Below are 67123 nucleotides of genomic sequence, written 5' to 3' on the forward strand. Positions count from 1 at the left end.
AAGCCCGATTACGACACAGCTTAGTGGACCATGGGAGCCCCTGAGTGACCAAAGCATATTTTGACCGAGTCCGAAACTCGACAAAGGGAAGGCCAAGAGGTCCGTATACGAAGATCCAATCGACAACGCGTCGAATCACTCCCTCGACAGTGAGTTCGAAGGCCTAGACATCCCAATCATCTCAACAAATCGAGCGAAGAAAGCCTTAGGATCCGCAAACGAGAAACTCTGTCGATCGACCCGTGAAAAGAACCTCGTAAGCCGTTTTGGCTACAATGATTATATGGCGTCCCATTACGCCTTCATGATGAAGGTGGCTTCAGTGCGGGACCTAGCGACACTTTCCGAAGCTGTAAGGATCCACGATGGGTCGATGCGATGAATGAGGAAATGGAAGCGTTATGCAAAAACAAGACATGGGATCTTGTCCCTCACACACTACACAAGAAAGAGATTGGTTGTCAATGGATTTACAAAGTGAAACACAATGTCGACAGCTCCGTAAATCGCTTCAAAGCACGGCTCGTTGGGAAAGGATACGCTCAAACGCACGGCATAAACTACGAAGAGAGCTTTGCCCCGGTGGCAAAGATGACCACCGTGTAGACCGTAATTGCTCTTGCAACAGCAAAAGGGTGGCACCTCAACCAGATGGACGTCAAGAACGCCTTTCTTCAAGGTGAATTAGAAGAGGACGTGTACATGATCCAACCACCCGGTTTTGAATTGCGCAATCACCGAACACCGTGTGCCGACTCAAGAAGCCACTTTACGGCCTCAAACAAGCACCATGTGCGTGACACTCGAAGATCACGCAATATCTTCATCAGATCCGATTTCGAATGTCAAAATCTGATAGTTCCCTGTACATCAAAAATGACTCGGATAACCCGATTGTCATCATCCTTTACGTGGATGATTTGGTCATCGGAGAAAGGATCTCGCCGAGATTAACAAAGTCAAATCACTTCTCTCCGGCAGATTCGAAATGAAAGACTTGCACGAGCTCCATTACTTTCTAGGCATTGAAGTAATTCTGACACCAGTCGGAATAATGATCTCTCAACGACACTACATTCTCAACTTGCTCTAAAAGTTCGGAATGACCAAATGCAAACCTGTGTCCACTCCTCTCGATCGTAATCTCAAGATGGATGCCAATTCCGGCACAGTCGTGTGCGAGTTAACTCAGTATCGTCAACTGATCGGCAGCTTAATCAATCTCACCATTACGTGACCTGATCTTAGTTATTCGGTTGGCCTACTTAGCCAATTCATGCAGAATCAGCGAAACCTTCATCTCGATTGCGCTAAGAGGATACTCTGGTATGTCAGTACTATGGTGGATTACGACATTATGTATAAGTCAAATACGACCATTCGACTTGAAGGATACACAGACGTGGATTGGGCAGGATACAAAGCGGATAGACGATCTACATCCGGATTCGTCTTCTCCCTCGGCAGCGGAGTGATCTCCTAGAGCAGCAAGAAGCAACCGATAGTCACACTATTGAGCACGGAAGTCGAATACAGAGCCGCATGTGAAGCCGTATGGCTCAAGCGCATACTGAAGGATCTGGCCGTTCCCCTTATGGATCCCATTCGTCTCTTCTACGATAATATGAGCAGCTAGACCTCGCTCAGAACCCCATTTTCCATGCCTGGACTAAACATATCGAAGTGCACTACCGCTTTATCTGCGAGCGCGTACATGCCAGAGAAATCGATCTACAACATATTTATACGAACCTCCAGGTTGTTGATATTTTTACGAAGGCCTTAGGAGTCGACAAGCTCGGGTAATTTGCATTGGATCTTGGCCTCATGACATCCACATTGCCGAGCTTGAGGGGGAGTACTGCGAGCGACATGCGCACTATACGCAATTTTTTGAGTACGCAACATGCAACGATACGTGAGTACGCAACACGTAGTTAATGGAACCGAGCACGAATCCGAAAAGCTGAACAATCCAGTTCGAGGATTACGAACGCCGGAACCTGGATTCCGAAGACCGAACTGAAACAACTTTTCGACAGATGGAAGTTGTGTTCGAAGGGGCGTGTTGAGAGTCGAACTCAACTTCCCATAGTAATAGGTTTTACACTAGCTCATGGTCATACCAGGCTAGTTTTGTAAATAGTAGAAAGGGCACTTGCCCTAGTTTAGTTGGTATTTAAACCAACCCCTTGTAACTTAGTTGCTGTTGAAAGTATTTATGTTAATGTAATATATAGTCTTTTATCTCTGCCTCTGTCTCTCTCTCTCTCTGTTTTGTCTTGCATACACACACACACACACACACACACAATCCTGTCGCTGCATCTTAGCCACTCTTGCTCCTCATTTCTTTACAAAGTCGTTATTTTGTAACCCTCATTGATGACTACACTTGGCACACTTGGGCGTGCTTGATTGAGAAGAAAAGCGAAGTATTCTCCTACTTCTTGAAGGTGAAAAGCCTTGCTGAACGAGAGACATGCCAAAAGATCAAGTGCCTAAGGTTTGATGGGGGGAAAGAGTACCTTTCCAACCAATTTTCTAGCTATTTGCAAAAGGAAGGAATTCGACACGAATTCTCCTGCAGATACACTCCACAGTGGAACGGCGTGGCCGAGAGGAAGAATTGGATGATCGAAGAAGTGGTCAAGGCAATGCTTGAGGAGAAGCATATGCCGAAATTCTACTAGGCCGGAGTCGTCAAGACAACGGTATACCTACAGAATTGGACTTCTGCAAATGGAGGAGTGTCGCCACATGAGCTGTAGTTCGAGAAGAAGCCGAATTTGGCATGCTTGAGGGTATTTGGTAGCATTGCATATGTGCATGTGCCAAAGGAAAAATGGAGGAAGTTAGACGCAAAAGCCGAAAAATGTATCTTGATCGGCTACTCGAATGAGTAGAAGGGTTATAAGTGTTATAAACTTCGAACGAAAGAGGTTCCAGTAAGCCAATATGACATTTTCAAGGAGCCGGCTTTGTGGTATTTGCCTTTCCCTCCCACTCCCAAATCCTCCATTCTGAATTTTGAGGATGAGGCTAGTGAGGCCAAGATTCCCCTTGAGGAAGAGGAATCCGGAACTCTAGAAGAGAGTCCGATCTCATTTTGGCTAAGTGGGCTGAATGAGTGACGGAGTCGAACGGACCAGTCGGAGGAAGAGCAGGCGAGTAGTGGAAACTCGATAGTGCAGTCCTCGTGCCAGAAATTGAGGAGACGGTTTACGCACAAGGAGAAGGGGAAGATGAATATGCCGGAATATGGCACTGAGGCCGAACCATCGGATTGAAGTGAATCCAACATGGTCAAAAACAATGAAGAACCTCTGAAAACGGGGTCAAAGTCGACTGAAAGGGCCACGAAATCGGCGAACCAAAAGTTACGCCGATCCACCTGCTAGAAGAATCCTGTAATTCGGCACGGGTATAATGAGTATATGGCACATCATTATGCATATATGGCAAAGATGGTAAATGTGCGTGAGCCGGAGAGCTACGCAGAAGCAGCGAAGCACGCGGATTGGTGTGCCGCTATGGAGGAAGAGATGCACGCGCTAACGGAGAACGAGACTTGGGACCTGGTTGGCGCCCCCAAGGGTGTGAAGCCCATCAGATGCAGGTGGGTGTACAAGGTCAAGTACAACGACGAAGGCTTGGTTAACCAATATAAGGCCTGATTAGTGGAAGGAGTACGCATAGAAACACGACATCGATTACGATGAGAAGTTCGCGCCGGTCGTGAAGATGACTACTGTCATGGGTTCAACCCTTACATTCCATAGTGGCATCTAGTGAAATAAGAGATATATATGGTAAGAGAGGTGAGAAAAAGTTTCCTAGTAAACGACTTACTACTAGGGCTAATTATGAGAGAGAGAGAGAGAGAGAGAGAGAGACGTCCCTCTCCCTACATAGGCATATGATAGGTAGAGGAGACTACGAAGTGTTGTAACTAAGTGGATTTTACATACAATTAATATAATTGTGTGATTTTACCAACAACAAAAAAAAGCAAAGAGAGAGAGAGAGAGAGAGAGCCTAGATGGATGTAACTTAATTGGTAAGGTTACCCAATGTAGACAAGGAGGTCATGGGTTTAAGCGTTACATTGCACAATGGCATCTAGTGAATTAAAAGATATGTATCAAGTAATAGAGGGGTGAGAAAATTGGGCGTAGTACTACTTGTAGGGTAAAAAGAAAGAGATGATAATGAATGATATTGGTCTAGTTATTATGGGAAGAAACGAGCATGGCATGTTTACCCGACGAAGTCTGGATTGAAGCTCTTCGTGCTGGGGTACACAGAGGAGTTTTAGATCACAGAGATCTCTGTTCCCTCTCCATTACAAGCCATGCCTTGAACAAACTCTGTGTGCTCCCCTCTCTCTGGAAGCCTTTATTTCAACGAGATTTCCCCCAAGAATATAACTCCGCATCCTCATCAGATTTCAAATCCAGATATCGATCAAGGTGAAGTATCTTCTTCGTTTATTTTCCTCTTTGAATGTCTTTCTTTGTCTTTTCAAATTACTTTGATTCTTTTTGGGCATAGCTTAAGCTTTAATCGTTCCCAAAAAATGGTGTCATGATTCATTAAGCCTAAATCCTTACAGAAAAGAATGGACTTATTTCTCAAGAAGCTTAAATCCTTACTACAAGGAGTTATGTTATGGCCTACTTAGCCGAAATACTTCCAAACAGAATGATGTGTGATTCACTAAGCATAACTGTATAAAAAGGATGTCGTTTTGGTCCATTAAGATTAAATATTGATAACTATAACTGATGTTATGGTACATAACCAGCTTTGAGAAGATCAAGGCATCGAAAGTTGCCGCACACAGAAGGCATCTTCTTAGGATTCAGAGTGAAAGAGATGCTCACGAGAATGAATGCAAGGAGCTCGAAAGAGAGATTCAAGGGGAGAAGTTGAAGCTCTCAAACATTTTGCAGGATCTGAAAAATATCGAGCAAGCTCGGTAAGTACTTCTACTACTGTTTAAACAAGAAATAAGAGAGGGATCTAGATGCGTCACTACCAAAAGTTCAAATTCACATCTAAAATACAACTTCAAGAAAGGATATCTTACTTCAAACAATGTTGAGACTCAAGAGGGATAAAAATGTTATACATTTACAAAATTTGCACCCATTCCAATGCAACCAAAGAAGCAACATCAATGTGCGTGTGTGTGTGAGAGAGAGATTTTATTATCGTCTTCTGAGGTCAAATATTGCCAATGAGACCAAAAAGATAACATTTTCATGTAATTCGTGTGAAAACGAGTAGTGATTCTTGATGTTCAAGAATTTCACTAATGAATGTCACAATTGAGAATGCACATATTTGAGGTTGGTTGGTGTGGTGGAACAAGGCCATGTCAAAGTTTAACAAGGAATAGAGAGAGAAAGAAAGATATACTAATGTCTAGTATGGAAAAAAACTGGACTATGACACAAATCATGGTTTTATAAATGGGTGAATCCATGTCATCCATACTGAAACAGAAAGAAAAGATTTAGGTTTCCTAAAGCTCCACGATCTTGATTTTAATGCATTGGTGGAATGATTTTGGAGATTTTTTACAAGCATTAAGTGCATAACTAATATGTACGGAGGCAATGATCCCCATGCGCCTTATATCCTAGGAGTCTCAGTCTCTGGGGTCGTCAACAATCCGCTGCTTGCTCTATAGTGACTCCTTTGTATGTTGTCAAAGAAGGTCTGGCGCTATGGAAGAAATTAGTGATGGGTGATTACTGTTGCATACCGTGTGCTAGTATAGTGCTGATTCTCTATGGTTTTAAAGCTTGAGCAAGATTTTCTCTATGTGTCATGTCAGCCTTCTCCATAATTTGTCAAGTGGTGGTGGAGTTCATGTAGAGGATGGCATGCATCTTTCTGATCTGCTTGTACGTTGGGCATGTACACAACATGCTCCTTGCAATCAATCTCTCCTTCACGTAATTTGCAAAAGGCTTCAGCTCTAGTTTTGCGAAGTGCTCATCTTACTATGATCTCTAGTCGATGGGAGGAAACTCTTTGTTGGCATGTTGATTTGGGAGCATTATAGGCCACGTGGATGGTCAAGCACCAAGGTGTCTATGAATCCATCTTTTGAGAAATTTATGAAATGATTTTTGTAGTAGGCCATCTTTGGAGGAAGAGGCTCTCTTGGTGTAATGCAAGTCTTTTGGAGAGGCAGGATACCCTTTTTCTATAAAAATGAGTTGACAGCTGAGTGGGCTCCCTCCCTTATTAGACAATAGGTTGGCAGTAGGCTGTCACCATTATTACAGAATAGGTGGGACAGAATAAGGGACACATTTATGACAGAATAGGTGGCACAAAATAAGAGGCAACTCGGGCTTTTATCCCAAGGTTGACTTTCCTGGAAAATATTGACACCGAACGTACAGGATAACTGATGTTTACTGGTCTTCCACTCGTTTTATATTCCCCCAAGCATTCATACCTCTGCCTCACTATACTGATTGTCATCTCATTCAAACAATAAGAAAAACTCCTTAAACACCCCAAGATTTTAAATATTTTCCAATAAACCCCTTTGTAATAGTGAAATCTGTACTGTAGATTTTGTAAATTCAGGGTTATTTTGATAAAAAAAACCATCAAGTTAAGCGTAGTTAAGTGATTCCCCCTTCCTTTTATGCTATGTTAATGTTTCTAGCTAAAAATGATAAAGAGAATGTAGCAGGTGCCATAACTTGTATTCGTTCAAACCTTTGACAATTCATTGGAAATGATAAGATGGAATGAAGGTATAAGTTCTTTCCAATTAATGCAGTTTTTGGTGTGTTTTTATTCAGGATGTCTTCTGTAGCTTTAAGGATGTGGCAACCTCAAATGGTGTGCACAATGCAGCAACAACTAGTTGAGCAGCATCCAATAGATTCACAGTTCCGGAAAAACTCTCTTGAAATGGAAGCCAAAATCTGCAAAGAAGAAATACGAAGATGTTGCAGAAAGATCGTAAGTTTTCTCATGCTTGTGTTTCAATTCTGCCTTTAGTTTTTAAAAAAAATAAAATATAGAATCATAGATTAATACATTATGTTGTTTGAGAGTCAAAACACCAAAACAGCTCTTAACATGTTGGATATTTACCAAAGAATACCTTTTTAGTTTCAAAAACAGACAAGAATAATGTTTCGTATACTGATAAGTATGGAGCTGGGATATTAGGTTAAATATTGAAAACTTTTGAGTATTCTGTTAACCAAAATATATACCTCATTGGATTTATTGGAGTGTCAAAGATTTAAAAAGCCTTAGTTAACTGTTGAAACTCTTATTTTAACCTAATTTTTTTTTCAATATCCTGTATTTATGGTAGGAGAGACTAAAATTACACCATTTAATAATTTACTTGAATGATTCTGAGTGTGATGTGGTGCTTAGTGTTTCTGCATCATCCTTGACACTCTTTTGGATGCATTAATAATTGTTGTAGTTATTGCTATATGAAATATGAGGCAAGGATGCAATATGTATTCTCTATCTTGCTTTGTTTTGAATAGTATTTAGATTTCATTTCTTCTAGTCTTATGAACATTTATAGCATTTTCATGTATTGATGAAGTTTGTATAACGTTTGTTATATTGAAGGACCGAAAGAAGCAAATCATTGAAAAGATAGAGAAAGATTTGGAGTACTTGATGTATAATCCTCTACAAGATTCTCATGAAAGCTTACCAAGAAATAGGCTAAAGAGGTCAAAGGCACATAATACTAAATGTTAAAACAGTTAGTATGTTCTTACTTTGTACAAAGTTGTTAATTCGAATGTTTCACATAATTGTATCTCTAGATATTGTTTTTCTCTTAATGAAAATGCATTTTCTACTGGTATTATATGTCAAGTTCCATTGCCTGTAGTCTCTATATATTATGTGATAATTGGTTTACGTCTCAAGCAGCTAAAAGTAGAATCTATGAGCATGTATATACCATGTTTTCCACTAATTTGATAGGGATGTTTCGTATGGAGTAGATAAAACTAGAACCCTAACAACATTTAAGTTAGGGGAATGGTAATTAATTAGTATAGTGTGAAAGACAAATGTGCAATATTGTTATTGAAACTTAATTGATTACCTTGAAATGAAACTTAATTGATTGCCTTGAAATGAAACATAATTGATTACCTTGAAATGAAACATTATGTTATGAGGGTAGAGAATTGTGTACAATCCAATGTTTTGTTTCTGTCAGTATTTTGAAACTTATTCGTTGTATTTCAATTTCTACTCTTTCACTAATTAAGTAGTAGGCGTAATTTGTTAAGAGTAAAAGAAAAATGTTTGAACCCAAGATGAAAACATGTTGGGTTCATTACACTTTGATTTTACATTTACTTGTTTACATAGAGCTATTCTTATTGCGGATGTGTAACGTTGGCAATTAAAATATGCCAAATTTAACTTGTGCTTTGGATCTTGTCCATAGTAAGAAACAAGAAAATAAAACCAGTTTAAAATTCCCATATGAGAATTAATTAAACTTACCTTTGTTACTAATTACCATAGAAAAACCAAGAAAATAAAATATTTCTTATTTTTTATCTCTTCATAATATTATCTATACAACAAGAAATTGATGTCATTTAACCATGGTTGACCCTCAAGGAGCCACCATGAGTAGTTGAAGCCTCACCTTCCGGTCCACAGTCTTATACTTTGTGTCGACATGGGCGGTCCGACTTGCCTTGACCATTTGGAAAGATGTTAAGTGCTATGTCACCTTCGTGATTTTCAAATTTTTCATGTGTCCACAATTACCTATTCTTGAGAGTACAAGATGCACCAGTACCTAGTCAGGTAGGTTATTAGAGTTATATCAAGGGAGCTCAAGAAATAACTCTAGTAACACATGAGCCTTACTTTCTTCATTGAAGTTGTTGTATAGGCTCATGTCGATGAAGCATCGCATGTATGCAGTCTTCTTCATATGCATTACTTCCCAGGTCATGGCATCAATTTTGTCTGGTTTCTTGTCCCCGAATTGTACCGACAACTAGAGATCTTTAGCCACGAGCATGTCCCTCATCTTCGACTTCCACATTGGGTAGTTGGAGTCGGTGGGCTTGAACATGCTTACAAATGACTCTTCCATTTGTTGTTCGATCTGATACCAGATTGTACGGAAATAGTGCTCGGCCACAACCGAGTCTCAATGACACAATGGAAGATACAGAAAACAAAAATGAGACAACACAGTATGTTAACGTGGAAAACCCTAAGAGGGAAAAACCACGGGAGCCCACAAACTCCAACTATCACTATGAGAAGAAAAATACAATGGGAGACTTGGAGGCAACGACCTCGAGCTATGTCTTCGCCAACCGGCGGTTACAACAGAAAAACTTTTTGTGTCTCACACACTATATCTCTCTCTCTATGTCTGTACAACAATAAGAATAACAACCTCTATGTAAAACACTATTTGCCCTAGTTATATTTATACTCATATAACTTATGGACTATTTACAAATATGACCTCAATGGTCACGTCTAAAAATATTTACAAAATGTTCCTACTTCCTGGTTCATACCGGATCTGGCTAGACTCCTTCGGGATCCATCTTATCCGATTTCCGGGCACCCTCCGGTTCCATCTGGTCTAATTCCTTTGGCTCCTTCGGCTCTCATCCGGAGGGACTTATTTCCTAACAAACATATGATGATGAATCATTTAGGTTCAAACAACTTGAGAAGATGGTGAAAGATTTTGCACAGTTGACGACTGTATCCTTATGGAGAATTATCGTATTCCATAGGATGGACCAAGGATACCCTGTAGCACACTCCTTGAGATCTTGTTGCCATGGGATACAAAACCTTGTTTGGTAAGGAATATTTATCTTACATAGAGAATTTTGATTTACCCATCAATGAATTCTAGCTAATATTGATATTTGTCATTTGAAATGTTCTCCAATGAAAGAGATTGGATATTGTATTTGTTCTCTGGCTCAGGTAGATTATTATAGCTTTGTTTGCTATGCCTTTAGAAATCAATATAGTTTATATTTAGCTAAAGCAATCTTCATTTTAAATTGTTAATAGGTACTACATCTACATCTACATTGAAGCTATATAGGAATATTATTGAATGAGAAAAGAATGACGAGCAACTGAGTTTCATTAACATGAGGATTAGAGCCTTAACATTTTCAACCTATTCCTCCATTAACTGGGGAATACACACACATCTCCCAAATACATGTATATATTAAAACAAACAAATAATAAATAAGGGGCAGTGGCCTAGTGGTTAGGGCCATTAAGTGTAGACTGAGGGGTGCAGAGTAACCAAGGGTGATTCAAGGAGCATTTTATTCCCTTGGCACAAAAGAATAGGTGCCTCATTTCATCTAGATAAAAATGGGAGAAGATGGCTTATTTTAGGTCGACCATTTTATTCACTTTGCTTTTGGGCCAAGGAAATATTAAATTCATTAAATGTCAAATATAAACGCCTTATTTCCTCTATAAAAAGGGGAGAAGAGAGCTTATTTCGGGTTGGCCATTTTGGTGTTTGGGGGTTGACAGTTAGGGTTTTTGGGTTTCTTCTTCTTCTTCTTCTTCTTTTCTATGGTTTGTGGTCCCTCATCTTTGTTTGGAGGTGCACTATTAGGGTTTCCTTACTTATCTTTTCTTCTACTTCCTCTAGGGTTTAGGGTTAAGGAGTTCTTTCCCATTTTCTTCTTCTTCGTTTTAGGGCTTTGTGTTTTCCTACGAGAGGACTTAGGGTTGAGTTTGCCTACATCTTCTCTCTTAGTTGGGAAGTATAAAAGAATACGATTGCGGAAGCTAAGACAAAACCGGCTCGTCTAGATAACAAAAGAATACAGACACAGGTTTAATGGAAACCTTACACGGGAGAGACAAAGAAATCGTGTATATTCCAAACTACTAAAAACTCTCTGTACATACAATGTGCTCTATGAGCACTTCTGTACAAGTCCTTAAAAGGACTGACAGAAGTACTGACAAGTACTTCAACGCTCATACGAGCAACTGACACCAACTCCTAAAAACATGCCTACGTACTAGGCTAGATTCGTAGGTCTCTAACGGCCTACAGGTTACAATCTGATCCGGTTCTAGGTTTCGGATAACATCCAGATACCGATCCGGTTCTTCGTTCTAGACTCTGATCCGGCTCTGACTTGTTCAGCCAATCCAGATCCGGTTGAGGTCAACTTGAGGTAAGATCCGTTCAAGACTCCCCCTCAAGCTCAACTTGACGTTAGATTGTAGTGTTAGTGTTTGTGGTAGTTGGTCCTCTCCTCCGACTCCCTCTGGCGTTCTCCCACCTGGCTCGCGCTCCTTGTCCGGTCCGGTTCTGCTTACCACGACAAGTTTGGTTCCGCGCATCTTGGCTTTCTCAGTCGGCTTGTTTGTTCCCTTGGCCCTTATCAGCTCCCTTGCTGGCATCCCTTGACCCATTGGTTCCTCCGTCTCGGCGTCGGCTTAGGTTGCCCTTTTGTCTGCTTGGCCCATCGTAGATTCGGCTCAACTAAATCGATCATTTCAATTGAATCGGGTACATCAGATTCATTTTTGCTCTCGTCTGAATCGGTCGTCTCCGATTCGTCTTCAACTCCCAGAACTTTCACGACATCGGCCCACATCTATATCTCAGTCTTTCCAGCTCTGCCTCCCCCATTTTTGGTTGGTTCCGGTTTGGATTTTCCGTTCCAGTGGCTCCCCATGCATCTAGTCTTAGCTTTCTCGGCCGACCCGTGCACTCCGGCTTCTTTAGTTGGCCCGAAGTCGAAATCAATATTCGACTCGGTCATCTTCCTCATTCCTCCCCCTCAAGTTCGACATATCGAGGTATTGCACACCTAGTACACCGGAAAATTGTTGCAACTTGTCTAAGCCAAATGGTTTGGTGAAGATATTGACTACCTACCGATCCGTCAAAACATGCGGCAGTTCCACTTCACCAGAGAGAACACCATCTCGAACAAAATGGTAGTGCACCTCAATGTGCTTTGTTTGGGCGTGAAAGACGAGGTTCTTCGCCAACTGGATGTTGTTGAGGTTGTCTCAGTAGATCACAACGGGATTGGACACCTCGACACGTAGATCCTTGATTACCTTTTTAGCCATATGGCTTCGCATGTTGCGATAACCACTCCTCGGTGCTCGATAGTGCTAATGTCGGCTGCTTTTTACTGCTCCAAGCGACCACGACGCTTCCAAGTGAGAATGCATATCTAGATATAGACCTGCGGTCGTCGACATTTCCGGCCCACTCGATATTCGTATAGCCGACTCGTTCTTCGATTGTATTGGCTCGATATAGCAACCCCCTGTCCTTAGTGCCGCTAACATACTTGAGTATTCGGTGCGCGCATTGAAGGTGCTACACGGTTAGATGCGCAATAAATTAACTAATAAGTCCGACCGGATAACTGAGGTTCGGCTGGGTGATGGTCAGATATATGAGGCTTTCGACTATTTGTCGAAACCTTTTAGGGTCGCATGTCGTTTCGGAGTTGGGGCAGACCTTCACATTCCTATCCAAAGGAGTTGAGACGTACTTGCATTCCGTCATACCGAATATGAAGAGCATACTCAAAACACAGGGTCATTTGAAACATGTAATATGTCACAATTTAAGAACAGTCCATCCTAAAAAGGCACAAAGTAGGTCATTTCACAAAAAGGACCATCGCATGCATAAAGGGTTTTGGAAATTGAATCAAAATATATTGATTTATACTATGTCCAAAATATAGGGCTTTCAAAAAATGCCCCTAATAATCGACACGTGAAATTTACAAGAGAACGTACAAAAATTACAAAAGGACTAACATGTATATTTATACATATTTGTGAATCACCATATTGATGTAACATACAATATTTACATTTCATATATGAGATCCATCACTTCCTAGATATACGCCTTCCCCTTCAGACCCACCCGATGAACTAGAAGAGCTTTGTGAGGTTTCGTCCTTATCATCACTAGCAACCAATGCATTGTCTTCATCCAATTGCAATCCAACATCACTCCTTGTTCGTCTTTGTGTTGCGTCAATTGGCACATATGGGATCTTCTCTTTTATTATCTTGATTGTAGTCTGTCTTAGATGGCATGTTTTGGTCAAGGAGAAGTCATACACGAGTATGTCGACATTATCAAGTGCTAGAGTAGACGTGCTTGGTAGATTCTTTCTTCTTCGCTTTCCACTTGTGCCTTCGACATCCTTAACCATCTCTAAAGAGTACTTCCCAATAAATGCGTCTTTGGAAGAGGTATGATACCAATGAACCATAATAGACATTACTTGATTGCCTTTATCATCCTTAATAATTTCAATGATTTTGGCAATCCTAAAGGGATGGTCCAACTTATCACCCCCAACTAATGTTTTAACCAACATACCAACTTGTAGCTCATGTAGATTGCCTTGTCACCTCGCCTCTGCAACTTGTGATAATCTTGGTCCCACGTAAATATCTCTTTGTCGTAGACGAACTAGATTATTCAATTCAAGATTATCTAGTGATTGTAAAGCAGTCGTGCTTGCCATTGATGGGCCACCAAGCGCCCATTCGAATTGATTTTGTAGTGGCCAGTACCCTGTAAAGTGGTTATCTAATAATATTGCATGTTGATGATTAAAGAAGACATCCCACCAATCCACATCTTGATCACCAACGTACTTTTTGATTCGCTCAATTTTTTTTTGTTTTTCCTCAAGGCACCGCATCCAATATATCTTTTGCTCTTCAATTGAACTACCAACAACCAATCTTTTATGGTCGTCATAGGGCATTTGCTCAACACCATAGATTATTGCATTTGGGAAATGCAATAAGAGCCTACATCCTTCTTGTGGCTCCCATTGTGAACTAGATCAGTATTGTTTGGCATATAACATGGTCTGGTTGTGATCGACCATACTTTTTTAGATGAGGAAGACGTGGTTAAAACTTATATTATTAAGCGGAGCAAGAACCCTACAGCTAGTCCCATCACCATCGAAACAAAAGCGCTTGAAATCATATACTTCATCTAAATGTTGCACATTTGGCTTGGGGGTATAAGCCTTAATGATCAACCTTGATAGCACAAGAAGTGTGAAAGCATCACACCTCGCTAATTTCTTGGAGAACCTACTACACATTTGATCTATGTGATCATGTGTATGACCAACTAGCAAGAAGTTGACCTTAATCTTTTTGAAAATACCCTTGTCTACTAACATGCTCAGCTAACCAAACACAATTGTGTTCTTGTTTTCTTTCGTCGTGTTGTCAAGTTGCACGTATCGTACTGGTGGGAGTAAAACTTGCCAACTCTGTAGAACTCTTTGCATGACTGTAACTATAAGATTAGGGTCGTTGTTGGATATTTGGATAAGTTAAGAACACTTGAGGCCTTATGGTCTGACAATACAAAAGACATCCTACTAAGTGCATCTGCACTAGGCATTCATCTCCAATGTCCTTTGGCAACCTTGCAAAATGTGGCAAACAAGTTTCCTTCTGATCCATCCCATCTATAATCAAGCACATGTATCTTTTTGGCAATTGAAGCGCTTTTTGACGATGGTGCATAGGTTTAGATATTTCCAACGCTTGGCTTTCTCGATGTTCTCTCAATAAAGTCTTATATTTTGTTATTTCTTCATCTGTTGTCCCACTCTTTGCGAAGCTTTTTAAACTTGCGTAGATCGAACAAACACCCATCCAGACCTTGCAGGGTATGACCACATTGTTAAACTACGATCTTCATAAACGATTAAAATGTCGATATTGTATATAAGGTACACTTTCCAATAACATGTCATCCTTATAGGCTTGGTATACCTCACGACGAGCGAAGTTATCTGACAAATGCAACCTTCTAGTGGTGGGCATAACATCACATTGCTTCGAGAAATAAATCTCCATCCATCTAACAACATGTCACCCAATCAGGCCCTTACATGGAGATTCTGAATTGTTGAAAGGCACCCACCACCCCTTCAATAATCGATGTTGAATTCTCTGTAGCCTCATGTTCCCGATGCTATAAGCAATTTTAAAAGCAACTTGATAACTCTTCGTAGTAAGTGAAAGGTAATATTCCACATGATGGTCCTTAACAAGTTGCATATTGGCAATCAAGAATGTATCTTGTTCGTCACTTTTTCAAAAGAAACTCAATGCACTACATCGAGTTCCTGTTGAAAGAGTGTCCCTTTCAATGAGAACTCGATGCAGTGCATGGAGTTCCTGACCCTTTCAATGAGATTTTGAGTTCTCGTTGAAAGGGTACCTTAGTTTAGATGGGCTATATTGTTCCCGTTGAAAAATGGGCTTTTCATGATCAATAGATCAGATTTGGTCAAATTTTTTGCAGTTGTTTTTTGGTCTATTTCTTCAAGTTTTTTATGTAACATTCTATACAAAAACGTATGATTCTCGCTAATTTTTACCTTAGTTTAGAGGTCTATATTGTTTATTATTAAGATTATTGTTATATCCTTGTGTCATGACTTGTTGTTTTCAGTGAGCCACAACAGAAGGTGCCATCCTTCAAACTAAAAATTCCGCCACCAACAAAAAGACCTTCTGACACCATGATGAAAGTTGATTCTCGCAAAACATTTATCGAGTCAAGAGGTGATGACACTTTAAAGTCCTTTGTCGATAACCCGATGAAGACTTTAGGCGAAAAGAGTGGGGAGCCTCGCCTGAACAGCTACCCCCAAGTGGAATGGACACTGATCTACACCGAGGAAGAAGGGGACCTCCTTATTCTTGCAAAGTCTGAAGGTGAAGGCAAGTTGCAGGTGGGAAAGACATTCCCCTACATCTACGTAAGGAACATCAAATATGAAGACAACGACTCATCGAACCTCTTCTTCGATGTTGATAGCTCGATGGGGGTTCACAGAGTCAAGATCGATGAACATAATTTCATAACCGACTCCTGCCACCCTAAAGCCCTAAAAAAGGATGTTCAGACAAAAACAACTTGATTGTTGCTTTGCACCCGTACATTAAGGGAGAGCTGATGGTCACACAAGCAACAACCCCACCAAAGTCTGCTAAGAAGTCCAAACCGGAACATAAGAAGTACAAGAAAAGGTAGCAACTAGAAGAGGACGAGTCGAAGGTCCTCGAGTTCGTAGAAGATGAGGAGGAAGAAGCCGAGATCGAAGTTATTCCTCTAGGGGGCCACATTTCATTGGGGATACTCACCTCAGAGCATAACCAGATCAGAGAAAATATTGTAAAGACGAAGCTTGTTCGTAAAGGAGACAAGAAGAAGAAATAAGAGAGCCACATTCACTGCATGTGTAGAACTTAAAAAGCAAAATGAAGATTAATCCACATGCGACTGTTAGGCCATTCTTAGTAATGGTTGACCTAGATCAATGCCCTACTATTGTTGACTTCAAGTACATTTCGGCAGATGACTACACATACTATGTGATTGGAGGATCCCACTCTACTGAAACCCGACGTCAACTGGTCAAGGAGTATCCTCTTACCCCTTTCTTCAAGTATGCAAAATGTAAAGTGTATGCATGCCTTACACATGACGAAGCCAAGTTGTTAGGTTGGGATCATAACAACAATAACGGCTATAGACAAAAGATGTCATGTATCGAGCGCATCAAGTTCTTCCATCACGAGTACCTTGATGCGTTGCAAAAGTTTGGTCCTTGGCTGCATCCTGGATTGTGACGACAATGTCTACTTGAAGTGGGGATAGCAGTTGACGAAAGCACCAAGTTTGAAGGCTTGAGAAAATATGACTCGTGGTTTTAACTTGCCTTTAGAACAGGGGAGGTATGGGACCTCCAAGATCGCATTTTTAGTATGTGGGAGCATAAAGAAATAAAGGGACAAAGATCAAAGAAGGCTAAGCTTGACCCACAGGTGGAGATGAAATCTAAGTCAAGTAAAAGTGACTTAGTAATTGAAGAGTTAGCCGAAGATATGAAGCTACTTCCTTGGTGGTCACTGCAAGGAATTAAGGATGACATATTATTGATATTTGTATTAATCAAGCGTGGCCGCCAAGGAGTTTAGCCTTGACGAAATGGTCATAGATTTTCAAAAGTGAGTCATCTATGTGCATGTATCATTTTGATTTGATTGCTTTGTTGATTTGTTCTTTATTCTAATTTTAGTTTCTTTTGATTTTTGGATAATGGGTTTCTTCTTACAAAATTTATAATTACAGAAACCACCTCGTTCAAAGAAGAATAGTGACGACAATGAAGGTATACCTAGCGCTTTCATCACCCATTTGGAACGAGCTAAATACGAGAAACGGATGACAAAAGGAAAGGAGCTCGAGGTGCCTGAGGACTCGGATATCGTAAAAAGCTTTTGGCACAAGAGTGATCCTTTCCGATAATTGTATTATAGTGTATATAATGGTGATGTGGGTAATATGCTTGACATATTACCCAAGAGACATTATACATTGCTCGTGGCGGATATACCGTATGGCTTCAGAATATCAAGCTCGACATACGACGATGTGCCATACAAATATCCGCAAATAGTGAAGATGGTTAAGGACTTTGCGGAGCTGACCCTGGCACCATTATGGCCTATTGTTATATTTCATAGTATGGGTCAGTTGTTATTGGTCACGACTGCATTGAAGTCGAGATACCATGCCACCGAACATATGCATTGGTAAGCATTATGTTACTATATATTTAATGTATGGATTCCTTGTTGCTTACTACATGTTTATTAACTTGTTTCGATTCAATTATAGAATAGGGTTAAAACGAACATAACTCGTACCCTGGGTGATCGAATGGTGAGCGTTGTGGAGCACATGTGCGTGGGCCACTATGACGCAATTCCTGAGAAGAAGGCTTGGGCACATGTTAATGAGCGAAACGTTGTCAACTATATCATGTGCCCAACTGTAACGAAGAAATTGCGCCACGTGCCTAGCGATAAGAGTTTAGTAACCCCTTATCAAAAGCCCCAATGATTGATTAATCGATTGGTCGAGTTGTTCTCGAACCTTGATGATTGGGTTCTTGGCTTATTTTCTGGAACAGGTAATCTATTAAGTTTCATCAATGTTTTTTAAAATGAAATATTATTTCTTGTCTTCTTTTCTTACTTTTATATGTGTGATTGTTTATTTAGGAACGATGACTGCATGTGCTCTTAAACTGTTCAGGAACTACGTCGCATTAAAAAAGGACCCCGACCAAGAAAATTTTATTAAGATGAGGATCCAAGGCATCTAGGATTGTCTCGACCAAGACCAAGAGGTTGGGGCAAAGCATATCAATGAAATAGAGATGTTTCAGATGACCTCTAGAGAGCCGATGGAACCTATAGACGAGAAAGAGGCGCCTTCTCGACCTTGAAGATGCATCAGGTTCTGATCATATACAAGATTCAGCTAAGGGGACAAAAGATGTTCATGCAGCACCACTATCAGCTGATCTTGGAGAGCAGCTTGTTCCAAACATCCTAATCGAGTGATTGTATATTAGTTTGTATTTGTAACTATAAAATTGTAACACTAAACTTGTTGTGGAATATAAGATTATTTTGTTTGAGTACCATTTCTTTACACTATCTGATTGGTTTGCAAACTTTAAGTGTCTATCATATATTTGTATTGGTTGACTCACAAAGTATGTGGTTGTTAAGTGTAATTTTTATTGAATAGATGGTGATGAACTTATCGATTGTATGACAAATGTTGGTTATAATTGTTTCTTTATTAATATAATTGAATTTAGTTTTATTCTAACATTTTTTAGCTCTTTAATCTTGGTTATTTAATTTCGAGTGTACAGAAAAATATTAAGTCAACGTTGTTGCTCACTTGATCTTACATTTAGGTTGTTCATATATGATTGGGATATAATGTCCGTAGAAGTTGTTGGGCATGTGAGGTATATAATGTGATATTCACTTGTGAATATGTGTCTAATTATACCCAAAAATGCACTTTGCTCATTTAATATAACAAGCTTTATAGGAGTTAGAGAGAAATATAGAATTAAAATTGTGTTTCTAAAATTGTTCAATTGGATTCAAATTCAACATTATGTAAAATGAAGCATATTACAATGATAGTTGAAAGCATTCTCATAATCCAAGCGAATGTTTGGCTAAATATGTGTATGAATTGAGAAAATATAGGTTAAATTTGAAATCTTGATAATATTAACTGTGTTTTTTATTGATGTTTTTAAAAGTCATGTGCGCATGCGTGATACATTCTTGAAAGTTTGTTAAAAAATTGTAATTCTTGACATCTCATGTATTTATCAATAAAGGAATGCGACATATTACCTGTTCTAAATGACCCGGTGTTTCAACACAGGATGCCTTCCGGGGTGCGGATCACTTTGATCCTGAGGAACTAATGAAGGTCCCCAAGATCCTTCATCTCGAATGATGCCGAAAGTTGGGATTTGACACAACCGATTTCGTCCAGGTCGGCGTCGACGATGACAAGATCATCCACATAGAGCAATATGGTCACCGACTCGTTCAGACCTTGTGGGATGAAGAGAGAGGAGTCTGATTTCGACGAAGCAAACCCCATCCGACGTAACCTCTACGTGATCTTCTTGTTCCAAGCGCGCGACACTTGCTTGAGTCCATAGAGAGACTTTTTCAATCAGCATACAACCGATGTGTTGTCATGAAATAGCATGGTATGGCTTCAAAAGGATTTGAACCCATGACCTTGTGTCACATGGGTTAAAGCCTTACCATTAAGCTATACATTGTAATACGAAGAATATTATTTCCATTTATTATTTCACTTAGGAAATCCGTGTATATTCTAGATTTCTCTGGAACATTCTAGAAATATCAAGAGTACTCCTAAGCATACTATAAAAAGAGGCACATGGCATTATTGAGAAGCAATTCAGTTCAACGCCAATCTTAAGCCTCATAGTTATTCTTGTATATTCTCTTCATATAACATAATATATCATTTGTTACCATCAATCTCTCTCTCTCTCTCTCTCTCTCTCTCTCCTTCTCCCGAGAGTTGTACACATTTTCCCGCTTAGTACTGATCCTCATCTCTAGTACTAATTCCCTCTTTGTGTTAGTATAATTCCTGACAATTTGAACCGAATTTGTCATCCTCTTATTCCTCCTTTCCCTTCATACTAAATCGTCTTCTCCTCTTACTAAATGGCAACGGTTAGTGCTCAAGAATACCAATCCGTTTTCTCGGAGCTCCGGTGCTTAAAAGAAAAGTTTGTAGCACTAGAACAAGAAAATCAACGTCTACTGGGGGATCCTCAACAAGTAGCTCTAGAAAAACAACAACAACACGGGGAGCTAACGTTACGTGTGCAACAACTTGAAGCGACTATTGTGTCATTACAACAACAAGGATTGAGCACTCAAGGGACTCCCAAAGAACCCAAGATCGGTCTTCCTATTAAATTTGACGGGACCCGATCACAGTTAAGAGGATTTCTTAATTAGGTATGTTTAGTTATTCAAATGCATCCTTCTCGAGATCTCACCACATCGAGTGGGACTAGTAGGCACACTACTTAGTGGCATGGCTTTGGCATGGTTCGCCCCCTTGTTCGAAAAAAATTCTCCTTAGTTAAATAAATTTGAAGTGTTTATTAGCAAGTTTAAAGCCTATTTTGGGGATACCAATAGCATTAGGATGACAATCAACAAAATCCAAATATTGCGTCAAGGTGATCGGCCGGCCTTGGCTTATGCTGTAGATTTTCGTCTTCTCGCCACTGCAATTCCCTGGGATGACCAAGAATTAATGGAGAAATTTCGTTGTAGCCTACGTAATGATGTCAAGGACTTACTCTTGACCTTCCCCGAAGAACCAAAGTCATTGACAGAAGCAATCAGTCACGCAGTACTATGCAATAACCACCTTTTCGAACGATGTTCAGAACGATTGGTACCCACTTACGCTTCAGTTGTAGCAAAACCTTTCCCAAGTGAGTCATTTAATGTGTCTCTAGCAAATACTCCCACTCCAATGGAAATCGACACCACACATCGTCACGAACCATTATCGGAAGGGGAAAAATAGTGACGCCAAGCAAATCAATTATGTCTTTATTGCGGTGGACCGGGGCATATTGTAGTGAACTATCCCCATCGGCTGAGAAGACAGGTAAATCAAATATCCGCTAGTACTAATAGTAATAAACCTAAGTCTATTTCTCTAGGCGTGTCTGATAGTCCTAATAGCCCAAGCCTTTCAAACAAATTTGAAATCCTTAGTCAACTAGAAGAAGAGTTAAACGATTAAGTCCAGCCAAAATAGGATTTGTTTGGTTGGATAGCTCTAGATCTGTGCAACCCATTAATGGTTCCATTCCCTCTAAGCAAGTTAGCAATGTCGTCCTAGCTCAAGTAACAATTAGTACTAAAAGTATCTCTCCAGTACATGTCTTAGCACTTCTAGAGCTAATTCTTGCTTCATGGATAAGAATTTTTCCCAAGCTCATCAAATATCCCTAAGAAAACTCCATTTCCCAGCCTTTGTAGTAGTCATTGATGGTCACCCCATTGCTTCTTGAAAAATCGTAGAGGAGTCAAAGCCAATTAATGTTGTCCTACATAATTTGACATGTGTAGTATCATTCAATATAATTAGTAGTCCAGAACATCCCATTGTTTTGGGGTTACCATGGTTTGAGTTACACAATCCATACATAGACTGGAGAACAAGAGAAATCCGATATCAACAACCTTGAGAAGTTGCTCATAAGGTTTCAACCATTTCGCTACATCAACTGCGCGAAGAAGGAGGCAAGGAATCAATGTTTGTATTCACAATATCAATAAGACCTTCCAACACCACTAAAGAGGAATCCATAGTTCAACTTCTAGAGAAGTACCATCATTATGCCCACGTATTTGATAAGTTATAAGCCAATACTCTTCCTCACCATCGACCATATGATTTTCCCATTGATTTACAACCATGAAAAGAGCCACCATGGGGACCGATCTACAACTTGTCACCAACCGAGCTAGAAGTCCTTCGAGCCTACATAGAGGAGAATTTGGTGAACGGGTTCATTCGACATTCGAAATCTCCAGCCGGCAGACCCATTTTCTTTGTCAAGAAAAAGGATGGATCAATTCGTCTCGTCATAGATTACCGTGGCTTAAATAAGGTCATCATCAGGAATAGATATGCACTTGCCCTTATCTCGAGTCTTTTAGAACGGCTTAATGGTGCAAAATTCTTCACAAAGATCGACTTATGAGGCGCATATAACCTCGTACGGATCCAACCGGGAGATGAATGGAAGACCGCTTTTCACACCCGATACGGGCACTTTGAGTATACGGTTATGCCATTCGGTCTCACCAATGCGCCAACCGTCTTCCAGCACATGCCAAATGATATTTTCCAAGATCTCTTGGATATTTGTTTGATCATCTATTTGGATGATTTGCTAGTTTATTCGAAGACTCAAGAAGAGCATGATTCTCATGTATTATTAGTACTAAAACGACTTCGAGAACATGGTCTTTATGCAAAACTGGAAAAATGTAGTTTTGAAGGTAGAATTTCTAGGCTATGTCATCTTCTCGGAAGGCATCTCCATGGATCCAACTAAGGTCAAAACAGTGGTAGAGTGGCAGAATCCTTGTTCATTGCGAGATGTGTAATGTTTTTTAGGCTTCGCAAATTTCTACCACAAGTTTATACATGACTACTCAAAGCTTTTTTTGCCTCTCATACAACTTACCAAGAAGGGGTAGTCGTTTGTTTGGTGTAAGAAAGCGGACACGGCTTTTCTAAGTCTTAAGAAAGCATTTACATCAGCTCCTATTCTAGCTCATGTTGATCCGAAAAAACCGTTCATCATGGAGGCAAACACATCAAATTTCGCCCTTGGTAACATTCTGTCACAACAAGGCGATGATGAAAAACTACATCCTGTGGCTTTCCACTCGGGCAAGTTTGACGCCGCCGAAATCAACTACGAGATACATGACAATGAGCTATTAGCAATAGTGGACTCTTTTGCACAATGAAGACATTTTTTAGAGGGATCTTCTCATCAAATCACCGTATTTAGTGATCACAAAAACCTTGCCTATTTCCAGAATGCTCATGTATTAAATCAACGACAAGATCGGTGGGGCCAATTCCTCACTCGCTTCGACTTCAAAATTACATATCATCCTAGGAAGTAGCAAGGGAAGGCAGATGCATTATCACGGTGCTCGTATCTAGCACCTCATCCCAGTGATCCAGCATTCGATAATCAAAAGCAAGTCATCCTGGGACCAACACGACTACAAGCAACGTGGGTTTGTGATACTCCATTGGATTCCCATATTATGGAGACCATACGTGAAGACTTGAAGACAGATGCTTTCACTCAAGCCATTTTAGCACAAATTGATTCCTCGCGGGCAATCTGTTCACAGTCACAACAACCAGGTACGGACTATTGACAATTCAAATGTCATGATGGATTACTATTGTTTAAGAAACTCTTGTATGTTCCCAATAGTTCTTGTCGCCTTCGAGTAGTCCAAAATTGTCATGACACATATACAGTTGGACATTTTGGTAGTACTAAAACGTTGAATTTAGTACAACGATCATTTTGGTGGCCTGATATGCGACGATATGGTGAAGACTATGTTCATAAATGTGATACATGTTGCAGAGCAAAGATGCCAAGACATCATCCATATGGTTTATTGGAACCATTACCACTTCCAAGCAAGCCGTGGTAGTTCATTTGTCTAGATTTTATCACAGATCTTCCAGTTTCAAAGGGATTTGATGTGATCTTAACAATAGTAGATTGATATACTAAGATGGCACATTTCTTGCCTTGTACTAAGGCAATCACTAGTGAAGAAACCGTTGAAGTTGTCATGTGTGAGGTATTTTGGCACCATGGCCTCTTGGATAGTATCATTAACAACCATGGACCACAATTCATCTCGAAATTCTGGAAGCATCTCTTCAAAATGCTTAAGGTCATTTGTAACCTCTCATCCGGATATCACCCTCAAACAGTCGGACAAGTCAATTGTAAATCCAACATTGGAACAATATTTTCGGTGTTTTCTAAGCTATCAACAAGATGATTGGGCGGATATTCTCCACTTTGCCGAATTTGCTTACAATAACTCTATCCACTCATCGACTAGGGTTACACCATTTTATGCTTATACAGGCTATCATCCTCGATGGTGTGTGCTCAAAACTCCGGAGTTACCCACAAATCCTCGTGCAAAGGATCATTTGGAGCGGCTACACAAGATCGAAGCAGATCTATGTACCCATTTACATCAAGATCAACAAACACAGAAGGCTTATGCGGATCGTCATCAGCTTCCATCCTGTTTTGACATTGAAAATCAGGTATAGCTATTATGACGACATATCAAGACTACTCAACCATGCTATAAATTGGATTATCGACGATTAGGTCGTTTCCGTATTATTGGAAAAAATAATGATGTCACTTTTCGTCTTGATCTACCTCCGCAACTATGGATACATCCGGTTTTTCCTAATTCTCTCCTCGAACCCTATCAAGGCAACACTATCCTAAATCGTATTACACCACCTCCACCCCCGATCGAGCTTGAAGCCGGACTAGAGTACCAAGTTGTTGCCATCCTCGATTCGAAGATTGTTCGCAACAAGCTCTACTATTTGGTCGATTGGCTAGGCTATAGTCCAAGCGAGCGTACTTGGGAACTAGTCGAGAATGTGGTAAATGCTCGAGCTCTTATTGAGGACTTCCATTGGCAATATCCCTACAAGCTAGGTCCTCCATCTAAGACAACTCGTAACACTCGTCGTCTTAAGGGGGGTTAGTGTCATGATATAGCATGGTATGGCTTCAAAATTATTCGAACCTATGACCTTGTGTCACATGGGTTGAAGCCTTACCATTAAGTTATACATTGTAATACGAAGAATATTATTTCGCTTAGAAAATCCATGTATATTCTAGATTTCTCCGGAACATTCTAGAAATATCAAGCGTACTCCTAAGCATACTATAAAAAGAGGCACATGGCATTATTGAGAACCAATTCGGTTCAACGCCAGTCTTAAGCTTCCTAGATATTCTTGTATATAATTCTCTTCATATAACATAATATATTGTTTGTTAACATCAATCTCTCTCTCTCTCTCTCTCTCTCTCTCTCTCTCTCTCTCTCTCTCTCTCTCTAGAATTGTGTGGGAAGCAAGCAAAAAGATCCAAAAGATGCATAAAAGCAAAATTTTATGTTCCAGTTGGATGCAAGATATAGAAAAATGGTTTGGTAGATGGGATGCGAGACACTTGCTTCATGATGCATCATTAGATTCCTCTGTAAATGACACCTTTTTGCAACGCCAATGTATCATGACATGGGACAAATGTGGAGGTTCACGCTTCACACATTATACTACACATGTTGCACCTAACTACAACACCATATTCTTTGCGGAATGGGGAAACCGTACACATCGATACATGTTAGAGCCTATCCCGTTATCTACCATTCAAACCATTGCTTCCATGCAACTTAGCTCACATGCATTACGATGTGAGTTAGGGCATTGGGGCACAAGTGATGAGAGTGGTCGGCTATGCACACTTTGCCCTAAACAAGTTTGTGAGTCTGAGTATCACACTTTGATACAATGCTCTTCCTTTGATCATATTCGACCATGCTTTCCACATCTCTTTGACCAAGCTCAATCATTAGACGAATTTCTCTCACAACCACAATGTGCACTGTCGATTGCAACATCGAGAGTCACTACTCACTTTCACACGTATCAGGTGAAATGTAATATTTTGTCTCATAGGTCATATTTGACCTTCGAAGACGATAATATAATCTCTCTCTCTCTCTCTCTCTCTCTCTCTCTCTCTCTCTCTCCTTCTCCCGAGATTTCTACACCTTTTTCCCTCTTAGTATTGATCCTCACCTCTAGTACTAATTCCCTCTTTGTCTTAGTACTATTCCTGACATGTGTTCACTCCAGACTGAAATACGGGGGGTTGAACCATAAACACTTGTTCCTCAAGATCACCTTGCCGGAACGCATTTTTCATATCCATTTGATGTAGATGTCACCCCTTCGCCACTACCACCACAAGCAGGACATGGACGGTCGTCATCTTCGCGACCGGCGTGAACGTCTCGACGTAGTCGATGTCGTGTTGTTGCGTGTAGCCCTTGGCCACTAACCAAGCCTTGTACCTGTTGACGGAGCCATCGGTATTGTATTTAACCTCGTATAACGATCGGCAATTGATCAGCTTCACTCCTTTCGATACGTCCACTAAATCCCACGTCTCATTTTCTGTGAGTGCGTGCATTTCTTCCTCCATAGCGACACGCCAATTTGCGTACTTCGCCACTTCTACGTAGCTCTCCGGCGCACACATTGCCACCTCCTTCATCATGTATAGATAATGATGCGCCAGATACTCATTATACCCATACCTCTTCATGGGGTTCTTCTGGCGGGTGGATCAGTGCAATTCCTGATTCGCCGATTTCGCGGCCTTCCTAGGTGACTTCGACCTCTTCCTCGAAGGTTCCGTGTTGGTCGAGCCGGAGTTGGAATCGCTCTAATCCAACTCCACTCTGTTGGTGTCATACTCCGACATCTTCTTCTTCCCCTTCTCTTTGCGCGTGAACCATCTCCTCGGTTCCTTGCATGGGGAGAGCACGGTTCAGTCTTCATTACTCGTCGGCTCAACCAGTCCGGATAACCCTTCTGTTTATCCAAGTAACTGAAGAGAATGCACTTTTCGACTTTCGCATGTAACTTCCTCCATTTTTCGTTCGGTACATGCACATATGCAATGCTACCGAACACCCGAAGGAGTGCCAAATTCAGCTTTCGCCCGAAATACAATTCATGCGGTGACACCTTTGTCCCTGAGGCAGATATCTGATTCTGGATGTAAACAGACATCCGGATTGCTTCAGTCTAATAAAATTTTGGCATGTGCTTCTCCTTGAGCATTGCCTTGGCTGCTTCTACCAACATCCTATTTCGACACTCAGCCATGCCGTTCTTCTCTGACGTGTGTCTGCAAGAGAATTCCTGTAGGATTCCCTTCGTGTGCAGATAGCTCATGATCTGGCCGGAAAAGTACTCTTTTCCACCATCCGATCTCAAACACTTGATCTCTCTTCCGGTCTCACATTCGACAAGGTTCGTCAAATCTCGGAAACACGAGAAGACTTTGCTTTTTTCTCTATTAGATAGAAATAGGTGTGCCTGGTGAAATTGTCGATGAAGGAGAAGAAATACCGACTCCTGCCAATGCTCACGTTGTCATGAAGATTTTCGGCAATGATGTGAAAATCGCATAAAACATACGAAATTGAGTATGAATCATATAAAACAATAATATTGAAAATACTATTTTAAATAAGTTTAATATCTTAGTACAAAAATATGGAGGTCTTCAAGAGCTTTCGAATGCACTTTACTACATAAGAAACAGACATCTAAGTCTCAAGTTATGTGGGTAGGAAGTTTGCAAAAGAAAAGAGAAATATAAAATTGTGAGATATCCCACATAGACAGGACAAATAAGGATCTCACCATATATAACGCAGAGGAAAAGCTATTATCTTTGTGTCTATGTGTGGAGCATAGAGTGTTCAAGCTCACTTGAACTAAGCTAATTGGATGATTGGGTGTGGCTTAGCTACTTCTAAAGGTTTTGGTCAACCAAAACCGGCGGCAACCAGCGACGGAATCGGTGACCGGCATCCGGCGACCTCGGGATGCGAACCGAACCGGCTCAGGATGCGGATTGAACCAGGCCAAACCGAACAGATGCAAATCGGTTGATCGCGGTGCATGGTGTTTTAAAGATATTTAGTCCAAAGGCTAATAGTATTTTGTGCTTTAAAAGGGATGTAAGAAAGACTTGAACCTTGCACCTCCAAGATAGGAGGCAATAAACTTACCACCAGGCTATGTCATTTCCTTAGAAATGGTTTTCCTATCATTATAGTTTGATCTATTGCCAAACCGCACGTCCTCTAGTACGTGCCAAGAAGAGAGAATGTGAGATTTCGTCAATGGTTATCAGCATGTCTGTTTCTTTGTACTCGAATCATTGTTGCCACCCAATCCACTATATCATTCTTTTTTCTTTGTTTTACCATGACTTGTTGTCATGGCCCCTTGCTCTCTTCTTGAGGATAATCATTTAAGTCTCATGAATGTTCCACCTTCGTCTCGATCGTCTCCTTGCTCAAGGCACTTTGACTCGTTCACAGTAGTGTCTTTGATAGATGTTTTGATCACATCCTTCGGATCCTCATGGCTTGCTTGGCCATCGCCATCCCTTGTCATATTTTGCTCAAACTCTTTGTTGCACATATCAGCTTTAACCCTTGCTTCTTCCCCATCACTATCCTTCTCTTGGTTCTTACATTAGTTAATGCCCAAGTCTCTAGAACGAGTGTGGAGGGACCCATACATTTCCATCGTTCGCCTTTTTCGTGATGCACTCAGCCATTTCCATCTTAAAGTTGCTCGAATCAGCATTGACCTTTGCTTCCTCGCCGCTAGCTTCTGCCTCTTGGGTCTTACATCGATTAAGGCCCAAGTCTCTAGAACTAGTGCGGGGAAAAGCTCTTCATGGACATTCACCATCTTCGCCTTAACGTCATTTTCCATAGCTATTCCTTCAAACTCATGGGCCTCATATCCATCGATCCTTTCTATTGAGAAATCCTTTATTATGTTTCTCTCTTCGCCACATGTATTAGTTTCGACCTTTAGTTCTTTGTCATCACCTCCCGTCTCTTGGGTCTTACATCGGTTCTCGGACGCAATTGCCCAAGTCTCTGGACCAAGTGTGGAGGAATCCTCAATGTGACCATCTGCCATTAATTCTTTCATAGCCACCTCTGACTTGATGTCATTTCTTATGGCTATCTCTTCAATCTCATGGGCCTCGTACCCATTGACCTTCTTGATCGAGCAAGCTTCGATTATCCTTCTCTTTTTGTCGCATGTATTCGTTTTGACCATCGGCTCCTCGCCGACACCTTCCATCACTTGGGTCTCACGTTGGTTCTTGGACACAACTGCCCAGGTCTTTGGAGCATGTGTGGAGAAAATCTGGCCATGGTCGTTGTCGACGCTTGTTATCTTGTTCATAGTCACCTCCTCGATGTCGTCTTTAGCGGCTAGATCCTCAATTACACTAGCCTCGCACTATTTATCTCCATTGATGCAAACTTCGATTTGGCTTGTTCCATCATCCATTGTTTTGAACACGATGCATGTTCCGAAACATTCGACCTCCTTTGAAATGGCCATCATCGTCCTCAAGTCATCATCAATCTTCTTTTCATGTTGGATGCGTTGTTTAGGCATCTCGACTTCTTTAGATGGTTTTGATTTTTCTACGCTTGGTCTTACCAAGTCAATATCATCAAGCCATCGATGACGCCTGTCAATCTTGTTGCATGCTTGCTTCACCGCAACCCAGTCTGCCCCAAGCCCGTTCTCTTGGGTATCATCTTCAAGGAGAGTACCCAGTTCTCGTCTATCCTTCATATCCACAGCCTTTAGGAAGTACAAAGTTTTGTCCTCCTCAAGTAGCACTTGGTCTGTGGCGGGGAGATGACGAAACATTTGGTCAAATTCGTCGTACACCCTCAAGGCGCTCATCTTCTTATTTTTCTTCTTTATCACTTCATCAAGGCATGTCGAGTCATCCTCGACAAATCTTCCGTCGCGAACTCCGCTAATATCGCTTTCTCGAACTCCGACCACGTTGTCTTCCCTTCTTGAAGCTCGATGACACGTATTTGGATGTTGTTAGCAACAACTCTCTTGAAGCTTGCGATTTAACGTGCTTCAGACATGTCCCTTTGATTCATCTCCCTTCTATATGCATCAAGGAACTTCGTAATGTTCCTTCTGTCAAATTCACCCTCGAGCTCAACGACACAGTCGACAGCCTTCTCCACGCTCGCATCGTTGTCTCGAGATCTCATCATTTGTTCGACGATCAGCATCAGCCTTTCGAACTCTCCTGCTTGGTTGCTTGAGGATGTCATTTCCAAGTATCGGTTGATCCTTCCTGCCACCTCTTTCACGTCGGGTTCACCACTTAATTATTTCGTGAAGATTTGTCACTACGTGTGGATCGTGAGGCAGAACCGCCGGGATTCTGGACCGGAAGGATTCGAAGTTTGCACAAGCTTTAGCGAGCTATGTATTAATCAATAAATTAAAAGTAAGAAATTCGTTATCCAATTGATGTACCAATCTTGTTCTTCAAATCTAAAGTCAAGTGTTCTATCTTATCTCACTCTCTCTCTCTCTTTCAATCTATCTTAAATACTTTCTCGCTAAAGCTTGTGCAAACTTCAAATCCTTCCGGTCCAGAACCCCGGTGGTTCCGCCTCACGATCCGCACGTAGTGATGGATCTTCACGACAACGTTCTATGCCAGTCCCCACACATGTGAGTGGATAAGATCAAGCCGATTTTGGCTCTGATTCGTCTCCTTGGGGAATGGAAGCCTATGTTGTTTCCCGAGCTGGCACGCTTCACAAATTTGGCCTCTCTGTCCATTGAACTTTGGCAGTCCGGAAACCACGTGTTTCAACTCCAGCTCGTGAAGCTTCCGGAAGTTGATGTGGTCGATCCGCTTGTGCCACAGGTCGATGTCTAACTCGACTTTCTGTCCTTCTCCAAACATAGTGGGGTCAACATCATTCGTTTCAAGGATAAACATCTTCCCATCTCGATGCCCTTCCTCGATGACTTTGCCCTCTTCTTCGATGAAGCACCCGAGGTGCATGAACTGAACCTGCATCCCTTGGTCGACAATCTGTCCAACTGACATCAGATTCTTCGTGATTGTAGGGACGTGTTGGACATTCATCAGCTTTCCCTTCTGTCTAACATAAAATATGGCTGAGGGAACTTCACCGACATGCTCGATGGTATGTGGGGTGTCGTCACCGGTTTCGACGACCCCCAGTTGTTCTTGTTTCTCTAGGTAAGAAAACCATTCCGCGTGGCTTGTCATATGGTTTGACGCTCCGGAATCAACATACCATAACTCATTTGGTTTTGAGGTGCTTGTCCTCATCGAATTACCTCGTGTTTCATCACAAAACCTAGGCCCGATCAAGCTTTGCCGGCTTCCACGTCCGGCCTTCCCAGATCTGGACTTGTCCGAATCGGCACGCTTTTTCCAACACTCGCTCTCTCCTTGTCCCTTCTGGCCACAATACCAACATTCTGTTGCGGTCTTCTCTTGCCGGTTTCCAGCGCCACTTTAACTCCCCCTATTTTCGAAGCGTCCAGAATTGTTGTCGACGCCATCTTTGTGCCTTCGACTCTGATCTTGTCGGCCGCTTCCACCGTGTGCCAATCCGCCTCGTCCACTACGACCATGGGACCAATCCGCCTCCGCATACAGCATCTTACTGTCGTCGTGTGTGCTCGTTGACGCACTTGCGTGGTTCTCCTCTATTAGGAGCATCGGCTATAGGTCGAAAAACGAGGGCGCATTCTCTTGTTGGCATAAAAGGCCAACTCCTTCCGAGTTGTATCCGTCCGACTGTGAACTCGTTAATAAGTTAGGGCTTAGTATATAAATGAATACCTAACATTGTAATGAGTGATGAGTCGATGACGAGTAACAGAGAGACAAAGCCTCTATGCATTGTATCTCAGAGAGAGAGAGAGAATGAAGCAATAAAGTTTTCCATTAGAGCTTGCACTATGTAAGTCCACGCCATTCTATTTTCTGTCTGTGTTGTTTGTTGTTCAGAACCGACACAGATCCATACACGTTTCCACAAATCGCACTCGTGACCGACAACTAGTATTAGAGCGACCTTGCTGCATGGCAGCAACAGACAACAGAAGAAGCTGAGAGGGACAGGCCAAGTTAGAAATCTTACTTTCATAAAAGGAATATGGCTTCAACATCCAGAACAGGAGTTCAAATCAGAAAGTTCAACGGCAAAAAAAATTCCCTATGGAAGGAGATGATGCAGGATGTGTTGATTGACGGGAACTGCACGCTCCCTATACGCAACGCTCGGCCACAACCGAGCTTAGAATCATACACAGAAAACGGGAAATAAAGCACGTCACGAAGAAGAGAAGAGTACGCAGGATGTTTACGTGGAAAACCCAAACTAAGGGAAAAAACCACGGCAGCCCACAGGCTGCAAACTATCGCTCTGTTAGAATGTACAACTGTGAGTTCACGGAGGCAACGACCTCGTGCTCACGATCCTCGCCACAAGCGGCGGTTACAACAGAGGCAACGACCTCTTTCTCTCTCTCTCTCTCTCTGTACATAGTTACGCGCTCTCTCTCTCCTTGCACCAATAAGAATGACAACAACAACTAAAAGTTTGCCCTAAGTCATATTTATACTAATATGACTTTTCGGCTATTTACAAATATAGCCATGATGGACTCTCAGAAACATATTTACGAATATGTCACTTCATCCGGTGAGCACTCCTCACCGGGTCTGCACCATCCGGCTCTCCGTAGCCGGGCACTCCTCATCCGGTTCTCACCGGGTCTGCACCATCCGGCTCTCCGTAGCCGGGCACTCCTCATTCGGTTCTCACCGGATCTGCACCATCCGGCTCTCCGTAGCTAGGTATTCCTCATCCGGTTCTCACCGGGTCTGCACCATCCGGCTCTCCGTAGCCAGGTACTCCTCATCCAGTTCTCACCGGGTCTGCACCATCCGGCTCTCCGTAGCCGGGTACTCCTCATCCGGTTTCGGCCGAGGCCAATTTGTTCATTAGCATTGTTCTTCTCCCTTCCCATCCGGAGGGACCTGTCTCCCAACATTAATCATCCGAATAAAGGTTGAAGCCATTCGGCACAACGAAAAGCCTGCTTCGATGACAGTAGAAGAGTGGAGATTAGTGAACGAAATAGCACAATCCACCATCCGAATGCACCTAGCTGAAAACGTCTACTTCAGCATGGCGAAAGAGACGACAACTTTCTCATTGTGGGAGAAACTACAGGCCATTTATGAGAAGAAGTCCTCGTCTTCAAAATTAATTTTGATCAAACAACTGTTCAATATGAAGATGAAAAAGACTGGTCCGGCGACCTCCCACATCAACCCCTTCAGCCGAGTGTTGTTTGACCTCTCATCACAAGGGATCAACTTCGAAGAAGAAGTGAAAGGCCTTGCCCTCCTATCAAGCTTGCCGGCGAGTTGGGAGGTATTCTGCACAACATACGCCTATAGTCGACCAATCCTAAACTTGGACGAAACAATTGGCCAAGTCCTCACAGAGGACATCAGGCGAAAATCGATGGGACTAACCATCGATGAGTCGGGAGAAGCCCATCACTCAACCGAGTCGTTCGACAATAGAGTCGAACGAAAGAACAAGTTGACAGAACCGGTCAACGCTACAGTCAATCGAAAACAAGGGGAGACTGACAATGGTTGAAGTCGAAAATGGGCCGATCAACGGAGTATTGCACACACTGTAGGAAAGCTGGCCACAATGTTCCCAAGTGTTGGTCATTAAAACGGAAAGAGAGTGGTCGGCGATCCGAACGGAATCAGGGACGTTCCAACTTGGACCACTCTCCAGTCGGCAACCAAATGAACGTTGCCAACACCAGATCCGAAGAAATCCTCTCCTTAGAGGACTCAATGATCGGAGAAGTCCTCTACAGTGCACAAGTTGCACACACATGTCTACTAGACTCTGGCGCCACATTTCACGTGACCCCCAACATTGAATGGTTCTCGAACTATTCAGCTGATGCCAGCGGCGCAATCCAATTGGGAAACGGGCAGGAGAGCAAGCTAGCCGGAACCGGGGAAGTTCCCATCAGATTACCAAATGGCAACACAATAACCCTGCACCGAGTTTGGCACATACCCGATCTAAAGAGGAGTCTGATCTCCATTGGCATGTTAGCCGAAGACGGTTATCAAACGACTGTACACGAGTCGACATGGGTGATCACCCAAGGAAACCTCAAAATCGGCAATGGGCACAAGTATAATAATCTATACCCATTGATGGCGATCAACCCTGAAGGGGTCGTGAACGTAGCCAAGAAAACCGACCCGAACTTATCGCATGGCCGACTTGGCCACATGTCTCAAGCCGGACTTGATCAGCTAATGTCGGTTGGCTACATCCTGAAACTCCAGGCAAAGAAGAACTTCTGCGAGCATTGTCGATATGGGAAACAGACCTGAAGTCCGCACTCTCTCCAGTATGAGACAATACGACAACTCCTAGAGCTCGTGCACACAGACATATGTGGGCCCATGCTAGAACGATCACTAGGAGGCTCCCGGTACTTCATCACATTCGTAGATGATTGTACATGGAAAGTTTGGGCATACTCCATCAAGTCCAAAGATGAAGTGCTCAAGGTCTTCACTCGATGGATATCTAAAGTGGAGAACCGGTCGGGATACAAAGTGAAGACACTCCAATTCAACAACGGAGGTGAGTACACCTCTAGAGCCTTCAAACAATACCTATCCGGAAAAGGGATTCAACACCAAAAGACCGTTCCCTACACACCCATGCAAAATGGAGTGGCAGAACAGATCATCAGGACGATCTACGAGAGGGTGACATCAATGCTCCAGCAAGCCGGACTGAAGCTGGAATTCTGGGTCGAGGCATTGCAGACAGCAGTGTACCTGATAAATCTGGTGCCGTCAAGATCAATCAGGCTCGAAGTGCCACATGCACCGTGGTCAGGCAAACAGCCAACCTACGATAGGCTCCGTATATTCAGATGTGAAGCCTACGCATTCATCCCCAGGGACAAAAGGACGAAGTTGGCACCCCATGCAACAAAGTGCATATTTCTCGGTTATGGAACCGATGGGGACTTCGGCTACCAGCTATGGGACCTTGAGAACCGGAAATTGATCCGAAGCAGCAACGTAGTCTTCAATGAAGACTCTATCTTCTCTCAACGAAACCAACAGAAAACAGTTGGTAAGAAGGTATCCTTCGAAGATGAAAACACTGTTGCAGAAGGACCAACCCATCGGGCCGAATCGGAAACTCAACAAATAGTCAAACTCCAACAAGTTGCCAACTTCCCTGCCGACACCGAATCGGCAACAATTCCTATCGTCAAACTCAAAGACAAAGTCATTAAAGACATAGCCAAATCGACTAGGATCGATAAAGGCAAAGTCACCAAGAGACAAGTCAGAAAAGAGTCGACAACAACCATAGGGGAGGACAACTAGACACCGCCGATATCCCAAACCGGGGGTGGGACACCTAACAAGACTCCTGACACAATGGGTTCAACAAATACCGATCATCAATCGAAATCGATCGAAGAATCCAAACCAGATTTTATGGCACACATGAGATCTGGACGAGCTCGAAGGCCAACAGAGTTTTATCAACCGGGCCTCGACTACGTCAACTACATGGATGCATGCGAACCAAGCACCTATGAAGAAGCTATGGCCGCACCGGATGCCGAAACATGGCTACAAGCAAGCCATGAAATCCGAAATGGACTCGATTCATCATAATCAGACATGGGAGTTGGTCGAACTACCAGCTGGAAGGAAGTCGCTACCTTGCAAATGGGTTTTTCGATACAAGTATGCATCCAACCCAGGGAAACCCAAGTACAAAGCTCGGCTTGTCGCGAAAGGATTCAAACAAGAATATGGGGTCGACTACGACAAGATATTCTCACTAGTAGTCAAGATGACCACCCTCCGACTCCTACTAGGAGTTGTGGCGACAGAAGATCTAGAGCTCGAGCAGATGGACATAAAGGCGGCATTCCTACACAGAGATCTAGAAGAAGACATATACATGTCTCAACCGGCAGGCTTCACGGCGATGGGGGAGGACAGTCACCTCGTATGTCAACTAAAGAAAAGTCTATATGGCCTAAAACAAGCACTGAGAATGTGGTACCAAAAGTTTGACTCCTACATATGGCAGCTTGGATACAACAGAACCTAACCCATGCATGTATGTTCAGCAACTGGCTGACGAGTCAAGGATCTATCTAATCCTATACGTCGACGACATGTTGATTGTATGAAGCAATCAAGCAGAGATCGGTAAACTGAAGCGAAGCCTTCACGCAAAGTTCGCAATGAAGGAACTCGGACAAGCCCGACACATACTGGGCATGAGGATAGAGTGAAATCAGACGACCAAAACTCTCCGACTCTCCCAGTCCGAATACATCCGCAAGGTGCTGAAGTGCTTCAACATGGAGAATGTGAAGCCAACACCGACACCGCTTCCGACATCGATCAGACTATCGGACAGAGACTCTCCTAGAATGGACAAGGAGAGAGAACTTAATGGAAAGATACCCTACACATCGACAGTAGGAAGTATCATGTACGCAATGGTGGTGACCCAACCCGACCTAGCCTATGTCGTAGGGGTGGTCAGCCGGTACATGTCAAACCCAGGAAAGAAGCACTGGGAGGCCGTCAAGCACATCCTTAGGTATCTAAAAGGAACCCTGGATGCACAACTGACTTCGAACTAACAACCTCATCCAAAGTCAAAGGTTACACTGATTCCGACTATGCCGGAAATGCAGATAATCAGAAATCGACATCAGGCTACATCTTCACCTATGGTGGCGGGGCGATATCATGGAGGTCGAAACTTCAAGAGTGCATGCATGTCTCTATCTACCATAGAAGCCGAGTACATAATAGCATCGGAAGCAGCGAAGGAAGCGATCTAGCTGCACCGACTGTCTGCCGACTTCGGAACTGCAAACCGAATAGACCGACCAGCGCCGACCATCTATTGCAACTCGCAGAGCACTATACAACTCATCAACAATCCCATCTACCATGTGAAGACAAAGCACATTGAGGTACAGTATCATCATATCCGGGAGCGAGAGAGCGAGAAGAAACCTGAAATCCGGAAGATTGACAACGAGATGAACATCGTCGATTGCCTAACAAAGCCACTCCCAAATCTACGCTTCGAAGCACTAAGGAAGAAAATGGGGCTACGACAAGCGACCGAGTAGAAGAAAGTCGAACGAGGAGCAGAAGGTAAGATCTGATTGGAACAATAACGACACATCCTATACATCTGCCAACTCGGTTGCATGTCGACTGACTTGTAACATATAAACTTAGATCATTTTTGTAATCTAGGCTTACAGGGGAGATAACCCCAAATACTTGTACATGAAAGAAAGAGTAGTCCTTTTACGGGGGAGTTTGTTGGCATAAAAGGCCAACTCCTTTCAAGTTGTGTCCGTCCGAGTGTGAACTCGTTAATAAGTTAGGGCTTAGTATATAAGCAAATACCTAACATTGTAATGAGTGATGAGTGGATGGCGAGTAACAGAGAGACGAAGCCTCTATGCATTTTATCTCAGAAAGAGAGAGAGAATGAAGCAATAAAGCTTTCCATTAGAGCTTGCACTGTGTAACTCCACGCCATTCTATTTTCTGTCTGCATTGTTTGTTGTTTAGAACCGACATAGATCCATACACGTTTCCACAAATTGCACTCGTGACCGACATCTCCCTTGTACAGACCGCCTTCCGGAATGCTTCGAACTTTGACGCTAGGCCCCCAAGACAAACCTGCACCATCTCATCTTCCTCAACGGTTACGTTGATAGCGGCAAGTGAGTCGCATATTTCTTTGATCTGGGCCATATAGAGCTTCTCCGTTGGAAGCGAGCTAGCCAATCCTTTGTCCATTCTAACCTTTGTTTATTGCTCTTTACCAGGTATTAGGGTTTGTCTTCGAAAATCTCTCGTCGGTTGCAGAGGTTCTCAACCCTCACACTCGGATACCATGTAAAAGAATATGATTGTGGAAGCTAAGACAAAACCGGCTCGTCCGGATAGCAAAAGAATACAGACACGGGTTTAATGGAAACCTTACGCGAGAGAGACAAAGTTAGAGCAAAGCATAAAAACAGTGTATATTCCAAAACACTAAAAACTCTCGTACATACAATGTGCTCTGTGAGTACTTTTATACAAGTCCTTAAAAGGACTAACAAAAGTACTGACAAGTACTTCAATGCTCATACGAGCGACTGACGTTGATTCCTAAAAATATACCTACGTACTAGGCTAGATTCATAGGTCTCTAACAGCCTACTGGTTACAATCCAATCCGGCTCCTGGTTCTAGATACCATCCAGACATTGATCTGGTTCTTCATTCCGAACTCCGATCCGGCTCTAGCTTGTTCAGCCGATCCGGATCCGGTTGAGCTTACCCACTCAACAAGAAGGGATTAGGATTCTTCTTCTACGAGAATTTTGGTTTGTGAGGTTGGTTCTTATAAGCGTTTGAGGTTCTCTGTGAGTTCGAGTTTTAGGGTTGTGAGTTTTGGTGTTCTCTCTCATCTTGTAGGAGAGGTGTTGGGTTTGGGGTTCTTCTACAATGAATGGCTTCTTCGGCATTTTAGTGGAGGTCTGTTCAGTGATTTGGTTGTCTTCTCCATGATGGAGAACGTTATGTGTCACAACGGTTTCGGGAAGGATGGGTTGACTTGGTGATCAGTCTTTGAAGGGAGGATGAAGTGACACGGGAATATTACATTGTCTTCAAGGGGTGAGAGTAATAGTGGTAGTCGCAGTCTCGTCGGTTCACTTGACTTGCCTTCACGAGATTCTTCTAGCTTCCCTTCTTAGTTCTTTCTTATATGTTTGCTTAATCATGTAACCGATTCTTGTAAAAACCATCGAAATCGTTGTATTAAACCGATTTGTTGTATAAACCCTATTTTGCATCATAAGTTGTGTATGTTTTCCCCATGATTTTGTGATAATTTCTTATTCGTGCATTAACCATCCATTCGGGTCATTGCACTGATTGCTCTTGAACCATAATCTTGTCCGATCAGTCAAAAGGTCGACAGGAGGGAAAGGTCGGGAAAAGTCATAGAGTCGAAAGCTCAACGAGGAAAGGACGTCGAGCAAGACTTAATGAGGAAAGGAGGAGTTGAGCGAAAGCTCGTCGAGTCAAAAAATCGATGAGCCCCTAAGCTCGACAAGGAGCCTTATAAAAGGCGGGTGTGAATCCTCAACTTTTGTCGAATACGGGTGTCTAATGACCGTATTCGCATTGTCCCTTGGATAGACTAGGTTTAGGATAATTCTGTAAATATGTCAAAGGGCATTTTCCCTAGCCCAATTAGTATATAACGAGCTTTGTAACCTAGCTCATAAGGTTGTTGCCTCCATTTGTTGTAACTCTGATCTTTCGAATAATACAGTTACATATTGTGTGTTATTCTCTATCTCTCTCACTCTCACTCTGTCTCCTTGATCTTGCCTTCACTTGCTAACTCGGTGATCTTCTTAGCAAAATGTTGTTCTTGTTTCCCCACTGACGGTCTCAGACTCCAACATCTGGTATTAGAGCTTGAGGTTCTTCAACTCGGTGTTGGCCGTCATCTGTTTTCAACAGCATTCTTGCCCTTGTCTTCCTAAAGACCCTGAGCTCAACTTCTAATCTTGAGAAGAGAGAGACAAATGAAAATTTTCACTCTATTGAGCTAAACCACTCTTAAGGTAAGGCAGTCGGTTATACCTTGCTTCTATTATTGCAGCCCCTCAGAGTGGAATCTCTATCAAATCGACCTCGATCGTGCTTTACCAAGTTAGACACTATCCACTCATTTGTTGTAACCACTCAATGCAGATCCAGCCCTAGGAACAACCTCATTTGTGCTTCACTCGACTAGACGAATTTGTCCCTCTAATCATCGTAGCCACTCGAAGCAAGATCGACCTGAAAAGAAGGCACATAATCTATAATCGTCCTCTAAAAATTTGTATTCAAAACGTATTTGGCATATAGTTGTGTTCAATTCGACTAAGAGATATTCGAGAAGACCAATTGTTGGTTTTGTCCCTGCACTTGTTGTAGCCATCTGGAGCAAACTCACCATCTAATAGTCATTAGAAACTCAATTGGCAAACTCATGTCCAAATCCGGCTAGAACGAATTTGAGTGAGCTAGTAGGCTACACCCTACCACTATTCATAGCCAACTCTAGACATAATTTCCCAAGGCCGACGCAAATGGCATCAACATCTGGTTCATCAGAAATGAGTCTAAGGAAGTTTGATGGATCGAACTTCAACTTCTGGAAGGAGCAGATGCATGACTATCTAATAGTCAAGGGCCAAATTGACCCAATCGAGACTGAAGACGCTCCAGAAGGATACAAGCCGAATGAGTGGCAGAAGCTGGACAGAATCCTCCACACCACAATTCGGATGCACTTGTCAGAGTCAATGTACTTCACAGTGCAATCGTATTCGGCCGCCTTTCAACTATGGAAGACACTCTCAAACACTTACGAAAAGAAGGTCACCGCCACAAAGATATATTTGATTCGGCGCATCTACAACCTTCGGATAAAAGAATCTAATTCGGTCCAGGCACACCTGAACGAGTACGAGAGTCTAAGCTCTCAGATCTTAGCCCAAAGGACGACAATGGAAGATGAATTGAGAGCAATGTTGCTCATGAGAAGTCTCCCCCCTTCTTGGGAAACTTTCCTCACAATTGTGTGCAATGCATCTACTACAGCAGTAAAATACTCCGAAGTCACAACTACAATTGTAACTAAAGAAACTTGGAGGAAATCGTTTACAAACGGTTCGGCCAATGACGCCTACGTAGTACAAGGTTCGGATAGTCGTGGGAGAAGTTCTTCTTGACCGCCGATAAATCAACGAAGTTGGAGTAGGTTGCGGGACAACCGAAATTGCAACTATCGCAAGAAACCCAAACACATCAAGGCCGATTGTCGCGCCCTCAAAGCTAAGAATGATAAAACCCAATGAGCTAATCAAAAGTGTGGCTGGCATGAGGAGGTCAACTACATCGGCTCATTAGCCGAAGTATTATCGAACGACCAACACATTTTGTTCATCGAACACTCTGTCGAATCATAAGTTCTACTTATGACTAAAAAGTCAAGCATTTGGCTCCTGGATTCGGGCACTTCATACCATGTGACCCTTCACAGATCCCAATTTTGGCAATATTCAGCCTGACATTCCGACAAAGTCCAACTCAGAAATTTGTAGCATTGTGCTATAATTGGAATCGGCACTATAGAGCTCAACCTTTCAGGTGGCTCTACATTAGTATTGCACAAGGTCCGACATGTACCTAAGCTCTCAAGGCCATTGATCTCAATCGGACAACTAGATGAAGACGGCATTCGTGTTGGCTTCTCATCAAGAGGGTGGACACTCCACAGAGGAGACCTCCTACTTGCTCAAGGTACAAAAGTACATTCTCTGTACCCACTATATGTCACACTCAGAGAGGGTGACTTGCTCTTGGTTGATATTCATGACGGGAACTACAACGTTCCTTATGTGCAACGCTCGGCCACAACCGAGCTTAGAATCATACACAGAAAACGGGAAATGAAACGCACGACACAAAGAGGAGAAGACGAGTACGCAGGATGTTTACGTGGAAAACCCAAACTAAGGGAAAAACCACGGCAGCCCACATGCTACAAACTATCACTATGTTAGAATGTACAACAGTGAGTTCACGGAGGCAACGACCTCGTGCTCACGATCCTCGCCACAGGCGGCGGTTACAACAGAGGCAACGACCTCTTTCTCTCTCTCTCTCTCTGTGTACACAGTTACACGTTGTCTCTCTCCTTGCACCAACAAGAATGAAAACAACTACTAAAAGTTTGCCCTAAGTCATATTTATACTAATATGACTTTTCGGCTATTTACAAATATAGCCTCTATGGACTCACAAAAACATATTTACGAATATGTCTCCTCATCCGGTTCTCACCGGGTTTGCACCATCCGGCTCTCCGTAGCCGGATACTCCTCATCCGGTTCTCACCGGGTCTGCACCATCCGGCTCTCCGTAGCCGGGTACTCCTCATCCGGTTCTCACCGGGTGTGCACCATCCAGCTCTCCGTAGCCGGATACTCCTCATCTGGTTCTCACCGGGTCTGCACCATCCAGCTCTCCGTAGCCGGGTACTCCTCATCCGGTTCTCATCGGGTCTGCACCCTCCGACTCTCCGTAGCCGGGTACTCCTCATCCGGTTTCGGCCTCAACCGAGTTTTTTCATCGGCACTGTTCTTCTCCCTTCCAATCCGGAGGGACCTGTCTCCCAACAATCATGTGTCATAACTATGGCATGGACGACTCGGACACCTCAGCAAGGCCGGCATAACGCATTTATCCATATCCGGATACATCCCCAAACTCTCCTTCTCGGATCACCAATTCTACGAGCACTATCAGTATGGAAGAATTTGAGTCGAATTTAGTTATGAATATGAATAGATTATAAGAAAGAGATAGAAATTCATGAATCCCAAGAATATAGTTTTTTAGCTTTATTAATATTTAACCCTAATTATACTTTCGAATAGATTGGAATCGATAGGAATATATTGGAAAAGAGAGTCTATCGAAAACCTCGTGAATCCCACGAGTATTATATTAATCAATATTTAGACCCAAATAATCAACCCATATCCCCCCCCCCCCCCCCCCTTTATTACATTGTGCTTCCCATTCTTATAAAGTGATGGGAGAGGCTTAGCACATAACAATCTATGCTTTTTTCTAACTATAGACTTTATGCTTTTTCTTCTAATAATAGTGTCCATGCACGTGAGATGTGCATGAATAACTTTTTCAATCATGTGATTTCTTTTAAATAAAGTTTTAGGCACTTTACACGTATAAAAGTAGCTTTTCTTATAAAATATAGGTGAAATAACCTTTGTATGTGGGATATCTACTTTTTTAACACTCATCATGTATTAGTGTAATGGTAATGCTTCAAGTTATTAACATGGATGTACAAGGTTCAAATCTTGTCCTATGTATGTTAACATATGTTTTAATATTTCCTTCATATTTATTCAATCGGTTATTTTATACGTTTTTTACGTAGTGTACAAATTACACTACGACAACATGGAAAACCCTAACCGAAAAAAACCACGTGAGCCCACAAACCCCAACTATCACTATGAGAGGAAGGGTACAATGAGAGACTTAGAGGCAACGACCTCAAGCTCTATGTCTTCGCCAACCAGCGGTTACAACAGAGAGTACTTTATGTTTCTCTCTCGCTCTCTCTCTCTCTCTCGCTCGCTCTCTACAACAAGAATAACCATAATGATGATCTACATGCAAAACAGTATTGCCCTAGTTATATTTATACTTATATAACTTTGGGGTTATTTACAAATATGACCTCAACGGTCACGTCTGAACATATTTACTAATATGTTCCTATTTGCTGGTTCATACAGGATCCGATTGGACTCCTTCCAAATCCATCTAATCCGGTATTCGGATACCTTCCGGACCCATCCGGTCCGGTTCCTTCCTTCGGCTCGTCCAATCCGGCTCATCCGGATCCCATCCAGAGGGACCTGTTTCCCACCAAGAGGCTTTATGGCTCAGTCGGCTGGCGTGTACGTTTCTACAAGCCGACCCCAATTCGGCCCCAGTTGTCTACAATGACAGTCTAGGTGTTGTTGGTCTGTCAAAGAATCTAGTTCATCACAACGCCTCCAAACATATCCACGTTCGGTATCATTTCGTTCGAGACTGTGTAACTTCAGGGAATCTCAACCTCGAGAAGATCTCCACAACCAACAACATATTAGACGGGATGACCAAGTGTCTCATAGTTGATCGGTTCCGGTCACTTCAACACCAGATGGGCCTAAGGAGTATTCAGTCCGATCGAGTTAGACAACAGAGAGAGCTTCGAGCACTCGGCCTTCCGATCTACTCTAGCATCTCTTTGTATAACCTGTATTTTCTATTTTATATTACAGGTCTCTCATTAATGTATACGCCCATTACGGGGGAGCGTCGAATGCCGTTGTCTAATGGTCATATTCACATTGTCCATTGGAAAGATTAGGTTTAGGACAATTCTATAAATATGTCAAAGGAAAGTTGCCCTAGCCCAGTTAGTATATAAGGGGCTTTGTAACCTAGTTCATAAGGTTGTTGCCTCCATTTGTTATAACTCTAATTTTTTGAATAATAATACATTTACATATTGTGTGCCATTCTCTATCTCTCTCACTCTCACTCTTGTCTCCTTGATCTTGCCTTCACTTGCTAACTCGGTGATCTTCTTAGCAAGGTGATGTTTTTGTTTCCGCACTTCCTAGTCCAAGACCGTTGTGGTCCCGCTCGGACAACACTCACGCGAATCATCGCGACAACATGATCTAGTTGCACACTTTTATCGAGGTTGATTCTGATTGAGAAACCAAGGTATTTGACCATTGAGCCCCTCGGAATCCATTTGACGCCTCAGTGGGGTTCCAAAGGTTGACGAGGCATCCATGTGAGGTTACCTTGAAGCCCCTGACTTTTGCGCTTGAGGCCCTACAAAAGGTTTCTACCATTTCCTTTGCTTTGCTAAGGTTAGAGATGGAGCCATGCAAGAAAAGCATGGTATCATCTGCAAACTCCAAATCAATCAGATCCTGTTTGCAATTGGGGATCGAGAGTCCTTTTGGAGGAGTTGTAGACCTATTCAAGTAGTTCAGAGATAAAGAGGAAAAGGAAGGGGGCCTCCTACACTGATCATGTGAGGTGAAACCTTGTGCCTTTTCTTCCGGACAGACAGCAAGACGCCTTTTCAAAGTCCAACATTAAGCAAACGATGTTCTGATTAGTAGGCCGTGCAACTGCCAATGCTTCCCAGAATGTTAAGACATTATCGATGATTGATCTATAATTTTGACATAAAGCTTGTTTGGTTGATCTGGATAAGATCGGGCATGAAGCTTTTGATTCTCTGTGCCAAGACGTTAGCATAGATCTTATAAATCGGGTTGAGAATAGTAAAAGGCCTCCAATTTTGAATTGTTTCCATTTCTCCATTTCCTTTGGGGACCAAGTAGATCATCCCCTCTGCAAAAAAAGACTCTGGCATGTGTTCAGTGCTCCACATTTCCTAGAAGCCTTTCACAGTCGTATCAGAGATTGCATCCCAGAACATGTCAAAGAAAATCAGTGGAATTCCATCGATCCCTGGACATGCGGCAAGACTGATTTTCCTCAATCCATCTGCTATCTCAGCTTTATCTAAGGGTCTGCATATTCTACTCTAATCAGCCCCTGTAAGCCTGGACTGTATGCATGTAAGAACTTATGTAAGAACAGTTGGCAAGGAAAGTATGGACTAAAGAATGGATGCTCTCTTCAAATATGCAAGAGATCTGCTACCTATCTTAGGTTTCTATCCACGAATTGGAATCCAGAGGAATGGCTGGAAATGTGGAAGAAAATAGTGATATGTGGGGAAGGATGCGAGGAAGGAAACTGGTTGCTTATCTATGCATCCCTAAACCAAGAGGTGGACTGCCAAAAAAGCACTTTCCATTTTTACAAAGATGTGTTACTTTCAGACAAACAAAAAACCATGAGACCTGCCTGGATGGTTGCAGGCCAAAAGGAGATGGGAGGCTGGGACACACTTAAAACTGTCTCAGAATCACAAACGCTTGACATGTTTCTATGCATCTAATCTCCTGGAACGTACAGGGATTAGGCGACGGACATTGTCAGATGGATAAGAAACAATTCCGCGGGGAATTCAAATATGTAGTCCAAACTCTCATTCACCAGCTTTTTCAATATTCTCTAAATATTTGTTTCCATGGAAGTTCTCAATCTATTTTGCTTGAGGTTGATGGTAAGTCATTAGTTATTGCTTATCGATAATAACATGGTAGTGGGTTAACCACCTCTATGATAGGATATTAGGCCATTGGCATGACAAAATAAGACTCGATCCGGATATGATTTATAAAGCAACCACATGCATTGTAGTATTCATAAGAGTAGTTAAACAAGATCATTGCCCTCTTTCTTACTCATATTTATTCTTATAAGAGTGACAAATTACAAGAATGAGTAGAGAAATAAGTAATTGTCGGAATGACATTGTGAATATACTAAGGCTCAAGTCTCTTCTATTCTCCTCTCAAGAATAACTTATCAAGTGGTTTGTCATGGAAGTATAGGTACAAGGCAACAATACTTTATCTGCTACTAGAGATATAATTAGTGAATAACTTCTCGAAATTCCAATTATATTAAGTTGAACAATAAACCCCACAATTTATTAGTATTCTAAGGTGATTGGTTAAAGTTTTAAGGGAAAAGTACAAGGATACCCCTGGAAGTTCGTCTATTTACAAGAATGCCCCTAGAAGTTCCAAATTTACCAAACTACCCCTATGTCCAATAAATTACACTTTATAAAGTAATTATACACTCAAATCTTTGGTAAATAGGGCCAGTTTGGGTCCATTTCTTCCATCTTTGGTCAATAGGGGTTGTAGATTTGATTGTATAAATACTTTATAAAGTGTAATTTTTTGGACATAGGGGTAGTTTGGTAAATTTGGAACTTCCAGGGGCATTCTGGTAAATAGATAAACTTCCAAGGGTATCCTGGTACTTTCCCCCAATTTTAAATAGGTTTATTATTTACAGGGGCATAATTCACATGTTTTAACAAGTTCTTCGTTGTTTATCTTATACTACATTGCATGTTCATATTTTTCCTTAGAATATGGCTTTCCAAGTTTAAGATTTCACGAGCTCAAGTCTTTGAAAAAAGAAAATGAGATAATAAAGAATTTTATTTTATGGATTTTTACACCTCCAAAATCATCTATATAACCATAGAGCAAGGGCGGATGTACACGTAGGTAGGTGCCTTTTGTGCAATCTTTTACTATTCACCATATCAATAATTCTATAAAGGCATTGATGCCATCTTGTAAACAATAAAGCATCCACTTTATCAAGTCGAGAGTGTTGAGTTGCCTTTCTACTTATTCTATATATAGTTCTACTCCTAAAAACTTCGGATAAAATGCCTCGTGTTTGAAATTGCAAAACTAAACAAAGAGGAAAGGATAATTGACCTTGAGTGTAAATGCTTTGGATGTAGAGGTTTTAAGGACATGGGTAATGCACCATGACAGGGGAAACAAGTTGTATGCGTGTTAGGTGAGAATAGAAATTAGAGAACATTGACATAAATAGATAGATTTCTACAATCATCCTTGAAGGCATTATATAACCTTCAAGGATCACAGAAAATATATTCATGTGGCGTGTGTAGAATCGATCATGTGGGTTTTAGTACAAGGATGATATGCGTCACTTTCTAATTGACGTTAGATAGATTGTTAGTGTTGCATGTTTTTGTTAAATGGTCGAGTTTCCAAGGCCATATCTTTTACACGATCAATAGGCAAGGAATCTTGTTGAGCTCCTTATTATTTCTTATTGCTACAAACACAGGTACGATACACAATGAAGCAAAATGTATGGGAATTTTTGAAGATATTCTCCCATTATGGCAACAACTAATAGCTCAAATGTTGGCGAATGATTCGTTCATGTTATTAAAAGGTCTAACTTAAAATATAGTTAAAGTCATCAAAGTGTGGAGCATATTTTCCTTGTGTAGTGGTTACACATTCATATGCACATGTCTATGTTGATCTAATGCACTTAAATTTGTTTGATTTATCTTGGAGGACATGGTTGAATATTGTAACAAAGTGAATATGTTACCCTATTCTTATTGATGTCGTATTCTCACAAAGTTTAACTTGGAGATCGATTATAATCCTATTTAGATTTGTATATTATAAGTTTTGGGCCTAGTCATTGATATACTTCAACCTAAAGTGGTGAAACCAATTAACATGCTTGTGATTTCATATTTTTATTATAATATCATGGACAAACAAGTCACTTGATCAATTGACTCATCCACTAAAGTCTACATATGAGTTGAGTTTTATGGCCATATGCACCCTAAAGTGCTTAGGGAGTAGTCTTGCTCAATTTGGAAGACCATAAAGTTTCACATGGATTCAAACACTTAAAGGTTGGTATCTATCTTGGGAAAATGAAGTTTGAAGCTTGATGGTGAGCATGTTATTAATAGTGCTAAGTCATTTGAAATCTCAAATTTTATTATGGCTCAACACTTAGTGCTCTTGTAGTAACAAAGATTTCGATTGGTCAAGAGGCAACGGTAGAATGTAAACACTGGAGTAATTCCCCTACGAAAAACAACATTCACTTCTTCAAGGTTTTTTCCATTGGGATGGAAAAGAAAGTCTCAAGTCAAAATATAACTCTATATAGAGCAACTTGGTTTCATGGTTGTAAAAAATATTATTTTTGTGTCATGTAGGAAAATCATGATCTTCAATATTGTTTTAACCACGTTTCATATACCTTATGGTTACATTCCATGAGAAAATACTTGTTTGGTGGGAAATATTGGGTGATTTGGCTTAGGTGATGACTTTAAAATTCCAATACATTTTAGATGAGATGTGTCTTCTGTGTTTAGTTATTGAGAAGGATTATGCATAGATTCCTCACATGCATGATTGTTAAAGCCATTCAAGTTGTTATGTTGCAAATCTTGCAATCATTACCTAGAAAATGTGTGTAGCCTTTTTAGTGGGTTTCCACTTGGGAATCAAAAGCATTACTCTTCCCCATCTAGTGAGGTAGTATTTGAATACCTTGGATATTAGGGTCTATGGTACCATTGGGGTAAGAAGAAAGGGTTCTTGTTTGATGGTGTCTATGGAGTATGAGTATATCGATTGAAAGGAAAATTGATTTGGAAGTTTCAACTTTCAACAATATAGTTGTGTTGAAATATTGTCCATAGAGGAGTTGGCATTATATAAGGTAGTCTTACAATACCTTAGAGGGTTAGCCTTGCCACAAGATCCTGACTATTATTCTGGTGGACAACGGGGTTTTTATATTTGTCTCAATAAATATACTACTTTTAATAGAGAGAAAGTAAATGAAAAAGTAGATTTGTTTGTTTTATTTTGCACATTTGAAAGACAAAAAGGGATAAATTAGTTAGTACAAATTTGTTGTATAGTTTGGACATTATTGGCATAAGAGCAAAGGTGACACGTATCTTTGAGAATGCATAGGTTGATAGTGATGTTTCTCCACTTCCCTTTCTTTTCAAACTGCACTTTATTTTTTTTATAATCAATGCCAAGTGCATAGGTGGCTTTCGTTAGGTTCAAGTGGGCTAATGGGAAAACCACATATAAATAGAAATTTAAGCTTTGTTGTTCTTTGAGTAGGAAGCAAATTAAATTCTAATTTCAAATGGACAGGTGTCATTTGAGTTAGACAAGTAGGGCCATACCAATAAGAGTGAGACTTAGTTGAGAAAAGGCCGAGAAAAATATTCATATACCATACATACACGAATACATGCACACAGACACATCCTTATGTTTGTTTATATATAAACAATGTGTTTGGCCCATCCCAAATGTAATGTAGCACACAATAAACATGATCGGAATCTTCTTGTCCACTTTATGCGTAGATAAGTCTAATCATTGGATACAAGGGAGAAAATAAAGAGAAATAGAGACGTGTCATGTCTATATGTATCGGTTGTTCGAGATATTGTCCCGACTCCTATCCACAAAACTTAGGAAACAAACTAGGCATAGAACCTAGAAGATTAAGGAATTTAGAAACAGCCTAATAAATCTACATCAATTGCCCTTCACGTTTAAAGGTTAGTCATCAAATCAAAGTCTCTTATCTTTATTTGCAAATAAACTACATGATTATTCCTTCAAAATACAAGGTCATGTGGGATGACAGAGACCATTTGAGTACACCTCAAGTAGTCGAGTTGAACATAACATTGTTGGAGCATGTGTGAACGAATGACTTGATATTTGTGTTTCATAAAATTTCTTTCTTTGTTGCCACGTGATAAAAAGAAGACGCTAATCTATTAGAGCAATAGTCCAATCAGTCGTACAGTAAATTGTAATATAAGGAAATGGTGTTTATATTGGAAGGTGTAGCACATAGATGCCTTTACATTTATGTATGTGCATTTTTAAAGATGTTTAGGCACACATGCATGTCTATATGTTGATATAGACCATATAATGTGCACAATGGTACCACATTGGTGCACCTCGGGATTCTAAACTTCAACACGCCAATGTTAGGGGTAATAGGAAACGTGCAGAAAGATGACACGTAATGCACAAACAAGATTATACATTTCCATTGACAAAAGCATTTACTATGCATGACTTTGCTTTGTGTAAACATTTCTATTCAAGATGAGATAGTGGATCGAGTTGGCTCCACATATTTGATGTAATTGTACCAAATGTCAAGGCATAACTACAATATACAATAAACTTCCAAAATATTTGTAGGTTTTAGAGTTTCTTAATTTCTAACAAGCGACAAAACTCGCTACACTATTAAGTTCTAAGCAGCTTTGAACGTATATATGTATGTTTTGATCCAAATTCCTACATGATGATAAATATTTATTGGATTCTACTAGTTTAGCAACATTGTTAAACAAATAATTTACCCAACATTGTTGCTACATCATAATATGCTTAGAAATACATATAAGCAATCAGATTACATCACCATATCATAGGTGAGGTGTGCGGAAAATCATTAGAACAACACAAGAAGAAATTATGAATAAGGGCTATTTTATTGCATGTATGACATCACAAAACATTATATAATTCAATGTCTTCAAGACATCACAAAACATACTCTAGTTTTTTCAAGTCTAATGATACAACCAAAATTCATTTACGGTCTTATATAAGTTATACCAAAAAGTTTGAAAAACTAAATTGATTAAGATTGGGCATGTCACATGAATAGATTATAATTTACAAGTCGTTCATAATGAATCCAAAGATGCCTAGCAAAGTATTCCATATGTTTGTCAATTCTAAGGCATTTATTTATTGATTACCGAAATCACACGAGAGATAGAGGATATTTTATCTTTCTATGGAATGATGGACTCTATTTCTCTCTTCAATAACACAAAATTATGCACATGCCTATATTTATAAACCTTTACTAATAGACTCTAAAGTATTGCCTAAGTGAATCTTATACACTTTTATTTTTACAGGTCTATCCAGGATACCTTTGTTATAAGTTACAACAAAAAATGAGGCTCTTCATGGGGTAAGTCCCAACATGTAGGTAAGTCATATAGAAGTTATATGGCACATTGTGCACAAGGGGGTGGGTTCTAGCACTTATAGTTGCGTTTAGTTTACACAAGATGGTGATTTTGTAATTTGGTGCAATAAGTGTAAATTGTAATATATTGTGGAAACATGATTCCCTTCATCTTTCTCAAGCCATGATACTTTGATTTTGCAAAAAAACACATTCTTTGAGGAACTTTTGAGATATTATGAAGAATAATTGTCATGCATCTCATTGTTCAAACCATTTCTTCATATTTTGCATCCATCAAGAACTCAATATGTTACTTTTGTGTGTCGTAACTTTTTATATTCGCTTCCCATGCAATTCTAGGATTTTCATGTGAAATGTTTTCATGAAGTTACATTTATCCTCGATTATTTTTTCCATGCCCATGATTAATTTCTTGGACAAGTGTCGCTCGATTGACATATTGTCAATTAGTAAGATTGTCTAGTAGACATAAAGATGTCATAAGTTTAATCCCCTATATTTTGCTTTGGCATCTAATTGATAAAATGGTTATGGCACAATCTCAATACGATGAGTGAGACATAAATGGATATATTATCATTCTCAAAGGTCAAGTATTGACCTATGAGACCAAAAGTTGAACATTTTCATGTCACATTATTAGACTTGAGTAAAGCCTCTCTATGTTCAAGAAACAAAACTTGAATATAGTATTAGAATTGAATGCATGTTTCAACATGAGGGAGATGTGCATAGGAGCAATGATACAAATGATGAACAAAGAGATCGGCTTCACCATGTATTAATGAGTGTCGTTTCCCCATATGGAGAATATGTTGGTTTTGTAGTATGGTGCAACATATGAAATATAATATAATGTAAAACATAAGCTTCCCATCTTTCTCTAATCATGATACATTAACATTGTAAAAAAACCTAATTCATGGATTAGTCTATTGACGTATTTTGAAGAAATGTTTTAACCATATCACCTTCCAAACCATATCTTCATATCTTGCATCCATTCAAAATTCATCTGTGTTTCTATGTCATATGAAATTTTATTCTTGTTTCACATGCAACTCTAGGAATTGAACCTTTTATGAACCTTACATGTGTACTCGACAATCTTTCACATGCCATGAACTCAATGGGAAGTGATCTAGTATAAAGAAGTGGGTGCATTATGGAGTTTGTATTTATGACATGAAGAAACTTCATAGAAGTTGTTTTTGAACATTTCCAAACCTTTTGACCAATCGCATCCCACCTTTGATATGTTTTGTCCAATCTTTCATTGCATGTTAAATGAGAAGTTTTCTATTCATGAGACATATAGCCTCTATTACAATGCATACTAACTTTCCCCCAAAAGTCTAACAATCTTACTGATCCATTCAAGCAAAACTACTATGCCGTCTCCCAACAAAACTAGGGGAGCTTATTGAAATTTGTGAACTTGTTTGCATTCATGTGTACTTTAAGGAATTTACCCCAACATCCATTATGACACAATGGAAAATATCTTGAACTTAAGCCATAGTTAGCATTGAATCCCCTTTCAATACGCTTGTCTTAGGCAAAATCCATCCCACCAAACAATGACCTATTGTTCAAAAAAATTGTGCAATGTTGACCACTCTTCCAACAAATCTCCATGATGTTCCTAGTTTTGTATGTGCCACTCTATTTAGCACTTAACAAACCACCATCAATATAACATGTTGCGTTGGACATTGGACATAATGGACCAAGTCAAGACTAACTAACCCGCTCCACCTTTGTAGTTAAAGTTTATTGACCTGCATTAAAGTTCTCCACTAAACCACAATTACACCAACCTAGGGATCCTTATGCCATGATTCGATACACTTGTCCAATGGTGTCTTATCCCACTTTGGTTCCCCTCACCAATCAAGTTGCACTCCATGCTTACCAACATCACACTCATTACAACACTCCTAGGTGATCCTATTATTATGGTTGTTACTATAATAGCTATTTGAGTAGTGAGGATGTGCCACCAAAAACCGAATACAACTTGGATTGATACAGGCATGATTCTCTTAGGGTAGATTGACATAAATGTGATCCCTAAGAACACCTCAAAAACTACAACAATCAATATTCCTAAATACCCCACATCAAGCTCGACGGGATTTGTACAACCACTTTATATCACCTCAATATGTTTCCCGCCACCACTATCTATTGATTGACACAAATGTGATCCCTAAGAACACCTCAAAAACTACAACAATCAATATTCCTAAATACCCCACATCAAGCTCGACGGGATTTGTACAACCACTTTATATCACCTCAATATGTTTCCCGCCACCACTATCTGTTGATTGACACAAATGTGATCCCTAAGAACACCCCAAAAACTACAACAATCAATATTCCTAAATACCCCACATCAAGCTCGGCAGGATTGGTACAACCACTTTATATCACCTCAATATGTTGCCCTCTTGGTCCCATGCACAACTAATGGCCCAATCCCTTCCAATGCTAGATGCAAATAAAATTAATTTATTTTTACATCGGTAACCAATATTCATTATGCTAGATAGACAAAAGGGAAACACCCAACCACTAACTTCATTAGAGTGACCATTCTCAACCTGTCATAGGTATGCACCTGGAAATAGACTAACAACTACCAAACCCCTTCCACTGAAAGGTTAAACAAGTGATTGGAGATGCCACTACTCAATAACAACGGCCACGCCAAAATTCAAGACATAAAAGCACTTACCTCTCGACTCTATGCAATCATGGACTCCTTGAAGGCTTCTTAAGTTAAACCAACATTAACATACACTTAATGACAACACAAATTAAGAAATATTATTGAGAATTAGTAAATAAGAAACATCTTAAGTGTCTCAATTAAATAGATAGTTTTATAGTAAAAAATAGATATATCTCAATTAATTAGTGTGGAAAAGTTACATGGAAGAAAGTGGCTCTTAGTAGAAGAGAGAGAATGAGAACCAAACGGGTTTGTTTTTTATTTTAAAAACTTTTAAAATTTTGTAAAAAAAAATCTAAAAATTTTAAAATTGTTTTTAAACAATCTTTTCATTTTTAGACCTTATTCTCACATTTTACAAACATCTTTAAACATTTAAAATAATAAAATATTTTAAATTTAAAAATTAAAAATTGACCTAAGTTGAAAACCGAAACTGAACCACAAAACCACGGTTTTATATGGTTTAACGGTTTGAAATTAACGGTTCAGTTTAATGGTTTCGTGGTTCATTTCGGTTCAATTTCGGGTTTCAAAATGTCTAGACGGTTTGGTTTTGCCCCTCTCAAACCAAACCAAACTGTTGCCGATTGTTAATGGTAGCCCCAAAGTTGGGTTCTTTTTACATAAGATCTCTTGAGCATTTATACAAATTGGAAACCCAAAAGTATCTTTCACATTACACACCCATTTGGCATTAGCCATTGTCGCCTAATAAAGAGGTTCCCCAAAAACTATAATGACCATGTTTCTTACATTTATTTTGCCTTCGATCAATATTTTAGATTGGAAATATTAAGCCTCATAGGATTGTTATTACCAAAAAAATATGACATTAATTCTCGTAACACAAATCTCACAATTGCTTCGCATCACCTCATGCTTGTGTCATAGTTTTGATGGCACCGTTGTTTGTGAGTATCGGTTGAAGAAATGCACGATCGAGCCTTGTTCTCATCAGAGAAGAAGTCAGTAGCACCATTTCAGCAACCATTACAAACCTAGAACAACAATGTAGGGGTTGCAACCCATCAAATCATACATAAATTTTATCCACAAGGCACATGAGTAAAAATGGTTGAAATATACAAAATTTATGTTTGGCCTCAATACAATTTTTATGTAGATCATTTTGTTTTTACACTGTTCATTTTGTTTCCGCCTTTGTGCATCTAATCAATGTGTCATTTAATTGGCTAAGTATTATAATTGATTCTCTCTTCCTTGTGAATAATGAAACAATGGTAACTAAGTGAGTCCTTGCCCTATGATCAAGCTCCCATCAAGTTGCAAGTAATGCCAATAGGGGTATGGACAAGAGGTCTACGCACAAGCCTTAGGGTAAAACACCATTATCCAAGCCATATTTCCATCCTAAATAATAAGCAATGTGGGGAGCCCTCTATCATTGTCAACTTATAGTTTGTGTTTACAAGACTTGGAGATTGAAGGGTCCCTAGCAAGTCAACATACGTAAGTGAAACTTGTAACATCAACCCAATGAGGGTTGATAATAGAATGGAATTGGATTAATGAGTTGAATCTTGCTTATACCTTTCAATCTGCACAATATAGATAAATGGGTCATTCCTATTTGCACTCGAAAAAGCTTAGCTAGAGCAATCCTACTTGGTTTTGGAGGATCATATGGTAGCTCGAAGATTCAACCTCTCACTATTAAGCAGTATAGAGTAAATTATCACCAAGTTTTGGCAAAAAATTTGGAAACAACAACATGTGAGGCGAATTACCATGTTCCAATGGCTATTAATACATAAGTCCTTACCGGTGGGAGCATGGCAACGTGGGAACCTTAGCTCTCCTAATTGTGTAGAGTGCCCACATGTAGTAGAATCAATGCAACACGCTCTGTGGGACTGCCCAACGTCCCATCAAATATGGTGGGGGGTTGACTGCTTGTTGCAATTATGCCAAGTGCAAGGCTCCATCAAGTGGGGAAATATATGTTGGCTATCATGGCAAACCTCAGTTGGCAGATACGAGCATTAGGAGGAGGGGATGACTTTGGTGATAAAAGCACAAGAGGTTTTTTTCTCCACCAGGGCAATATCCACTCAACTCCTCTTAATGACAAAGCTCAAGCTGTGTTGGAATTAGTCAACCCAATAACTCTTATGGATTCTATGGAAACAACGGTGTAGACGGGTCTTCTCCAACCAAACCGTGCATCCAACAAGGCTATTGCAAGAGATATGGAGTGAAATTGTAGCCACTCTAAAGAGCTAATATGATGGCCTCAAGGGTGGCTCCGATGGAGTTGAAAGACAACGAATAGCCTTTATCCAACAATGGTCGTCCTCTCCCTTTCTTGAGTTAGTGGGCATCCACATAAGATGGAACTATCGCGTCCCTACAAGGATTTGTACATAATCGTCTCATTTGTAAAATTTTATAACTAATGGAAGGAGTTTTTTTTGGATAAAGAAAAGAAAAGAAAAAAGTATAGACTAAATTAACCTTGATTGAATGTAAATTGTTATTTTTGGAAAGGTTTTCATCTATCATAATAAAACAATGATTGAAGCCTCATGATTGTGACATGTTAATAAAAATGCTACAAAATGTAAATGGGCATAAGTTACAATTTAACACAATGAAATTTGAGCAAAATCAAATGACAATGTAGTAAATTTCCCCAAGTTGATGGCTCTTGTCTCTTATGAATCTTAATATTGGGATGAAAAATATTGGCGTATGTTTAAATTTAATGGCTTTCGAGAGGATAATAAGCATTCAAAAGTGTGGGGGAGGATGGCTTATTGTGATGAGCCTATGAAGATTTCACTTCCTAAAATTTTCAATGTCTTATTGTAGTGATCCTATCAATATTTCACTTCCTAAACTTTTCAACTTCACAAAAATCAGTGTTTTGAACTCCAATAAATTTTGTAAGGTTTCCATTTGATTGGTCTTTGAATTTGTACATCAAAATCTCATTTAGTATAAAATCCTTATCAATGTGAACATCATCGAAGAGGAAGAATTGCTTAAACTACATGTTTTCTTTTAGATCATCCATTTGGTTTAAAGTTTTCCACAACCCAAATCGTGTAAAGACACCTTAGTATTTGATTATTATTGTGTAACTTGTTAGTGCTTTGCTGTTCCACGTTATCATTCTTGTAGATTTCACATTAGATTTTGGTCACTTTGATTAGATAATATCCACTCTCGAGTCTCAACTCACGTAAATTTATTGAATACAATTTATCTTATTTAGCTCAAAATTGGTATATTATGCCACTCTTAGATAGTCTAAAAATGGGTATACCAAAACTAGAGTAAACTAATAGCATGGGTAGAACTAATTATATAAAAAAGCCTTAGTGCACAAACTACTTTTAGTTCATGACAGTTAAATTTACTTTTCAATGGTTTCCCGCCGCTTCTTTTAGTGTTGACAAATAAAGATTATTATATAAACAACCTATATAAATGTCTAGTTTTAAGGAATCACAAGTTTGAGTGGGGATTGTAGAACACTCGTTATGATTTGGTAAGGTGAATAATGCAAGGAAACCTTCAAATGCCACACTAATAACCAATTATAATCAAAAGTTGTTGACCAACTAACACTCAAACTTTCGAGTGTGCTAATAAGTGCCTTCCTTAAACACATCATATTGCTCGCGACATAACATGAGGACAACCACATCACTTGACAATTGTGTAGGTATGGAGGGCGGGTTTGCATATCACTATTCGATGGGAAATGAGAAATGGGTTCTTATTTGATGGAGACAATCGAGGAGTAGAACCACCACATAGATGAGAAATGGGTTCTTATTTGCTGGGGGTATAGTTCGGTACTACCACGAGTGTCAACGGTGTGTGAATGTTCACAACCATTAATGTGACGTTCAAGGTAGGGTGGACATCGAGAAGAAGCCTTGGGACGGTTTAAGGAGGGTGACACAAATATTTGTGGGTTGAATGGAGTTGGGACATTTGAATGGCTAGGTGTAAATGTGACCCTTAGCTACATAAGAACATCTCTCTCTCTCTCTCTATTTTATTGTAATTACCTTACCCTAGTGGTAAGTTGTTAGTACTACAAGCATTGAGTTGTGGGTTTGAAACCTAACTTCCTCACCTCTCTATTATATACTTCTTATATACCTCGTATAAATTCACTAGATGCCAATGTGGAATGTAGGGGTTGAACCCATGACCACATGGTCTCCATCGGGCAACCTGGTTGAACCCACGACCACCTGGTCTCCATTGGGTAACCTTACCAACTGAGCTACATCCATCTGGGCTCTCTCTCTCTCTCCCCCCTTCACTCTCACTCTCACTCTCTCACACAGACACAAACACAAGACACATAAGCCCTCTCTCTCTCTCTCTCTCTCCTGCACTCTCTCCCCTTCACTCTCACTCTCTCACACAGACACAAACACAAGACACATACCGCTCTCCGACAAAACCAAGGTGGAGAGAGAGAGAGCGCTGGCAGCATCTGATTGGCTAGCTCCACATACAATGAGGGAGCGACACGCGTCGTCTCTTTCCTCACAGATAGTCTCTCTCTCTCTCTCTCTCTCTCTCTCTCTCTTCTGAATACACAGAAACCTTTTACCGGAGAAAAAGGAGTTCTTTTTTTTACTACATAAAACACCATTGATTCTCTTGTCTCTCTTCTTCTTCCCCTTCTTCTTCCATCGCTTCTTGATCCCCCTCTTCCTTTTCCCTGTTTCTCTAAACCTGCCTAGATCCCTCTCTTGTCTCTGTCTCTCTGAGTGCGTGCGTGCGTGCGTGTGTGCACACACATTACAGATGTAAAAGATCGGTTCCTTATGACATAACAAACGAGTCTATAGAATGCTACTATACAACACCATTAGGCTTCTTAGGGTTAGGATTTCTTCACGTGATCAGAACATTAGCAGATGGAGGAGATAGGAGGGGGAACATCAGAGGCGGGTGATGACAAGGGTTCAGTGCTGATCAAGACCTCAGATTTGGCTCCTGAAAGATCCACGGCAGAGGACGAAGGAGGATCAGCGTTAATAGGTGCGGCTGATTCCGCCGTGGCGACTGGGAATGTTGGATCAGGTCAACAATCAAACGAGCAAGAAGAAGGACAAGAAGAAGAGGAGGAGCAGGATCAGGAGCAGGAGCAGGAGCAAGAGCAAGATCAGGAGGAGGTTAGGCCTGTAAGTAAGGCAAGAATTGGAGTGAATAATGCGGAATCGATCCGGCGACCTCCGAGGACAGGGTGGAGATCGGTGTGCGGGAGGAGGCAAGACATGGAGGACACGTTTGCGATAGCACACAACTTCCTCTCTCTTCCGCATCGCAAAGGCTTCTCTGACCTCCATTTCTTTGGTGTCTATGATGGCCATGGCGGATCGCAGGTACCAAAAACTCTGTCTGAATCAGATCAAAGTCTCCTGTGCTTCTCTGTCTTTATCTAAAAGGGAGGTTTCATATTATGGTCTTTAGGTTGTCTGCCATGGTTATGTGCTGGCTATATCTGGTCTTTGGCTTTGCCCAAAGGGCTGTTGGTGCTTGTCCCTGTTATTTGGTAGCTTTTTAAAGAAGAAGTTGTTGCCATTGGCCAAATAGATATCTCTATCTAAGGGGTGTTTCATATGCTCCCAAAGATGGGGGTGGGACGGGGGCTGGGCCGTACCCTTACCTAAGAGATGCTTCCTATTTTTTGTCTTTGGCCTTTTGCCTTTTCCTTGCTTCCTTCGCTTAGGTGTCTTATGGTCCAATGTCCTTGACCCATTTTTATCCTACCCTTAACACTAGATTGTCGATTCAAGATTGTGGTCACCCACTTAACAGAATGAGATGAATTATGGAGGTTGTTTTCACACAAGCAAATATGCTCACATGGGCACCGGAAATGTGTCTATGTCTTGTTTTGTTTGGGTTTGAGTCCTTGAATTGTTCGAACTTATTAACTTGGTATTTGAAGTCCCACGTTGGAACCATTGAAATTTAAACCATGCTTAAGGGTTGTTTACTATATAGGCCATTTCGACATTATTACACTTTCCTTACTTGCCAAAGGGGGGGTGTTTCCAATGATGTATTGTGTTTGCTTGTGTCTAGGTGGCGATCCATTGTCGGGATCATCTTCACCTTGCACTAGCGGAGGAAGTCACCCGACAATGTGCCAATGAAGTCCAAAGGCATGTAAATGATGGGGAGCATGATCACGAAGTGTTGTGGGGGGATTGCATAAAGACCACCTTCTTGAGAATGGATTGTGAAGTGGGCTCTGGTGCAAGTAATAGTGCCAATCCTCTTCCTCCCTCATTAGGCTCAGTTGGTTCCACGGCTATCATTGCCGTGCTAAGTTATCATCATATCATCGTTGGTAATTGTGGAGATTCTCGTGCTGTGTTATGTCGACGTCGTCAAGCTATGCCACTTTCGGAAGATCACAAAGTAAGTCTTATTGCTGTCTCTCTATCTCACAATAATGTAGCTCTTCAATGCCATTTCAATTAGGTATTTTAATTGTGTGAGGTATTTTTGTTTTGCTTAATGACAAAATCTAAGAACTCTCAATAATGACTCCATGATCCTAACTTTAAAGTCCCTTGGCAAAGTTAAAGGTTGCCCCTTCCTAAAGCATTGGAAACACATGCGTGGAAACATTACGTTTCAAATTTTGCTTACATGTGGATCTACAAGAGATTGGTTTTATTTACCTAAGCTATTTGTTCATAAAAATAATTACTCTCGTCTTTAATAGGTTCTTAAACCTAATAATTATACATGAGAACCAATGGTCACATGTTTGAAAAGGGGAAACTTTAGTCATGGAGCAAATATCACAATCCTATATTTGTTCTAAAACGCAAGTAGTCTTGTCTTTAATCGGTTCCTAAACCGAATAATTATTCATGAGAAACAATGTTCACATGTTTGAAAAGAGGAAACTTTAGTCATGGAGGAGAATATCACAATCCTGCAATGGACATACACATGTTGTAAGTTAGGATCTAAAAAGAAGAGGCAATCTTTTTCTTTGACATTGATCATGAGCTATTGAACTTACCCGATTCGACTTATATTATGTTTAAAATGCTTCACTATGAAGATTCTATATTGTATATTGGAGTATACGTTTAGTAGTAAAATCTAGAGACGACATGCAATCTATAGGTGATCAAAGTAAATTAAGTGAGAATGTCAACTTTTAACCTAAAGACTACATAACAATTAAGTCTAGATTGCAAAGAATAGATGAATCACTTGACGACTCAAAATGGGATTGTTTTCATGTGATCAAGTGTAGTAGATGTTGTGTGGGAAATTGACTTATGAAAGAAGACTATTTTTGAAGTAGCAAAATGGCATTGTTTTCATTTGATTGAGTATGCTAGACGGTTAGGTTACAATTGTCAACAACTTAGAATCCATATAAAGATGGAAAAAAAGATGAACGTATTTTGATTGCAAATATTACATGCGGAAAGAGCGTTAGTCTCTTTTAAACAATAGAAACAATAGATGTCGATTGGATATACTTAGTGCAAACCTAGTTGTCATTTAGTGTTGGTTTTCTAACTTTAGATCACTTATTGGATACACTTTTTGTGCCTCATATTCTAGCTTTGGATAAATTAGTGAATACATTATACAGAAACAAAGATGCCACGTAGTGTTTGTCTTCTACCTAAATTACAATTGGATTGACTTTATGGGAAATTTCTAAAAACTGTCATCAAAGCATTAACGTCCAACGTGATTGTGGGGGGTCTCTTTTTCCTACCTCTCGATGATTTTTGGGCTCTTTTGGTTTGGCAAGCAACATGTTTGGCCTTTGTTAACTAAATCTGTGGGTGGAGTTTGCATTTTGCTCATAGGATGGATAAGTAGCAATTTACAAGCTTAAATGCATTACCATTCACTTACTCAATGTATTACTACATGATGTCTTATGTGTGAAAATTCTAAGTTTGAGATAATCGTTTTTTATTACTTGATTGATTAACTAGTCACCAAACCAAAACTCAACACTACTAGTTTTATGAGCATACTACTTTTACTAGATAGAATTGAAACACTACCAATTAAAAAACCCAACATTACAACTTTTATGAGCATATTACTTGAGTTAAAAAGAAACTCAAGAGATCATTAAGGAAGAATGAAATGCTAATGGCTATTCCATTGATGAGCATATGGGTCCAAGGCAAAATCCATGATCATTATGAACGACCATGACCCAATATCTTGTTAAATCTTACTTATTGAGTAAAAGCAAATCCAAAACTAAAATCTAAAAAATGGGAAAACCAAAATTTGGGCCTCGGTTTTGATTGATTGTTTAGCTTTTGTGTTTAAACCTAAAATTTTGACTTATCCCACTTGTGTTTGGGGACAAGTGTCTCATTGTTTGCTAAAAACGTAATTTGATTTTCTGAAGTCATTGGTCAGTTAAGAGATAACTGGAATAAAACTCGATACATATTTTATGATAACATTATTGCGTGTAATAAACATATGAGATTTCTAGAACACTTTGGCTCACAGTCTACAGACAAACTATCTTTGACAAAGCCCACAAGTGCAAACAAGTCAAACACACACACACACACATACACATACACACACACATACACATACACACACATACACATACACATACACACACATACACATACACATACACATACACGTACACGTACGTACACATGTACGTACACATACACGTACACATACACATGCACATACACATGCACATGCACATGCACATGCACATGCACATCCACATCCACATCCACATCCACATCCACATCCACATACACATACACATACACATACACATACACATACACATACACATACACATACACATACACATATGTATGTGCACATACAGATGCATATACTAACATGATATGATGCTTCGTGTATCAAATATGGAGTGACCTTTAAATTATTAGGAAGATGCATATAACCACATACATACATAATATGTTGAGCATCGTTGACAAAATGGGTTTTGTGTCGTGTGCATGTAAACAAACAACAAAATCAAAAGCCGGAGCGGGAGGATGAGATGGCTAGAATTGAAGCATCTGGCGGGAGGGTAATCTCATGGAACGGGTATCGGGTGCTTGGCATCCTTGCGATGTCCAGAGCTATAGGTGAGTGAGGCGGAAGGGGGGAGGGGGTGGGGTATTATTCATGCTATGGCGTTTGTGGGGTGCAGACATGATGATTGATGATATAGACATTGCGTTCGTTATTTCTTTTTGTCTCAGGCGACCATTACTTCAAGCCACACGTGATAGCCGATCCCGAAGTGACAGTCACTCGCCGGTCGGATGAGGACGAGTGCCTCATTCTCGCGAGTGATGGCTTGTGGGATGTGGTGACCAACCAAGAGGCATGCAACATTGCCCGGCGGTTCCTACGCGACCCACAAACGGCCGCTGCGGCCCTCGTGTATGCGGCAAATGAGAAGGGCAGCGGAGACAACATCTCCGTCGTGGTTGTTGATCTCCGTCGCCGAGATCGATCGTCATCATCTTCTTCTTCATCGTCATTCCCATCGTGAATGTTGTTCACGAAATGAGATGACCCAATCCTGACATTCGAGTGTGGGATCATTGTCACTTGCACTATGTGGTCGTCGGATTGTCCTTTTGCCATGTCATGCCCACAAATATCCCCCCACATTGATGTGAACCGACAACCCTATGTATTGCTGCCGCATCTCACCACACACCCAATGTTCTCTATGTATTATGCACCCCCAAAGGTATTTATTTTCCTAAATCCCACCTCTCGTCTTCCACCTTGAATTGATATTGACTCACATGCACCCCGAGATTTGTGAACAACTGACACATTTTGAACTTTGTCTCAAAAGAGCTTCACTCTCGTCCAATTCACTATTACAATTAGGTTTTAGCTTACTTTGCATCAATGCGTTTTTGCTACTTTGTGTGTAAATGCCCTTGCTAACACATACAAAGAAACCTTCGCAAAGAGAGGCATTGTGCATGTGAAAATGATGATGTTTCTAAACTCACCAAGTTTCCTATGTAAATTAACTCACATCAAGCCAACAAAGGTATTTATTTTTTCTTATTTGGACTTTTCATCGTCCTCCTTATAGTTGATCTTCATATATAACTTGATATCGGACGATGACATTTTGAATATCGTTAGAAAATTCTTCTCCTTGATATTTCATCTTTATAATTAGGGTTTATCATCTTTTGTATGTGTAACAAAAAGGCGTTGATAGAGGTTATATAATTCAAGGCTAGTTGTACACTCACCTATTGCCAACAAGGGGTGTGCACATGGTGGGCAACACATTAGGAGAATTCAGTTCCTAGCACACAAGTATGTAGTGACAAATATTTGGTTTTTACATGAAAAATGTTACTTAGTATTGGAAAATGGAGCCTCATGTGCCATTTTTTGGCCCATCCAATGAGTGAAAACCCTAGAATTCTATCTAGCTAAAAGTGTCACACTGTTTTTAGGAGTGGAACCCACTCCATTGGGTAGATGACATTTTATACTAGCCAATTGAATTTAAAGTTCCAATAAATCTAAAATCTGAGTCACTTGAATTTATGGGTGAGTGAAACCCTTTCCCACCTAGGGAACTACCCCATTCTTGGTGGATTCAAGTGTTATACGCAATTAATTTGAGGCACTTCAAATGGGTGGCCAAAGCCATATAATCTATAATTGTCAAATATAAACATGTGATATTTGCTATAATATACTTACAGGAGATTATTTTGATCATTTGTTTAACATTGGTGGTGAATTATTACTCCCAACTTGCAACGATGTTGTTTTGACATTTATGTTGGGAGCATCAATTGCTCATTATTCAAATCTCAACTTGACATGTTCCTTTATTGATATTTTCCTCCCTTCTTGTTATGTTACCATATTTCCTCTTTTCCCTATGATTGTGTATAGTTAGATTTGTCATACAATATTTTATATTTGTTTCTTAAGTGCATGCTTTCACATTTAAGTGTCTATTAAGAAGTGATGTAGAGGATGCAACACAAAACCATATGGTTTGTTTAATTGATACCATTCCGTTATTTTGAAAAGGAATATTTTATGCATCCTTATGAATTCATTTATCTACATGTGAATCAATTTAAAAGACAAAATAAATTAGTCAAATTAATGTTATGTGGGCATAATAATACTTGTTGGTGATTTTGTATGGCCTTAACAATTAATGATATTAGGGCAATACTTGAGTAAGACATTTGACACAATCATATGCAAGCGAAAATATATGACATTTGACACAACTAATGATCTTGATTCTATATCTTATCTCTAGTTTAATATGACATTTATATATTAAATCTTGTTGACATGCGTACATGGTTGGGTGCATGATTCCTAGGTTTTATTCATATAGATCTTTACTATGCTTATTTAGTTTGAAGCAAAGATAGAATCCCAACATTGTTGGTCGCAAATACTAGTTATTGATGGTAGTGCTAATCATCCAGCTTAATTAATACCTTGCACTTACATATAAGGGCAAACATGTACAATTTGTGCACAAGCTTTAAGTATATGAGTATTGAATTTGTAGCAAAGATAGAATCCCAACATTGTTGGTTGCAAATACTAGTAACTCCGATCAAACTCAATAACCATTATCAAACTCAATAACCAACCTAGAATCCATTTAATGTGAATCTAGATAAAAAAAAATGATGGTAGTACTCATAGAACATAATAAACGTGTTTGTGCAAGCATCCAAATGTTTGAAAATGAACACGTTTGAAAAGGGAAAAATACGTGTTCCTTTTTTTCCCCTTCTTTTTTGGAATCTTTGAATGAAAGGAAGAGCTTCTGAGAGGACATCAACCCAATCATGTGAGGTGAAGCCACCTGTGGAGGGCAGGAACTGTGAGGCCGTGACTATCTGAGCTTTGTAAATCGGCTTGTACCTGAATTTTCGCCTATGCAATCTGGTAGTAGAAGGAGGTATTGCGGCAATAAACCATAGCTACGATATTACGGGCATGAGCATATAATATCCCGTGGTAAGATTGTACCATAGTATTTTAGACATGTGGATAAAGTGTGAGGGTTAAACGAGAGTGTAAAGAAGGGAAGGATTATTTTTAATCATTGGGATTGAGACAACCCATTAAGGCCAAGTGTGAACTTGCCTGGCGCAAGTAACAGGTACGACTCGACGCCACATTGGTGGTATGGGACGCTGATTGCGGCTCGAGTCTATCTCGATCCCTTTGCTCGGGGGTGGTCGAGTGGATCCACAACCTTTTTTCTCTCTCTCTCCTCTCTCCTCTCTTATCTATTTATCTATATTATCCTTATCATATGCTTACGTTAGTAGCTAGCTCTAACATGCAAACTCGAAAGGGAAGATAAGGCGACGAGATCGAGGTGAGAAGCCATCACTGCTTCAAACCTTCAATTTATTGTAGGTTTAAAAAAAAATTGTCGCTAAGGAGGAAGAGGCCACAATCAGGAATATTTTTCATGTGCCAAGGAGTGTCCAAGAAGAAGATGATAATTGAGAGATCAGAACATTGATAATTGCAAGACGAGCTCATCATCAATACAATTTATGTCTTTAAACTATTTGACTTTTATGTTCGTGCTTTCTAATGTTCCAATTGTGATGTATGTGTGTATGTGTTTCAATTGTGATGACATGTGATTCAATCAATCTATGATATAGAACATAATCACTTTTTGAAATTCCAATCTTTATTTTTTTTCCACCTTATAAATCCAATCCAACTTTGAGATGATTTACCATACATGTTTGATTGAAACATACTCGAATGCAAATGCGTATGGTAAACGTATGGTTAATTCTATGGTAGTACTAATTGTAAAGAATCGGATGGATTCTGTGCAGCGGAAGAATTGTGTGCGTTGAGAGAGAGAGAGAGAGAGAGAGAGAGAAAGAAAGATATATTAACGTCTTCTAAGGACAAAATTGGCCCATGAGACAATTGGTTTACAACAAAATGGGATATTTACCCATTCATCGAAAGTAAAAATGAAAAAAAATAAAAAAATAAAAAAATAGATTACTCTATATTCTAGAATGTCCTAGAATATTCTAGAGTAATCCATATTACTCTATAGGGACTTATAAATAAGGATCTATCAATCCTCCAAAAACCAAATTGGTTCAACGCCATCCTATAGCTCCCTACTGTCTACTCTTTGTACTCCATCTTATATTGCAATACAATACTT

At 40.4% G+C, this 67123-nt stretch overlaps 2 protein-coding genes across 3 annotated transcripts; both read left to right on the top strand.

Annotated features, from left to right (window-relative positions):
• The first annotated feature begins 4226 nt into the window (after nt 1–4226).
• On the top strand, nt 4227–7876 carry LOC147849029 (F-box protein SKIP24-like). Its single transcript, XM_087337863.1, has 4 exons — nt 4227–4472; nt 4808–4981; nt 6834–6996; nt 7633–7876. Exons 1-4 carry the CDS (start codon nt 4252–4254, stop codon nt 7765–7767), a joined length of 693 nt encoding a protein of 230 aa, XP_087193989.1. The 5' UTR covers nt 4227–4251; the 3' UTR covers nt 7768–7876.
• Nucleotides 7877–58587: 50711 nt separating this feature from the next.
• LOC147849030 (protein phosphatase 2C 51-like) lies at nt 58588–63972 on the top strand. Of its 2 annotated transcripts, XM_087337864.1 has the most exons (4): nt 58590–59264; nt 59971–60309; nt 62918–63023; nt 63141–63972. In XM_087337864.1, exons 1-4 carry the CDS (start codon nt 58797–58799, stop codon nt 63434–63436), a joined length of 1209 nt encoding a protein of 402 aa, XP_087193990.1. In that variant the 5' UTR covers nt 58590–58796; the 3' UTR covers nt 63437–63972. The 2 variants fall into 2 exon arrangements, with proteins under 2 accessions (XP_087193991.1, XP_087193990.1); XM_087337865.1 differs by lacking the exon at nt 62918–63023 and having other exon boundaries at nt 58588–59264; nt 63141–63306.
• The last annotated feature ends 3151 nt before the right edge of the window (nt 63973–67123 follow it).

The sequence above is a fragment of the Azolla caroliniana genome, unplaced genomic scaffold, assembly GCF_043228905.1.
Source record: "Azolla caroliniana isolate FFs.n. ecotype wild unplaced genomic scaffold, voAzoCaro1.0.p SCAF_144, whole genome shotgun sequence".
Classification (NCBI taxonomy): domain Eukaryota; kingdom Viridiplantae; phylum Streptophyta; class Polypodiopsida; order Salviniales; family Salviniaceae; genus Azolla; species Azolla caroliniana.

Coding starts and splice junctions, on each gene's coding strand:
- LOC147849030 (XM_087337864.1), top strand. CDS start 58,797: ATGGAGGAGATAGGAGGGGGAACATCAGAGGCGGGTGATGACAAGGGT. Junction 60,310..62,917: donor CACTTTCGGAAGATCACAAA/GTAAGTCTTATT, acceptor CAAAATCAAAAG/CCGGAGCGGGAGGATGAGAT. Junction 63,024..63,140: donor TGCGATGTCCAGAGCTATAG/GTGAGTGAGGCG, acceptor TTTTTGTCTCAG/GCGACCATTACTTCAAGCCA.
- LOC147849029 (XM_087337863.1), top strand. CDS start 4,252: ATGGCATGTTTACCCGACGAAGTCTGGATTGAAGCTCTTCGTGCTGGG. Junction 4,473..4,807: donor AAATCCAGATATCGATCAAG/GTGAAGTATCTT, acceptor GTACATAACCAG/CTTTGAGAAGATCAAGGCAT. Junction 6,997..7,632: donor GAAGATGTTGCAGAAAGATC/GTAAGTTTTCTC, acceptor GTTATATTGAAG/GACCGAAAGAAGCAAATCAT.